The sequence below is a fragment of the Salmo salar genome, chromosome 07 (genome assembly GCF_965601325.2).
Source record: "Salmo salar chromosome 07, fSalSal1, whole genome shotgun sequence".
Classification (NCBI taxonomy): domain Eukaryota; kingdom Metazoa; phylum Chordata; class Actinopteri; order Salmoniformes; family Salmonidae; genus Salmo; species Salmo salar.
This window is the reverse complement of record NC_138297.1, coordinates 42,020,979-42,093,067: the sequence shown is the minus strand read 5'-3', so window position 1 is coordinate 42,093,067 and position 72,089 is coordinate 42,020,979. Positions and strand designations below refer to the sequence as shown.

The following is a 72,089-nucleotide window of genomic DNA, read 5'->3' as shown; positions in this document are numbered from 1 at the left end:
CGGACAGTGTGGTTAGATTCATGAGAGTCTTGTCTTTAAAATGGTGTAAAATAGTCATATGTTTGAGAAATTGAAGTAATAGCATTTCTAAGGTATTTGAATAACACGCCACGGGATTCAACTGGCTGTTGAGTAGGTGGGACGATTTCGTCCCGCCGACCCTAGAGAGGATAATCGACATCCACATCTTCGGCACTCAGGGAACAGTGGGTTAACTGCCTTGCTCAGGGGCAGAACGACAGATTTGTACCTTGTCAGTTATGGGATTTGATCCAGCAACCTTCCGGATACCGGCCCAACGCTCTAACCACTAGGATACCTACCGGGGTCTCTACTCTAAAACACTTCTTACTTCTGGAACACATAAACACAGCAGAAAAAGAAACTGCCCTTTTTCAGGACCCTGTCTTCAAAGATAATTCGTAAATATCCAAATAACTAAACAGATCTTCATTGTAAAGGGTTTAAACACTGTTTCCCATGCTTGTTCAGTGAACCATAAACAATTAATGAACATGCACCTGTGGAACGGTCGTTAAGACACTAACAGCTTACAGGCAATTAAGGTCACAGTTATGAAAATTTAGGACACTAAAGAGGCCTTTCTACTGACTCTGAAAAACACCAAAGGAAAGATGCCCAGGGTCCCTGCTCATATGCGTGAACGTGCCTTAGGCATGCTGCAAGGAAGCATGAGGACTGCAGATGTGGACAGGGCAATAAATTGCAATGTCTGTACTGTGAGACGCCAAAGACAGCGCTACAGGGAGACAGGATGGACAACTGATCGTCCTCGCAGTGGCAGACCACGTGTAACAACACCTGCACAGGATCGGTACATCTGAACATCACACCTGCGGGACAGGTACAGGATGGCAACAACAACTGCCCGAGTTACACCAGGAACGCACAATCCCTCCATCAGTGCTCAGACTGTCCGCAATAGGCTGAGAGAGGCTGGACTGAGGGCTTGTAGGCCTGTTGTAAGGCAGGTCCTCACCAGACATCACCGGCAACAACGTCGCCTATGGGCACAAACCTACCGTCGCTGGACCAGACAGGACTGGCAAAAAAGTGCTCTTCACTGATGAGTCGTGGTTTTGTCTCACCAGGGGTGATGGTCGGATTTGCGTTTATCGTCAAAGGAATGAGCGTTACACCGAGACCTGTACTCTGGAGTGGGATCGATTTGGAGGAGGGTCCGTCATGGTCTGGGGCGGTGTGTCACAGCATCATCGGACTGAGCTTGTTGTCATTGCAGGCAATCTCAACGCTGTGGGTTACAGGGAAGACATCCTCCTCCCTCATGTGGTACCCTTCCTGCAGGCTCATCCTGACATGACCCTCCAGCATGACAATGCCACCAGCCATACGGCTCGTTCTGTGCGTGATGTCCTGCAAGACAGGAATGTCAGTGTTCTGCCATGGCCAGAGAAGAGCCCGGATCTCAATCCCATTGAGCATGTCTGGACCTGTTGGATCAGAGGGTGAGGGCTAGGGCCATTCCCCCCCAGAAATGTCCAGGAACTTGCAGGTGCCTTGGTGGAAGAGTGGGGTAACATCTCACAGCAAGAACGGGCAAATCTGCTGCAGTCCATGAGGAGGAGATGCACTGCAGTACTTAATGCAGCTGGTGGCCACACTGACTGTTGCCTTTGATTTTGACCCCCCCTTTGCTCAGGGACACATTATTCCATTTCTGTTAGTCACATGTCTTTGGAACTTGTTCAGTTTATGTCTCAGTTGTTGAATCGTATGTTCATACAAATATTTACACGTTAAGTTTGCTGAAAATAAATGCAGTTGACAGTGAGAGGATGTTTCTTTTTTTACTGAGTTTACATCTACAGTGTATTGGCAAAACCCCCCAAACCATTCCTCTGCCTCTCTCCATCACTTTGTGCCGTCTATTGTGGTCTCTTGTCTGCCTTCTTCAGTTGTGGTCTTTGTTTACCCTCCTCTCTTGTCCTGTCATTGTTGTGCAGTGTAAAAGTAAACAATTGTTTTAATAGCTATTTCACCTCACCTGCAAATTCTATGATTCATTTCATTTCGTTCTACCAGCTAATGTGAGACTTTTAGATTACATTTGAATGGCCTATGTATTTTCAATGTATTGCTCACCTACAATCTAACCACAAAGCCGGCCACTCTCTTTCTGGCTATAGAATGGAAAACAGCATGACTTATCAAGTACTTCCTTAGCTTGCCCTTTCACGAAATATACTGTTAATTACCTCTGACTGGCCCAATAGCTTATGGATGCTGATCGTTAATGCTAGCTTATAAGCATTAGCCAACCCTTATGCTGAGGGAGACTAGCTAGCTAGTAAGCTACCACCAACCCTGCACAAACATGTGGTTAAGTCTGCTGCTGTTCTGCCCTCTCCACCTCATTCCATGCTGCCTGCTCAACCTGCTCACTTTTTTCAGAATATCCATATTTGCTCTGTGCTACCAATATGGAAAAGTAATATATGGCCATATACGGCCTTACATATCAAAAAATGTGACATACAGTACAAGTCAAAAGTTTGGACACACCTACTCATTCAAGGGTTTTTCTTTATTTTTACTATTTTATACATTGTACAATAATAGTGAAGACATCAAAACTATGAAATAAAACATATGGAATCATGTAGTAACCAATTTTAAAAAAAATTAATAAAAAAATATTTTAGATTTTAGATTCTTCAAAGTAACCCCCCTTCACCTTGATGACAGCTTTCTCCACACTCTTGGTATTCTCTCAACCAGCATCACCTGGAATGCTTTTCCAACAGTCTTGAAGGAGTTCCCACATATGCTGAGCACTTGTTGGCTGCTTTTCCTTCACTCTGCAGTCCAACTCATTCCAAACCATCTCAACTGGGTTGAGGTCGGGTGATTGTGGAGGTCAGGTGATTGTGGAGGCCAGGTCATCTGATGCAGCGCTCTACTTTTTGGTCAAATAGCCCTTATGCAGCCTGGAGGTGAGTTGGGTCATTGTCTTGTTGAAAAACAAATGACAGTACCACTAAGTGCAAACCCGATGGGATGGCGTATAGCTGCAGAATGCTCTGGTAGCCATGCTGGTTAAGTATGCCTTGAATTCTAAACAAATCACAGACAGTGTCACCAGCAAAGCACCCCCACACCATCACACCACCTCCATGCTTCACGGTGGGAACCACACATGCGGAGATCATCCGCTCACCTACTCTGTGTTTCACAAAGACACGGCGGTTGGAACCAAAACAAATCTCAAATTTGGAAAATCAGACCAAAAGGACAGATTTCCACTGGTCTAATGTCCATTGCTCGTGTTTCTTGGCCAAAGCAAGTCTCTTCTTATTATCGGTGTCCTTTAGTAGTGGTTTCTTTGCAGCAATTCGACCATGAGGGCCTGATTCACGCAGTCTACTCTGAACAGTTGATGTTGAGATGTGTCTGTTACTTGAACTCTGTGAAGCATTTATTTGGCCTGCAATTTCTGAGGCTGGTAACTCTAATGAACTAAGTAACTCTGGGTCTTCCTTTCCCGTGGCGGTCCTCATGAGATCCAGTTTAATCATAGCGCTTGATGGTTTTTGCAACTGCACTTGAAGAAATTTTCCGTAATGACGGACTGTCGTTTCTCTTTGCTTATTTGAGCTGTTCTTGCCATAATATGTACTTGGTCTATTACCAAATAGGGATATCTTCTGTATACCTTCCCTACCTTGTCACAACACAACTGATTGGCTCAAATGCATTAAGAAGGAAAGAATTTTCACAAATTAACTTTTAACAAAGCACACCTGTTAATTCAAATGCATTCCAGGTGACTACCTTGTGAAGCTGGTTGAGAGAATTCCAAGAGTGTGCAAAGCTGTCATCAAGGCAAAGAGTGGCTACTTGAAGAATCACAAATATAAAAGAAATTCTGATTTGTTTAACACTTTTTTTGGTTACTACATGATTCCATATGTGTTTTTTAATAGTTTTGATGTCTTCACTATTATTCTACAATGTAGAAAATAAGTATTATACATGCACTACATGACCAAAAGTATGTGGAAACCTGCTCGGCAAACATCTCATTTCAAAATTATGGGCATTAATAAGGAGTTGGTCCCCCTTTGTTGCTATGACAGCCTCCACTCTTCTGGGAAGGCTTTCCACTAGATGTTGGAATATTGCTGCGGGGACTTGCTTCCATTCAGCCACAAGAGCATTAGTGAGGTCGGGCACTGATGTTGGACGATCAGGCCTGGCTCGCAGTTGATGTTCCAATTCATCCCAAAGGTGTTCGGTGGGGTTGAGTTCAGGGCTCTGCTCAGGCTGGTCAAGTTCTTCCACATCGATCTCGACAAACCATTTCTGTACGGATCTCGCTTTGTATACTTTTCAAATGCACTGTATATACTTATATGTACTTGCACTTAAGAAAAATATAAAACGCAAGATGTAAAGTGTTGGTCCCATGAAGTGAAGTGAAATAAAATATCCCAGAATTGTTCCATATGCACAAAAAGGTTGGTTGCGAGGCTGGTTGGATGTACTGACAAATTCCTTAAAACAACGTTGGAGGCGGCTTATGGTAGACAAATGACCATAAAATTCTCTGGCAACAGCTCTGGGGAACATTCCTGCAGTCAGCATGCCAATTCCCTGCTCCCTCAAAACTTGAGACATCTGCGGCATTATGTTGTGATAAATTGCACATTTTAGAGTGGCCTTTTATTGCCCCCAGCACGAGGTGCAACTGTGTAATGATCATGCTGTTTAATCAGCTTCTTGATATGCCACACCTGTCAGGTGGACATATTATCCTGGCAAAGGAGAAATGCTCACTAACAGGGATGTAATTACATTTGTGACATTTTTTGTTGTTGTTGAAATTAGCATTTTGTGCATATGGAACATTTCTGGGATCTTTTACTTCCGCTCATGAAACCAACCCTTTACATGTTGCGTTTATATTTTCATCCAGTGTAAATACTGCATTGCACAAGTGATGTGAAGGTATGGAAGCTTGCATCAGACATACAGCTTGAAATAAAAAAATATGACTATAATAATTATTGGACCATCAAAACATTCAGGGCTGGACCAAAAACATCCGGGGATTCAGCCCCGAAAGCCCAGGCCTAACGACGCCACTGTCAGTGTATGAAAGTGTGTTAATGTGAATGTGTGTGTATGTGCGTCTGTGTATGTGTGTGAAAGAGACAGCTCAATCCCCTGGGTGACGGAGCCTTGTAAACAGAGTCCTGATTGTCTTTGTGTGGCCTGGCTTTGCTCTCCTGTACTCTGTGAGGACTGGAGGCTGCAGCAGCTCAGACAGGAGATCTGCCTTCCTTCCCCAGCTAGCAGCAGCAGGATGAGTCATTGTTTACAGGCCTTTCCATTCTGCTATCCTATCAAACAACGGTGATGCAACTTTTCCACTGAATCACAACCTTTGCATGTCGCAACATGACACTAAGCCGAACCTACATTTCCTCTATAAAAGGAGACTGTCTCGCTCTCTCACGGGCCTCTCGACAATCCTGCTGTCCGCAGGAATCTGTCATTGGTATTTTTACCAGCTGCTGTATAATACAGTAGAAATATGCCAATAAAAGGGGAACATGTCAAGCACTTTAGAAGGTGAAGAAGAATATCAACAAAGTGTAAACAGAATTTTTTATTTTACCTTTATTTAACTAGGCAAGTCAGTTAAGAACAATTCTATTTTCAATGATGGCCTAGGAACAGTGGGTTAACTGCCTTGTTCAGGAGCAGAACAACAGATTTTTACCTTGTCAGCTCGGGGATTTGATCTTGCAACCTTTCGGTTACTAGTCCAACGCTCTAACCACTAGGCTACCTGCCGCCCCATAATATTTCAAACCGACAAAAAAACATTCAGAAATCAAAACATATTAGGGCAAAATGTTACAGGTCTTTCAGGACAAAACATTTTTACCACTTCAGAATGCATCAAGTATATAAAAACATACACCTCACTGGAACGTTAAATGGAATCGCAGGTTGCCGGGTAATGTTCTCAGAGAATGTTGGCAACACCCCTGGAAAAAGTTACTATTGAATTAGCCTTTTGTTTCACTGTCAGCCACAGAGAATACACTTCTACCTCAGAAAAATGCAATCTATGGCCTGATAGACTACAGACATACATAGATAACTGGTAGGGGTAGGGATTTTTTTATTGAAAAAAAAAACATTTTTCCTTTTGTTGTAATAGTTGTTATGGGGGAGGGGGGATTGTGGGTGAAAAATTTAAAAGTTTCCTTTTCTATCTTTGTGTGTGTGGTGCGTTTGGGAGGTGTTCACGCCCCCTGACTTTTTCCGCATTTTGTTGCGTTGCAGCCTTGTTCTTGAATGGATTAGGTTGTTTTTTTATTTGGTCCGTCTTGGAGTGGGGCTGTGGCGTGGCGTGGCGGGGTGCGGGCGGGCGGGCGGGCGAGAGTCTGGGTGCTCTGTATATTTATGTCAGTCAAGTTATTGTTTAATGCCAAATGTAATTCAATTGCATTGTTGTTATATCGTAAAAGGAAACAACAAAAACTATAATAAAAACATTTAAATGCAATCCAACAAGGAACTGTATGGCTTACTACTGTCTATCAGATTTTGACAAAACCACTACAACAGTGCAATATCAAGAATCTCAAGCACTGCATAGCACATGAAGCTTTTGTTTTTAAAAAACGGCACAGGCATTTAAGAAAAGATGCCCAAGAAGCACACCTAGGCCTTGTTAGCGGTCTGTGTCAGAACCAAGAGAGTTTGATAAGGAATTAACTGTACTTTGTTTTCCCCCTGCAACAGCAGGCCTTCCCCTTCGGAGAGGCACCGGTAAGTATCCGTCCCCGTCAAGCAGATATTAAAAAGCTTAACCAGAGATAGTTTTCAAGTAAATTAGAGAAAACAAAATCTCCTGATTAGTCAATTAAGTGGCACATTAGCCAGAGAGTTAATTAAAAGATAGGGCCATAGTCTTTAAGGATACGTCGCTAAGGCAAGAGGAGTGTTTAAACAGGAGATTGAACAAATGCTGCTTATTAAAAACTTACAGTGAATCACTTGACATCTAACACATCTTGCACCTAGAGCTACACAAACAGATTGTCACACGGTGCCAGTCCCTGGATTCCACTATGTAAATCTTTGGGATGGGAGAAAGCGAGGAGATGTAGAAGAGAAGTGCCATGCGTCACACCATGCTGGCACGTCAAGATGTTAAAGCTTCCTACAATCAGGGGCTTAGTGTGGCTGCCACAGCAACCGATGAGGAAAAACACCCAGCTCTTACTGTTCACTATGCGTTGACTCTTCTAATTGGTGAAATTAACGCTTGTAACGTTAAGGAACACACAAACATATCTCTGGACTGGCGACAAATCTCAGCTGCAGATGCTTATCCACAAAAGTATTTTGCTTTGCATAAAGGCATAGCTTGTGCATGAACAAGGCTGTAGGATGCTATGTTTGAAACCAGACACAAGCCTTCATAAGGACATTCAGAGAAAAAGGAATATTACACCATCATACCTTCTTAAGCAATTCTTAATGCAAAAAGCCAGGAGATGAGGCAGAGAGTTAACAGTAAGGTACACTAAAACATCACAGTTCAGTGGGTGTGTGTGTGTCTGTCAGAAAGACTGAGCCCTGAGAGTTAAGAGTTAGGTACACTAAAACATCACAGTTCACTGCACTGTGTTGCCGCCTCAGCATCACGTTCAATCCGGAACAATGCGACAGCTGACAGCTTGCGCCGAGGAGCATCACGCTAAAACGGAATTATTTCTGCCACGTGTTAATTTATTAACAACCACACATGCTCTAATGTAGGTACATTTGCATATACATTTTTAACCTGGAAGTCGAATCATGAATATTCTTGCCAGGCAGACATGAGGAATATTTCTCTTTGTTATGTGCGTTTGAATTTCGAAGGATGGGGTGAGGGAAAAAAGGGGAGAAAGACACATTTGTGTGAATGTCCGCAGGGCACATCTTCTTTAAGGGCAGATATCAACACTTCATCACCTGGAACATATCTGAAACCTTCTCCGCCCCACAATACGGTCTCCGCAGCTGCAGCTTTTTGTCTAAAAGAAGCATGAACCAGGTTTTAAACTAACTGGTTTGTTTTGAAGGGTCAAGGACTTTACAGCAAACATATAGAATACTTTAAGATGAGGTACTGATTAACAGATGATTAAATACATCATTGAAAAAGAGATGACGGCATGAAAGACCAATAATTGAAGTATCTTAACGTAGAAACTAGTTTTAACGCTTGCAGAGCACTGACAAACAATCAAGCAAGAGGCTGGGTAGCAGAGTTCACATTAACATAATTATAACACAGTACTACTAATGGGGCCATAGAACACTGTATATATTCATCAAGTATGTTGTGACAAAAAGGTCTGTCCCAAGTGTGAAGGCAGCAGGTGTTTCTATACACATACACCTGCAAAGTTTCTCACATATTATTATTCCCCTAGGTTACACATGCATGAAACCTGCAGATTCCTTCTTCAGGTTATGGGGCTGACTTCACCATCACAAACAAAGCCATTGTGTGTAACAGTGACAGGTTGTTACTGAATGGTTAGTAAACAAGGATGTAAACAGAGATGTACTTGTTGACTTCGGATGAGACAATTAAGAGGTTGACAAGGAAACAAACACATCAAGGCGATGCATCTGTGAGTTGAGAAAGAGTCTCAGGTGTAAAATGCTACCTGTGTGCCTACAGTAGGTGGTATCTCTGTTACAGCGAGACTGAAAGACTAGAAATGCATTGTTAAAAGTGCTATCTGAAACGACTCAATAGGTATACGCCGACTGATCAATTATCACAATGAATCTCAACTAAAACCATAATAGGCATTTATTCATCTCTGTACTTCCTTTCTGAATGTGCAGCCACATTGCTGTGTGTGTGCTTTCCTCTGTGTATATGAGACTTCACTTGTCAGTCATGTTAACTCAATGTGAAGAGGGCTGCTCCAAGCGGAAATTTGAGTCCTATAGCAGCACAGGGCTGGAAGTATTAAGACCTTCTATCCATCCGGCCATGTTTTTTTTCTGCATGGAAGGAGGTAAACTACGCTCTCTTAACTACCAGCCTGTGTATAGTCGCTCCGCTGGGCTTATTCGGGGGGGGGTTAACGCCAGCCTGGTGTGTATCTATGTACGCACACACAAAAGTTTTTGTTATTACACACCATTAGATATGATGTTCCACCTCCTGTCAGGATTCTAAAAGCCTGATAGCATTGTTGCATAGTGATCGTTTTATATGGGAGAAGACATAATTAACATTCATGTTACTATGTAGATTCTTCGTAGGTCGAAGAATCTACATAGCAACATGAATGTTAATTATTCTACATTCTGCCTGTTTACTATTGAATAAAAAAACGGGAGGAAAGTAATGCGTGATCTGAATAGGCTACGTAATAAAGTGAAGACTGTATTTTTAAGAACAATCTTAAAAAGAAGCCATTGTCTGTGTTTAGTTTAGTTTATTAGGCTCCCCATTGGCTACTGCACATGGAGCAGCTACTTTTCCTCAGATCCACATAAAACATACAAATACATGACAAAGTACAGAACAGTTATAGACAAGAACATCGTGAGATATTAAATTCAAAATAAAAAAACGAATTCTATATTGGAAGGACACCAAGATAAACAATTTTTATTTTTTTATTTTACACAATATGCATACACTACATGCCCAAAGGTATGTGGACATCTCATTCCAAAATCATGGGCATTAATATGGAGTTTGTCCCTCCTTTGCTGCTATAACATTCCTCCACTCTTCTGGGAAGGCTTTCCACTAGATGTTGGAACATTGCTGCCGGGACTTGCTTCCATTCAGCTACAACAGCATTAGTGAGGTCGGGCACTGATGTTGGGCGATTAGGCCTTGCTCGCCGTCGGCGTTCCAATTCGATGGGGTTGAAGTCAGGGCTTTGTGCAGGCCAGTCAACTTCTTCCACACCTCTCTCGACAAACCATTTTTGTATGGACCTCGCTTTGTACACGAGGGCATTGCCTGTTGCCACAAAGTTGGAAGCACAGAATTGTCTAGAATGTCATTGTATGCTGTAGCGTTAAAATTTCCCTTCACTGGAACTAAGGGGCCTAGTCCGAACCATGAAAAACAGCCCCAGACCATTATTCCTCCTCCACCAAACTTTACAGTTGGCACTATGCATTGGGGCAGGTAGCATTCTCCTGGAATCCGCTGGATAAAATTTTTACAAATCTTCAGTAATCTACACACAATACCGCATAATGACAAAGAAAAAACAGAAATACCTTAGTCATAAGTATTCAGACCCTTTGCTATGAGACTCGAAATTGAACTCAAGTGCATCCTGTTTCCATTGATCATCCATGAGATATTTCTACAACTTGGAGTCCACCTGCTGTAAATTCAATTGATTGGACATGATTTGGAAAGGCATACACCTGTCTATATAAAGGGCCCTCAGTTGACAGTGCATGTCATAACAAAAAACCAAGCCATGAGGTCGAAGGAATTGTCCATAGATCTCAGAGACAGGATTGTTTCGAGGCACAGATCTGTGGAAGGTACCAAAAAATGTCTGCTGCATTGAAGGTCCCCAAGAACACAGTGGCCTCCATCATTCTTAAATGGAAGAAGTTTGGAACCACCAAGACTCTTCCTAGAGCCAAACTGAGCAATCGGGGGAGAAGGGACTTGGTCAGGGAGGTGACCAAGAACCCAATGGCTCTGACAGAGCTCTAGAGGTCCTCTGTGGAGATGGGAGAACCTTCCAGAAGGACAACCATCTCTGTTGCACTCTACCAATCAGGCCTTTATGGTTGAGTGGCCAGATGGAAGCCACTCCTCAGTAAAAGGCACATGACAGCCCGCTTGGAGTTTGCCAAAGTTTATATTTATTTACACATTTGCAAAAAAAGTTCAGCTTCTTCAACTTGTTCAATGGTCACACCCTTTACTCACAACTCCAGGTGAGGTTTAGGTCTAAGAGAATGCTTTTGGTTTTAGATGTATTTTAGACCAGTTTATTGTTAATTACCCATTCGGACACTGACCGTAACTCCTTGCTAAGAGTCTCAATGAATTCACTGGCTGTAGGTGCTGATGTGTAGAGTGTGCAATCAGCAGCATACATACTGTAAAACTTCCATTAATAGCCAAGACATTTATTTGCTTAAATCACTGAACACAACAGGCGCTTAGAGACAGACTTCTATTTAAGCCAGGTGTCTATTTTCTTAATGCACAAAGCTTTGCTTATTTGCATAGTTCATTGTTGAATTCCAGCATTTTTATTTTACCAGGTAAATTGACTGAGAACACATTCATTTACAGCAAAACTATACCTGGGGCATAGTTACAGCAGGGGGGAGGGGGGGGGGGGGGATTAATGAGCCTATTGGAAGGCCATTATGGTATGTGGTGGGAATTTAGCCAGGACACCGGGGTTAACATCCCTACTCTTATGTTAAGTGCCATGGGATCGTCAGTGACCACAGAGTGTCAGGACACCCGTTTAACGTCCCATCCGAAAGATAGCACCTTACAAAGGACAATGTCCCTAATCACACTGCCCTGGGGTATTGGGATATTATTTTTGACCAGAGGAAAGAGTGCCTCCTACTGGCACCCCCAATAGCACTTCCTGGTCTCCCATCCAGGTACCGACCAGGACCTACCCTGCTTACCTTCAGAGGAAAGCCAGCAGTGGGATGCAGGGTGGTATGCTGCTGACCTGACATCTTTGACTGTGCATTTAAATTATTACTTTCGCCGCTAGAGGGCGACTGTTTTTGTGCTTGCCAGTTAGCTAGCAGTTCTCAGCTGTTAGCAGCCAATGGCTAGCGGTTTCTCACTGGTGAGAAAAACTGATTATTGCTGTCATTACTGAATTATTTAATGTAACAAATCAAACAAACTTTGTAACCATTTCAAACCCAGCATTTATTTAAAACAGTCATTTATTAGCTCAAACGTGGGCCAATACCGGGCTATTAGAAAGGGACTGGCAGCTATTTGAGACTGTGTTTAATTTACGTTTTACAGGTGTCCTTTGTAAAAATAGAGAACAGTAACGGCCCAAGGCAACTGTCCTGAGGGATACTGCACTGTACATATCTGATATTAGTGTCTGCATTAGTTAGTTACGTACCTTTGACAAGCATGGCAGCATTACCTGGTTGTAAATAACCTGAGTATAATGGTGCAAGCACTCAGCGTTCCAAACAAACTGTCAATCCCAACGAAATGACTGGAGGCCAGTTGGAGCCGTTCATTTAAGTCATGTTAAGAGCAAAAAAATCTAACCAGCGACCCGGGGAGAAAATACAACACATCCACATCAGTAAATGACAGGTAACAATGGTGACATCTAATTTATAGTTCAAGCACCGTGTACAAGCAAACAAACAGGCAGTTCTGTTCCACACGTCCTTCTCAATTTGCCTCTCCCACGGTCCATTACATTTGGAAGGGAAAAAAAGTTGAAAGTGTACAACTTTAGTATGTCGTCTCACTTGCAGTGCAGAGGCCTGAGCCCGCAGCACACCAGTCTTAAACACCCCCCAAACAAAGGAAACAAGCTGACAGGTCTTGACACAAATGGTCCATTTACATGCATGCTTACTTACAGATACAACCCACAGAGGGTGGGGTGGGGGGCACTTTGAGCAGAAATTATTTGAAAACATCTCAATGTGTCTACCCTATTTCCTTCCATCCATCCCTCCTTGCTTTCTTTCCTTTATTTCTTCCTTTCAATCTCTCAGGCAGGTGTTGTCAGTCCCTACTTCACAGAGTCAAGTGGCAGAAACTTTGAACCTCTGCTCCCCATTCATCTGGCAGGTTTTGGGCTCAGCTCGTGATCTTTGTAAGCGCATGGCGCTTGCTGTCTTTACATGTTGTCTTCAGCGCCTCCAGGTAACAGAAAGATTAAGCACAGTGAGATGCCCTCGTACAGCAGCAAAGCTTTAGTGAAGGGGGTCTTCAAATATTTAGGGTATGAGTAGAATGACACGTTGCTGCACAAAAGAAAAAAAAAGAGAATACAAATCTAACCATTTACATTTAATTCCTGGGTGTCTGTTTTGTAGTTAACTGTGGTTTCGAAAAATTGCAAAAATGTAATTTTTGTAAAAGATAATACATTTTTTTGTAAAGTACGACAGTGATATCCTGTGTGAGGTGATGGTGGAATATTTCATGTTAAATATAAAAGTGTACATATGTCATTAAATGCACATACATGAAATCGCTACTATGTTAAAAATACATCTATAAAAGGTTCAAATATCTAGCCATTTCTATAAATAATCATCCATCAAAATGATAAAAAAACAGGCAAACTTTCTAATCTCAAACATCCCTTTAACGCGACTTCTCCACAATATTTTCATCAATATAATTTTCATGTGTGCAGACTCAAGCCCCATTCTCAAGCATTTTCATAACAAGCAAATAAACATCACGTGATTTCACCGTTCTGGCCCTGTGTCAGAGTCAATTAACTTCTCCAGGTAATGACCCCATTTGCATAGTAAACCGGGCCCGTGTGTGAACCCTAATGGGGCCACTACCTGAGGAGATTAATTTAGAGTGACATGACTTGAACTCCATTCTTTTTTCCCCTCCATCTTGCTTACCCCCTCCGAAAGATCTGCCTCATATTATTTTTATACCGCGCTACAAGCCTAAATAGCGGGAGTCCTTCAAACTTTGACACAGGCTCTGAGAAGAAAGGACGTTGCTTGCATTATGCATCATCACATGTGATGTTCGGAGCAGGTGCATCACTGGGCTGCATGGTGTTCCTAGCCATGGCAGAGAATAAAATAATACCCAAGCTTCATAAGTGAAATGGAACATGAGATGTATCTTTTTACCAAACATGCTGCGTCTCTGTTCTAATTACCAGGTAAAGAGGTTTAATTTGCACGGGCTGAAAGGACAGCAGTACAAAAGCACAAACACACTAACGCTAAACATAATGAAGAGGACCATTTGGAAGACACGGTCCTATGCGGCAAATTGCCATGTAATGCAACCACCCTCTTGTTCCTATCAAATTACTTGTATTAGTTATAATTATCAGTATGGTTAATCTTATCAATATGTTACTGAAGCCTACCTCTAATGTGAAAATGAGGCAACTAAACACCATTAAAAGCCCCATCCCTTTATGCAATAAAAAGTGACAGTATAAATTTGTTCTCATGGCTAAAGGCAGCAGACATTTATTTTCTGAGTGACAATTCCATCCCACCCAGAAAGAAGAGAGAAAGGAGACAGCGCAAGAGAGAGAGGAAGAGAAAGGAGGGGTGGTAAGGCACTTTAACTTATTTAATATTGAGAGATGACCCCAGGTCCAAGAAGCACCAAATTTCAAGACCGAAAACAGAAACAATGGATGTGTCTTAATTGTGACATTACAGGCACTCGCACAGCCAGGAACAGAGGGGGACTGATTAAAAGGACGGGAAAGGTGGGTGACTTTGTGAAAAGGTCATCGCACACTTACACACCTGGGGTTTTCACATATTTTCCTCTCAAAAAAGAGAAAGAGGAAAAAAAGAGTGAAAGAAAGAACTCCTGTGTGATTATAGAGAAAGGAAAGGCGTTTCGGGGGCCGGGGACAATATTTTACAATGCATTAGTGAAATAAGATGGTAATTTCCTGGGCAGTGTGTATCCAGGCAGAAAATGACAAAAGGGAAGGATCCTCCCTATCTCTGTTAGCTTGCAGCGGGTTTGCCTGCCATCATCACCCAATCGTCAGGTGGGCTAGGCGCGGGGGTTAATTGAGAGGTTAACAGGAGGTTATGTCAGTCAAAGGTCAGAGCATTGCTCTCCATGGTCCCTGCTGACCTCGCCGAGTGTTTGTGGCCGTGTTTCCGTGTTCCTCCACTGCGTCTACGTGAGAGGCTCTCTAATAGAGAGTAGAGTAGAGGGGAGCCACACTGAGCCGTACTACATAGACGACCTATTGTCTGAGTGATGAATTGTGGTGAAGATAAAAAAGGACGGTAGCGTATCATAGGTTCTCTGGTCAGTGCTGTAGTCATACTACTGACCCCCCACATTACACACCGGTGGCATTTGTTACACTATACATTGATAAAAAAATATTATAATATGCAATTTGAGGGATTATAGTAACTGCCAATTCATAAGTATTTTGGAAAGCAGACAGTACAATTACAGTACACCAGCTAATAGTTGGTCAAAGAGAGCACAAGACCTGACTTGGAGACCACCACACTGACTGCTGCCCACCAAATAAGGATGTACATATGCCATACAGTGCATTCGGAAAGTATTCAGACCCCTTGACTTTTACCACATTTTGTTACAGCCTTATTCTAAAATTGATTAAATTGTATTTTTCCTCAATCTACACACAATACCACAAAATGACAAGTTTTTTTTTAATGCAAATGTATTTTAAAAATATTTTAAAAATGAAACACCACATTTACATAAGTATTCAGACCCTTTACTCAGTTCTTTCTTAAAGCACCTTTGGCAGCGATTACATCCTCGAGTCTTCTTGGGTATGATGCTACAAGTTTGGTACACCTGTATTTGGGGATTTTCCCATTCTTCTCTGCAGATCCTCTCAAGCTCTGTCAGGTTGGATGGGGAGCGTCGCTGCACAGCTATTATCAGGTCTCTCCAGAGATGTTCGATCGGGTTCAAGTCTGGGCTTTGGCTCGGCCACTCAAGGACATTCAGAGACTTTTCCCGAAGTCACTCCTGCGTTGTCTTGGTTGTGTGCTTAGAATCGTTGTCCTGTTGGAAGGTGAACCTTCGCCCCAGTCTGAGGTCCTGAGCGCTCTGAAGCAGGTTTTCATCAAGGATCTCTGTACTTTGCTCTGTTCATCTTTGCCTCCATCCTCACTAGTCTCCCAGTCCCTGCTGCTGAAAAACATCCCCACAGCATAATGCTGCCACCACCATGCTTCACCTTAGGGATGGTGCCAGGTTTCCTCCAGATGTGACACTTGGCATTCAGGCCAAAGAGTTCAATCTTGGTTTCATCAGACCAGATAATCTTGTTTCTCATGGTCCATAAGTCCTTTAGGTGCCTTTTGGAAACTCCAAGCAGGCTGTCATGTGCCTTTTAGTGAGGCTTCCTTCTGGCCACTCTACCATAAAGGCCTGCTTGGTGGAATGCTGCAGTTAGGGTTGTCCTTCTGGAAGGTTCACCCACTGACAGGAACTCTGGAGCTGTCAGTGACCATCGGGTTCTTGGTCACCTCCCTGACCAAGGGCCTTCTCCCCCAATTGCTCAGTTTGGCCGGGCGGTCAGCTCTAGGAGTCGTCTTGGTGGTTCCAAAGTCCTTTCATTTAATAATGGAGGCCAATGTTGTCTTGGGGACCTTCAATTCTGCATACATTTCTGAGACACAACACAATCCTGTCTCGGAGCTCTACAGACAATGCCTTCGACCTCATGGCTTGGTTTTTGCTCTGACATGCACTGTAAACTGTGGGACCTTATATAGACTGGTGTGTGCCCTTCCAAATCATGTCCAATCAATTGAATTGACCATAGGTGAACTCTAATCAAGTTGTAGAAACATCAAGGATGATCATGGAAACAGGATGCACCTGAGCTCAATTGAGAGTCTCATAGCAAAGGGTCTGAATACTTACGTAAATAAGGTATATATTTTATTTTGAATACATTTGCAAAAAATTCAAAAAACCTGTTTTCGCTTTGTCATTATGGGGTATTGTGTGTAGATTCATGAGGAAAAACATTTAATCCATTTTAGAATAAGGCTGTAAAGTAACAAAATGTTAAAAAGTGAAGGTGTCTGAATAATTTCTAAATGCACTGTATGTATAACATACTGGTAGCTTACGAGCAGATCGGTTTGTGCTTTAGCCATGTGTTCATCCTGTTAATCTCATGCCAATGCTATGTATGGCATGACAAGGAGTGACAAAACAGTTGGCTAAAGCGCCAACAGATCTGCTTCCATGCCAGGAATTGTTACAAAATGACTCATAGCAAATCTGAAGACAAGCGATAAAAAGTACATTTACAATGTTCATACTTATTTTTATATTTTTTATTATTTCAGACATGATTCTGAATTAATGTACAACAACGTACAAACTGTGTTGTATGCTAAATGCAGTGAAAAGAGGTATTCTAGAAGATGGAAAAGGTGAAGACGGTACAGTATATCATATACACAACTAGTGGACAGAATATAAAAATACTACAGTTAGAGAAAAAAAGATAAATACATGTAAATACTATGTCTTCACATTATCTATAGTGTTGTTCCTGTTCATAGGCCTGTATATCCAGAAGAAAATATCCAGAGAAAGACCGTGTTAGTTAATCATACGAATGTTAAGAGGTCTGCGGCTTAGTTTCATACAGAGTGCGACGGAACACTATCTGCTGCGGAGGTGTCCTTCCAACTCCTTTAAACATAATGACAATCCACCATTAGAGAAGCAGGCCTAAGATTTGACAGCCCATTATCTTTGATGGTGTGAAGTGAAGGAACATTACCATTTAGAAAAGCAACACACTAATGAGTCCCTGTGTTAAGTATCACTAAAACAACATCAAAGCAAATCTTTGAGACTGAGAAAGTGATTCACCAAACTCAACTTGATACACAGAATTAAGATGAGAAAAAAATCTGCTGAAAAAAAATGTTGTGCATTAGTTTAGGATTCTCTTCTCCTCTGAATCTGACAGTCCAGATATTTCCTTATTGTGTTGCGAGTCATTCACTTGTAATCCAAAAGCCGCTTATGGCAAACAGGGTCAGCCATGTTTTAATTCCTTATCACTTTCGGTTTCTAAAGAGTGCATTTTAACAAGCAATACTGAGGCAGTATCCCAAATACATGCTAAATAACATCACAGAACTAACAGTCGTACCGTACAGTATGTAATCAAAGTGGAGTGTAAGACTGAGCAAATAATTGATTGACAACAATATAAAACAATGATTGTATGGAACAAAATGCTATGACGATGATAAAATGTTGTGCAATTCACCAGTCGGAAAAATGTCTTATCCCTTGTATATTCCAGAAAGCCAGTATTTCCAATGTATATCCAGTAAATTCACGGCTTGAAAGACTGACAGGTGAAAACCACGGTGAGAGTCTTCAGGATCGACTAAAACCATTATTTCCAACAATATGGCTTTAACATTGCGTGAGGGCACACGCTACAGTATAACTCAAATGTGCATTAATCATTAGTTATATCAGGCCAACAATCAGACAAGAATAATACTACTCATATCTGGAGTGCCTGTAACCCTGCCTGCCATCCATCAATCCTTCTCAAAGAGATTTGTTGATACAGGTAGATATTTTGGTGTTAGCAGAAGTCTCTCGTGGACAGACTACGTAACAGAAATGGTTTCGTAACGTCTGCCAAAAGACTCTGGGATGCGACAACAAGCAACAGAGATTTTAGTTGTGGGTGTCCGAGATTAGCATTGGTTATACATAATGGAGCTCCATTTGTGCAGTTTTGTAAGTAACTCAAGCACACTTGAATCCAAAAGACAACTAAAATGTGCCCTACAAAGCACATACATTATTTACATCATTTAAATGTTACAGAACAAAAACTGATATCTGGATTAAATACATTGTTAACAGAAAAGGTATACACTAATCTACCCGATTTAGTGCTGATCTTCAAACTTTCTTTACACAAAGCTTTTCAATACGTATCGTTTTGCAAACTACAGTAGATATGGAATATAACTACGGCTGTTCTGTTGTTACACATTGTTCATGAATGTGTGTCTCGTAGTTCTTATACCTCTAATTGAAGGTGTATTAATATGAGTAGGAAAAACACATCCCAAAAACATCAAAGTTATTACAGTGATACAGTATTAACTAAACACACTAAAAGGCTGCTAAATATCAAGGTAAAACATATATTCCTTTGGTTTTAGTGTCAGGAATTGACATTTTGGTAGTGAAAAAGAAGAAAACTTTCAAGGCAAAGATGTCAGTCGGACAGTATTCCTGAAATGATATAGAGATGATCTTCCTATCCAATAAGGCATCTAAGGTAATACTTTTTAAAGAGCTGATTAACATATGTCAACATTAAACATACTTTGGTAAGTTACATTTTTTTTCATATAGCATGTTTATACTTGTGGTACGTAACAAAAGCATTTATAAAACTATTTTTGGCCCCTGCTTGGCCATGTTGGCAGAGGCCCAGTGTAGATTAATAGATCTCTCTGTGTGGGCTTATATCGAAGGCACGCACTTGTACACATGCACATATGCTAACACACACACCCAATTAGCCCACACACACTTTTCCTCTCTCCCTCCCTCTCTGCTGGAGCGTAAATTACAGGTAGCGGTAGCACTACGGCCAACATTCCCAATCCCATCCCGGTCCTTCCTATGTGGGGAAGCAGATGCCGCAGCACTCCATGCAGATCTCCAGGCAGTCGGAGGACTCGCAGCAGGCGTCCATGATGCCACAGTCCATGTCGTCGCAGGGGCAGTTGCAGTCGTCTCCCATGTCCTCAGCGCAGCAGCAGCAGCAGCAGGCCTCCGAGGTGCAGGTGCCACAGCTAGCCTGGGCCACCACCATGTTGCACAGGGTCAGGAACTCACAGAACAGACAGGCCAGGATGCAGTGGACACAGCAGTCTGGGTCCAACACACACCATGTCCATAGAGACGGGTGGAGGATGAAGGATGAAGGATGGATGAAAAACACAGAAAACCACACAAAACATGATTAAATACAAAGAAAACAAACAGAAAACAAGAACAAAAGTCTTAAAAGCCAGTGGGGGGGAAAAAAATCGGATTAAAACCCCTACCTGGAACAGAGCGAGTTAATCCCTGGTCTTTTGTAATCAGAAGCCTTGAGCAGGGCTCAGGCAGTTATACAGTCACAAATCAGACTGGCCAATTACTTTGACACATACAGTACGATAACGTCCTTACAGTAAATAGGTCAAGATAAGACTATCACTATTGACTGACAAAACAGATGAAACCACAGAATGAACTGGAACAACAGTAGTATATTCAATAGTAGAATATTGTATCTCTATGGATAAAACTGTGTGTGTGTGTGTGTGTGTGTGTGGGGGGCGCGTGTGTGTGTGCATTCAGGTGCATAAGAAAGTGTAAGCTGAGTAGAAGTTGCAGACTAAGCAGGGAGGAGGAAGGAGAGCCAAATGGAATCAGGGAAAATTCCAAAGGGACTGAATTCCACTTTTGGGTTTTGATTAGCAGCTTTCTAAATAATTGGGGCATTATCATGCAAATGCACAGACTTGATTACGTAAAGCTGATTAGCAAAGTCCGAATTCTTCTCCCTGGCAAATTGTTGTGCTAATGCTGCCGTTTCTCTCATCACTGATTAACATTTAACCTTTTACGTGTCTGGGGAGCATGACTCCAAATCACTGTTGTTTTCCAATGAACGGATGGAGAATAAGACAGCTGTTTTATTTTATGGAATTTATTATTCCGTTTTTTTGTTCAGTGGTGTTAAAACATTTTACAGAATGTAAGTGATGTCATGCACTAACATCCGTTACATGAAAGTCAGGTGGTACACAGTAAAAAAAAAATATATATATATTAAAAGACAGATGGACAGATTTAGGCAAAACAATAAGTAAATAACAGGTAGAATTAAAATAATCAAAGCACACGCAAGCATTTTAAACAATGTTAGTTGAAATGAATAGATAGACAACTTTGTAATAAGTCATGGGTACTAAATCACAGATCTCCTCTGCCATGCTGTTTTCTGTACCATGCAAGGAGCCGTGAAGGTTCTCCCCATCACACTATAGGTCAACCGATTATGACCTTTCAGCGCAGATTATTGGAGGACCAAAAAAAGACGATACCGATTAATCGGCCGATTTCTACATATATATTTGTAATATCATCAACCATGTGTAGTTAACTAGTGATTATGTTAAGATTGATTGTTTTTTTTTTATAAGATAAGTTTAACCCTAGCTAGCAACTTACCATGGCTCCTTGCTGCCTGCACTTGCGTAACAGGTGGTCAGCCTACCACGCAATCTCCTCGTGGATTGCAATATAATCAGCCATACTCGGCGTCCAAAAATGACGATTACCGATTGTTATGAAGAAGAAAAAAAAATCTTCAAATCGGCCCTAATTAATCGGCCATTCCGATTAATCGGTCGACCTCTACACCACACCCTCCGGCCAGAGCATGGACCTCTACCCACACTGTAGTCAAGGCCCAGCAGAGCTTTGGAGATGCAAGACATGGATAGAAAAATGCCAGTACAAACAGTGTCTTTGCATAACTTTCATCAGACGTTCTCAGCCTGTCAGAAAGACAGGGCTCCTTTTTGACTGGGTTTGAGGAAGCGAGCGAAGGAGAAGGAAAAGAGGAAAGGGCTGAGGAACGCTGAATGCTCATTTGATTAATCAAAGTCGGTTTTCTCCCTGTTCCCTCACACAGGCAGGCTGCAAAGCTTGACCAGTAGCGCTGTACCGGACACAAATCAGAGAATGCCAACATGAAACGATACAAATGGGTTCCCAAGAGGTTTGAACGCTGATTATCATAGGCAACTACAACAGAGACACTTTAGAACAAATGTATCATATTTCAGCATTTGAAACGATGATTGTTATTGAAAAAAACATTCCTATAATTATTGTGCACCGTATTCTAGAACTTAAAACTCTGTACTACTAGAGAAGGCGAAGAGCAGAACTTTGCCAATGTCAAATGATGAAACCTCAAAGCATCTAAAACCTTGAAAGACGCTTTACGATAATTAAGCTAGTAGCAGCACAGTACACTATGTTCTGATACAAAATGATCTAAATAATGTCCATAGCATCAAGCAGTTGGGGCATCTTAGTTAGCGATTCACTTGGATGTATAATTCAACAGCAGCGATTAGTGAAAACCTTACAGAAGGGGGCGAGGGGGGCTGGGTCATGTACACAAGAACGCCAGACATCTCTCCTACCACAAAGAAAAATACGGCACAAATTGACACCGCCTCAGTGAGAGAGCGTTCATGTTTAATGTCAGGCCGCGGCGAAGATGCCCAGATTCCGGAGGGCCAAAAACAGCGGCGAGCGCCTCAGAGGAAATAGTTTGAGACATCTGGAAAAAACTCCAAAGGGAGCAGCATGACATAAAACAAGCTGGAATGGGTGCGCACACCATCGAGCCAAGCGAAAACATTCAAATAAAGAGAGACTGTTGGGTAGAGGGCCAGTATACTGCCAGGCACAGGGAGGGAGAGAGGGAGGGTGAGAGATAGCGATTGAGAGGAGAGGCCCACCACATGCAGTAGTCTTTAGAGTGCAAGTCCATAATGCATGAATGAGGGTCAAACTTGTGGCTACGGGGAATATACAGACAAACCAAGATGTGAATTTGGCACCAAGAAAGCATTCCAAATTAGTCACCACAAAGGCATTAAAAAGTATTGAATGTGACTTAAAAAGGAGCTCAAATCATAATTGATTATACAACAAATAAAAACCACAAAAGGCCCCAACCGACTCCCAGCCTGACTAAAAGACGAGTGGTAAACGACTCTTCAGTCAGTAGCGTATACAGAACTGTTATCACAGCTTCATTTCAGTGCCAGAGAACATGTGCCAAGAATGCTCTGCTCTAGAATCCCCTGAGCTAGGTTCTCTTCCAGTGGAGCTTTATTCTTCTAGTGTTCATAGGGGCTGTTTAGTAGCTAATTTCACAGGCAAACAGATTATGGTAATCCATGTAAACATTAAAACACAACAGCTTGCTGTTTTCCGCCGGGAAATAAATACTTGAGTGTGAACATATTGATTTAGAAAACACAAGTCGAAAAATAACCAACACAAAAGCTGTAATGAGACAGACTTATTGAACTGTTGCTGCTATTTCTCTTTGCCAATTAAGACGTGGAAGAAAAACATGACGCCTGTGGAATACATCATTGGTGAATATTTAACTTGTATCATACCTTTTATTTATAGGGAACTCTATAACTTGTTCGCCTTAGCCCTACCATCAATCTGCTGCATATTTCAAATAGCTTAACCTTGGTGAAGACAAACAATCTCAAATTCCCCAATTCATATAAAAACACTTTACAGTGAGCTCCAAAAGTATTTTGTTGTTTTGGCTCTGTACTCCAGTACTTAGGATTTGAAATTATATAATGACTATGAGGTTAAAGTGCAGACTGTCAGTTTCATTTGAGGGTATCATTCTGGACTATCCATAATTATGGTAGCCTCCACACTAATGAAGACGTGTATAGAAACATCATATTCTTATTTACAATAAAAGTGATTCCAAAATGACAAAATACATTATTTACCATTCATTTCTATTGGGCACAAAACAATCTGAAACACAACCAAAACAAACAGCAAAGGCATCCAGAAAGTCTGTAGGAGTCACAAGCTTGATGTAATCATTGCATGCTATGAATATGGGACCAAATACTAAACTTTTGACTACTTTAATACACATAGGTGAATGTTGTCCCAATACTTTGGTCCCTTGTACAAAAAGTGCTGTAATTTCTAAACGGTTCACCCAATATGGATGAAAATACCCTCAAATTAAAGCTGGCAGTCTGCACTTTAACCCCAGTCATTATATCATTTCAAATCCAAAGTGCTGGAGTACAGAGCCAACATAATAAAAATGTGTCACTGTCCCAATACTTTTAGAGATCACTGTATCACATATTTCACACTTACCATCTCTTATTTTTTTTCTCCCTCTATAAGACAAAGTAAAAGACAAAGCGAGCAGTCACAGACGAGGCGATGATAAGCAGGGAGCAGCAGGCAGGTTAGATAATGGATAGCAGATAACAGAGGTAAAAAAAAAGGTAAAAAGAGGATGCGTGTGTGACTCCCAGACAGACAGAGCCAATGTTAATGAGGAGCCACAGTAAGGCTGGAGACTGGAGGACAGACATGGGCCCATGCAGAGGGAGAGGGAGGGAGGTATGGAAGGAGGGATGACACTTAGCAGGCACCCTGGGCGGCTCAGCCTCATTAGAAGGTCACACCTTACTGACCATTAGTCATTCAGAACACCAATCACCTTCATTACTGCACTCACCTCCGCACAACACCTGAGAAAATGATGGCTCCCCCTGAATTCTAAAATACATCCTTTCAGTTGTTGTTGAGGAAAATAAAGCCATAGGAAGCAGGTCTTGACCAAATGAAAGTACACTTTCATCATTAAAATAAGAGAACCGAGAGAATCTGTCCATTTTTGACTGTCTATTCTGTCCTCTCGACAAATGGAATGTTAGTGGTGGAAGACCTGCACCAAAAGGTGTTGATGAAGTGCTAGGGGAAAGTCAAGCCAAGCAGATGAGGGATGTGTGTTCATTGTGTGATTATTAGTCTGTGAGTGACTCTAATGACCTTAAGTTGGAGCACAGTACTTACCTCCTAGTGAGAGAGTGTGTTCTATATAAGACAGAGTATGTGTGTGTACTGTCGGCGCCCAGTACTTATAACTCACCCTCTGGTAACGTCCCAGGCTTGTGAGATCCGGTGGAGCTTCCCTTACTCCGTCTGCTGCTGTCGCTGTTGACCGACAGGCTGGAACGAAGCTGGCTCTGCATCTTCTGGGAGACGCCGGGCGATGGGTGCTGCTTCCTGTGCGGCTCCGCCCCACAGGAACATTGCCGACGGATTCCATTGCCGTTATTTAGGCCGGTGGAGGATTGGTGGCCATTTTGACTCTTGTCAGAAGCAGCATCTTCTCCCTCGTTGGGCTCTCCCTGCGCAGAGGTGGTTGGCTGGGGCAGCGGCTGAGGTTGAGCTGGGTGGGAAAAGTTATTTTTAAAATGTCACACTCCTCTCTTTTCAGTTAGAGAGCACTTATTGTGCTTTCAGCATGTTTGACTGAGAACATGCCATTTATTCTCTACTAAGGTTTTACAGCTAGATTCTGGGTAGGAGAAGGATGTTTAGAACGTTCAAGGTACTGACTGCCTTTGTTATGTTGGGTGCTCATGACAAGTATCAAATAAGTCACTTAAGATCACTTTTTTTGTAACCCTCAAGATTTCTTGTTTCGATACCATCAGAACAGATACGGGAATCCCGAGGCTAAACCTTCAATAACTGTCCTTTTTTTGTACTGCCATCATGGAACCTTAACAAATAAAGGAGCACAGAAGAAGAGGATTACAACCCTCACACAGCCAAATGATCACACAGTACAGTATCCCTGTAGGTGAACAGTGAGTGAACAAGCATTTTCTTGGAGAAGCACCCAGGTGAGTTAAGAGAAAGACTGATCCTGCATTCCTGCCTGCTACAGTAGAGTAGTGATTTCCCTTCCCCATTCTCAAAGCTCTGGCTCTTTACACTCGCTCCACGTGTGACAGGCAGCAGCCAGCCATGAAGAGTCAACCGCCGAACGAATGAATGTCGGGCCATCTGATAAAATAAAGGGAGCGGTGACATTTCCAGGGGAAGAAGGGGAAGAGACTCCTGCACATCCAGCTCTACAGGGAGATAACTCCTGCATTACCTTCCATCTGCATCAGAAAGGAGAGAGAAATAGCAGCACGGTGACTTATTGATCTCTGTTGAATTATTCATCTCTTTTTTTACCAACTCTGCATTTTAGGGTGCGAGTGCTGTACAAGCGGCGGCCCGTACGGCAATACAACACTCACAGGGGAACTTTGTTGGTGACAGCCACACGATGTAGTGTTGATTTGTAGAGTGCTACTACTGTACCTGAACTTCTCCAAGTCAAAGTGGATGCGCCAAACAGCGATCTGCATACGCCTGTTCTTTCTTTCCTGTCTGCTCACCAACTAGTGCAATTATTGTTAACAAGAGAAAGGAAAATCGAGTTCTAGCCCACCTCTTTTTTACAACACACTCTCAGCACCCAGGGAGACCTCTCTGACGAGAATGTAGATGTAAAACAATGCAATTAAAAACAGACACTGCTTTGTCTCCTCGTACAGTGGTCCGCACGCAGCCTCTATAAACAAATATAGACTTTTGGGATCAGATTTCTATGCAATTTGAATTAGACAACTGGTTGGCACAAAGGAGAATTCATTATGCTCCGATTTAAACCCAGGTTGATGGATTTGACAGCTTTTTACGTGACATTGTTAGTAAACTACGAATGGCTAACAAGGAGATTCAACAATTGCTTGTTTTCTTTTGCAAATATCCACATGTAACTTGTGAGATATCAACTTTGTTCTTATATAGTGAACATCAACAATCTATTCTGTAATAAGGCACATTTTAACCGTGGAATTCAGAATTAGCAACGACCAAACCATACTATAACTAGTACAAAAGTTACCTTAAGCTGGCCTCCCGAGTGGCGCAGCGGTCTAAGGCACTGCATCACGTCACGACAGCCTCGGATTCGATCCCAGGCTGTGTCACAGCCAGCCGTGACCGGGAGACCCATGAGGCAGCGCACAATTGTCCCAGCTTCGTCTGGTTTAGGGGAGGGTTTGGCCGGCTGGGATATCTTTGTCTCATCATGCTCTAGGAACTTCTTGTGGCGGGCCGGGCGCCTGCAAGCGGACCTCGGTCATTAGTTGAACGGTGTTTCCTCCGACACATTGGTGGGGCTGGCTTCCGGGTTAAGCGAGCAGTGTGTCAAGAAGCAGTGCAGCTTGGCAGGGTCGTGTTTCGGAGGACTCATGGCTCTCGACCTTCGCCTCTCCCAACTCCGTAGGGGAGTTGCAGCAATGAGACAAGACTAACTACCAATTGGATACCACAAAATTGGAGGGTAAAAGTTCGTTTTTTTAATCATTAAAAAATATATAATAAGTTATCTTAAGCTCAATACCCTTTACTGACATAGCCTACTGGGAAGGTACAAACACAGTATGTGGGCAGGACTATGTGACGCCACACTCTGGCCTAAAAGACGACACTTGCCTATGAAATAAATTACCCATAGCAGCTTGTGTAATAAAGCAGTCTCTTTACTCATACAGAGGTCATGGAGGCATCCACAAACGACCAACCCACAGTCTGTCTATTCTCTGCCTCAGCCAGCATAATTACCTTTCCCTTTGAAGAAAGTCAAGCTTTCAATTTACAAAGTATAAATAGTTATTAGGAAACCACCGTATAAAAAAAGCCGCGGTTCGGGTTTCCGACACACTAGAAAGCCTAGAAAGTGGTTCAAGTGCGAGCCTACGAAGACACATTTCCAGGGACAGGTTCCCAGTCTCTCGTGCAGACCGAGTTTTATTTTTATCCAGAGAAAGCAATGGGAGACGAAGATGAATGGACAGGAACAGGGTAATATTCATAATCATTGATCACGGTAATGATGATCCTGCCAAAGATGATGGCATGATGAACCATGTAACCACACTGAACCAAGCCAGCTAGTAGAATGTAGAATATACTGTATAACTCCTTCTGGTAATAATAGAGAAATAGAACTAGTAGCAATAGACAATAACAGTTAAACATCAACTTGGATAACAACTGTATACTCTATAGATTGGGTATACAATATAAATGCCTATGTAATATAAATGCACTGCAAAGTCAGTGTTCCTATCCGGACAAGGAAACATATCCCCCATAAAAAAGAAATGAACAACTCCTGCTAGTTGAAATAATCATAAGCGATTAAAATTGAACAGTTGTGTGGTTTACCACAAAAACTTGTTCGGAGCTGGTGGACGTACACAACCTGACAGATCGCATTAAAACACCATGTTTAGGAGAGGAGGAGAAGAAAAAAAACACTTCCAATTGGACTTCTAACCACCCTATTTCTAACACATCAACAACTGTTGAGAGTGTACATCTGTAGTTGAATAATACATGGAGTATTCCTCTACACAGGCTGTCAAACATATCAGATGGAACTGGGGGGTGAGTGGTTCTTGACTGTCTAAGCAGCATCCCAATTTGGTCCCTTGTATCTGACAGGCTCAAATATCTCGGGAGCATTTTTAAAAAGGCCAGTGTTTGATGGATTCATGAAGAACACACAAATATAATTGCCATTTGTCACCAAGTCTTCAGTGAGTAGTACGCGACGCCATGGGGACCGCAGCGCCATTGCGCCTAGAGAGCGCTACGGTCTGTGTGCGGGATCACTCTGTATGTAAAACTGTGTATAAACACCTACGTTTTTTTTTTTTTAATGTGGCAGAAAATATGTCCTATAGGAAGAATTCAAAATTGCACCCAAAAGACACAAGGAGTATATCACACGGACCCCACCAGGAAGAGAGAGGAATATGTATGAACATCAACTCAAATGTGCTGCATAAAAAAAGAATTCTAAAATAGTTCAGGTACCGGAAATATAACTAAGAGGTCAAAACAGGGCAGCTTGGAAATTCTAATTTGCACATTACTACACTATAAGTCATAGGTAAGGCAGGAGCTGGATAGGAGTGCAAAAACTAGAGCGGCGTTTCAATGGCTCAATCCTTTTTAATATTAATGGGGGGAGAGAGAGCAAGTTCTGTTTGCAGAGACCTATTAGGATGCCTATCATAAGTAACACAGTTAGTTATTCAAATGTCACATGTCAGCAGGCTAAACAGATCCATCCAGCCCCATCTAATAGCTAGCTAGATACGCCATGCTAGTGGTTTGTGAGTCAAAATGCACTGTGGAAAGCGGAATACTCGCAGGAAAGAAATAATACAAATATGATAAACAAGATGTAAACTTATCCAACAGGAGCATCTTTCAAAAACACTGAAAGACACTTAAAATGGTAATTCTTCCAGTAACTTGTTTGTTTATCTTTGTACTCGTTACATATGTGCATATTATAAACATGTCTCCTGTACATGTTCTGGCCTTATACCTGGTTGATCGAAATGCTAATTTGTGAACGTGCCAATGACCTAGCAGCGGTCTCATCATCCCCTAAACAGCCTGGGGTGGCGTTTCCCCTCCTAACAAACACCCCTGTAATGTCTGGCTAGCTGGGCTGCTCAATCCAAAGGGATATATTTTCTCATTAGAAATTATACATCTCCCATTCCCATATTTATAGACGCAAAACCTGGGGAATTATATGTGGAGAAGGGGGGAAAAAAATAGCACCATGAACGTTATTACAAAGGCTCCGATTTAAATTTTCCTTCGGCATATCAAAGCTCATTTACAGTTTGACTTTCCAACTCTGTGACAAGGACTTCCTTTATTGTGTCGAAGGACAGGTTGCTGCAAGCAATGGCAGAATCATCATGAATTGTCCTTTCGACTATCCCAACTCAACACAACCCAAGCTGTAATCATTGTACATGCGAGTATCTGGAGTAAAAATAGCATTTTAATTGCATTCAAATTGATTAAATAAAAAAAATCTAGCGTGAAAATGTTGGAGTGTTAGGGTGCTGTAGCTTAGAATAGCCTGGATCAGCTAGTCCAACTAGCCTAGTCGAACTGTAATTAATGGAGACAGACTAGCATTCACCAAAAGAAATGTAGTATAGCAGGAAGACATTCAACACATGTAGCGTAACAGGAAAATGTATCTTGCTTCAACAGAATAAAACACGTGACAATCTCAGGATGACTCTATGGTGGTTGTCGTGGTAATGTCAGATCACTCCTATACTAAAAAAAAAGTAACCTTCCAACTGATCACAGCGCTATTCATCTTAGCCCAGTGGCGACGGGCCATCTGTGCCTGTTGAGGGAACTAAATTACCTTCTCTGATAGGATACTCTATCAACAGGATGTGACATGTGATGTGACAATAGTGTTAACTCTATTAGCCCCCCTATCCTCTATTCTGATGGTATTGTATAATATAGAATCTAATTCCTGGAGAAACACCCATATCTACACTCATGTCTTATTTTCCTGCCGTTATGAATGAGGAATAAGTCACTATTACTCAGCTGGTTTTCACCGTGACACTTAATTCTCTGTGACAAATGATCATTCAAATGTAGGTCTTCAAATGTAACCTGCTGTAGTGATCTGACACTTGAGTGTTTTAATATTCTGAGCCATCCTCTCTTTCCCTTGTTTCCAGTCTCTCTCCTTCCTTCTTTTAGACTGCCTCTCTCTCTCCCTCTTGATAACAATGACAAGGAAAGCAGGGCGTCTGGGATTTACTCATTTCAAATTTGGTCATTTCGCCGCTGATTGAGGGGAAAAAAATAACCCCTTCGGACCTTGTTCTGCTTAATTACATTTTACAGTGGAGAAGGAAACTTGAAAGACAAGAGCTTGATTCGACGACCTGAACCTTTCAGGCGCTCTTGGGGGAGGTGGAGCCTATCATCAATTATCCTTCGATTTCAAAACGGAACATTTGGTGAGATGAATGTCGGACTGCTATCTAAATCATTAAAAAACACCCAATGAGATGCCATTTTCTCTTAAATTAATCACATTCAGAGGAAAATCATTCACATTGTGCAAATGCCAAAAGCGTAAAGGCATTGAAGTTCTTCTCTTTCACGTGTTGTGTAGAATTTGGTGTGCTGCTAATTTGAGTGGTGCTAATGTAGCATAACAGAACAGATCAAGGGCATCCACCACAGCCTTAAAACCTGAGCGCAGCAGAATGACACTTTTCTCCCTCCTTTTCATCTAAGATAGAAAAAAAAAGACCTGTGCTGTGATTCTGTCTTAAGCTTTATCAAATCCCCATTTCCCCCCCAATCTGTTTCCATCTGAGAGCAAAAGAGGAATGTAGTAAAATCAAATGTAAAAATGTCTTCACAAGTTTGAGAAAGTGCACATCTTGCACAGATTTAGGCTTTACACAGGCAGCTACCACATTTTCTAGAAAGAACAATGATGACGTGACTCAGAGAAGGCCTAGGGGAGCTGCCAGACGCCATACTCACAGAGTGCTCCACCCTCTCTCTGACGACTCAAAACCAAAACTAAGCAACAGAAGTGGAGTGAAGAGAGGGTAGGGGTGAGGAGAAGGGGGAGTATTTTCAATTTCAGTTACATTGATGACTCACAGATTCCACCAATTTCAAAATCTCTTTGCTGAAGTTAGCTACAAGTTCCACAGGAAACTGACTTGTTTGAAATTCAAAACGGGGCACAATGCATCTGGAGGGAGGGCATTACTGTACTAACAGCACCTGAGAGGAGGACAGATCCTTTTCAAATTAACACACAGCAACAACAAAAAACGACAAAAGAAACTAGGCAAAACTGAGCAGTCCAAAACAGCCAGCCAGTATAAGGTCTGTATGGGGCAGTCAGTCTATAAAAAATATCTATAGACATGGTTCCTTTATTTGCTCAGTATCAATCTGAGCATTAACCAGAGCTAATGGGACAGCTGTGGGTCAATGGTCTTTGTCTTCATAGGTGCCAATCAGGGCCTTAAGCTGTGTGATCAGACTAGGGGACAGAGGTGCTAGTCTGCCTCTGAGTGGGTTTTTAACGGAGACGGCCGTATTGATTTCAGCTCTAGCCGGGGAGCGCCGTCTGCACTGTGTCTGAATGGAGCCAGCCCAGCCAGGTCCCCAGTCACAGTCCAGTGATCAGAGCCCTGACAGAATGACCTACCAGAGAGGTGGTGAACCTGCAAACACCGTGGGGGCAACATCACTCGAGATCTCTGTAATAGAAAAGGGTTTTAACCTTAATGTCGGAGCCAAAACCCTGTTAGAGGCCAAGTAATCCCCCCTGCACCGCTCTCATTTGAAGTGGGCCCCTGTGTGTGAGAGTGTGTGAGAGAGAGAGAGAGAGAGAGAGAGCTTACCCTCTCTCTGCTCCAAGGCACTACCCCCTGTGCTGTGTTGTGGGGTTGGTTTGGGAGCCAGCAGAGTGGAGCTGCACTAGGGCATTAATGTTCAGGGAATGCAGCAGAGCCTTTGTTGTAGAGTTGATATAGTGGAACTCTGTGCACACCTGCTCTGACTGCTCCAAGAAGACAGGTAAACTAGGGAATGCGATCTAGGCCTGTGTGTTTTACTAATATTAGAAAACGGACAATAATTTGAATTTGTTTGAGTACTCAAATCCTCCAACAGTGCAAAACAATCAATCTTTCGTTCTCCATAGCCAATAACCTTGTGTGTATGAATAATGATGGTGATATCTGATATCCACACATTAGAAATACTTGTGTATGAGATTTCAGTACATAAATGGAGGTGTGCATACAGTGCCTTCGGAAAGTATTCAGGCCCCTTGACTTTTTCCACTGTTACATTACAGCCTTAATCTAAAATGGATTAAATAAATAAAAATCCTCAGCAATCTACACACAATACCCCATGATGACAACGCGAAAAGAGGTTGGTAGAATGTTTTGCAAATTTATTACAAATAAAACAGAAATAGCTTATTTACATAAGTATTCAGACCCTTTGCTATGAGACTCGAAATTGAGCTCAGGTGAATCCTGTTTACATTGATCATCCTTGAGATGTGTCTACAACTTGGAGTCCACCTGTTGTAAATTCAATTGATTGGACATGATTTGGAAAGGCACACACACCTGTCGATATAAAAGGTCCCAAGTTGACAGTGCATGTCACGGAGCAAAGTACAGAGAGATCCTTGATGAAAACCTGCTCCAGAGTGCTCAGGACATCAAGACTGGGACAAATGTTCACCTTCCAACAGGAAAACGACCATAAGCACACAGCCAAGACAACGCAGGAGTGGCTTCGGGACAAGTCTCTGAATGTCCTTGAGTGGCCCAGCCAGAGCCCGGACTTGAAACTGATCTAACATCTCTGGAGAGACCAGAAAATAGCTGTTCAGCAACGCTCCCCATCTAACCTGATAGCTTGAGAGGATCTGCAGAGAAGAACGGGAGAAACTCCCCAAATACAGGTGTGCCAAGCTTGTAGCGTCATACCCAAAAAGACTAGAGGTTATAATCGCTGCCAAAGGTGCTTCAACAAAGTACTGAGTAAAGGGTCTGAATACTTATGTAAATGTGATATCTTTTTTTTACATTTTATTATTAGCAAACATTTCTACAAACCTGTTTTTGCTTTGTCATTATGGGGTATTGTGTGTAGATTGATGGGGGGGACAATGTATGCATTTTAGAATAAAATGTGGAAAAAGTCAAGGGGTCTGAATACTTTCCACAGGCACTGTATCTAATCATTTCACTTAAGTATTTTCAATCTCTTTTTAAGTTTAAAACATCCACAATGGGGGAATCACATGACCCTTGAACGAGATGGCCGCATGAACTAAGAGCTCCGCACAAGTAGTTAACAATTCCTAATCTTACCTCCACTTCAAGTTTAAACTCCTTTAGCTTTAGTCAAAAAGTCATGGCAGCTACAAAAGGCAACATTACAGGTGACATTTTTACCCGGACTCGAGCATTAGCGACGGGAAAATCCTCCAAGAAGCAGCTAGCTTCAGCGCCATTAGCCAGGAGCAAGAGGTGTATTTCTCATCTTTCAAATCAAACAGTAGAGGTACAGCCATACTTATCCATAAGAATCTTCCATTCATAATTGACAAAAACAAATCTGATCCGGAGGGGAGATTTATTTTGATAACTGGGTCACTGTATGGACAACCAATTACTATCTTAAACATATACGCCCCTAACAAAGTTACTCCTGCTTTCATGTCAAAAATGATAACCCTGTTCAATGAGCATTGTGTTTCCTTTGGCGTGGTGGCCGGAGATTTTAATTATACCCTTAACCCAACCCTAGACAAATCATCTCAAGTCCCCACCACAAATCCTAGACCTGCAAAGATGTTGAACTCTCTTACTAAAGAGATGGGACTGATAGATATCTGGAGAGAGACTAATAGCTCATCTATGGACTATACATACTACTCTAATGTCCATAACACCTACTCCCGTATAGATTACATTTGTATCCCAAAGAGTTTCATAAATTCAGCCACGTGTACAATCGGACCCATAGCACTTTCAGATCTCTGCAAAAACATCCTGAGGTCAAAGAGCTGGAAATTCAACACCTCAATGTTATCAAACGAAGCGTTCCATACATTGGTAACTATATGGATAGACAACTACACACAAGACAACAAAAATTATCCTGTTTCTCCGGCCACAATATGGGATGCTGCTAAAGCCACACTAAGAGGTCATCTAATTGCATATGCTTCCTTTAAGAAAAAAGCAATGGAAGCACACAGGCTAGATCTTGAGAGGGAGCTGGAACGCTGTGAAAAAGTACATAAACAATCCCCAGACAGCACCTCCTGGAGTCAACGTAAAGGGAGATACGTTTTCTTTACTTTAAACAGAAATACCATGAGTATAGCAATAGGCCGAGTAGGTTGCTTGCTTACCAATTAAAAAAAGAGCAGTCAGAGCGTACAATCAAGGCTATCCGAACAGCAGAGGACGAGGTCACATATGACCCAAAAAAGATACATTTAACTTTTCATGATTTTTACTGCAAACTATATACCTCTGAGAGAAAACACACGGAGGCAGAACTCCACTCCTTCCTAGAGGGAATCTCGCTACCTAAACTATCAGAGACCGACCAAGAAGATCTCATCTCCCCCTTCACTCCTGAGGAGGTCCTGGAGGCAATTACCTCCATGCCACCTAATAAGTCCCCAGGCCCAGATGGATTCCCCAGAGAGTTCTATAAAGCTTTTTGGCCCCAGCTTAGCCCTATTTTCATGCCAATGCTGGAGGATTCAAAACAATGACTCAATGCACACAGCTCGCATTACAGTGCTGCTCAAAAAAGACAAGGACTCTCTATCCTGCTCGTCCTTCCGGCCCATAAGCTTGTCGGATTTCGACTACAAAATAATTACCAAATTGCTCGCCAAAAGACTTAACCTGTTGGGGGTAGGGGGCAGTATTTACACGGCCGGATAAAAAACGTACCCGATTTAATCTGGTTATTACTACTGCCCAGAAACTAGAATATGCATATAATTATTGGCTTTGGATAGAAAACACCCTAAAGTTTCTAAAACTGTTTGAATGGTGTCTGTGAGTATAACATAACTCATATGGCAGGGAAAAACCTGAGAAGATTCCTTACAGGAAGTGCCCTCTCTGACCATTCCTTGAGCTTCTTGTCTCTGTTTATTGAAGACTGAGGATCTTTGCTGTAACGTGACACTTCCTACGGCTCCCATAGGCTCTCAGAGCCCGGGAAAAAGCTGAATGATATCGAGGCAGCCCCAGGCTGAAACACATTTGCGCTTTTGGCAAGTGGCCGATCAGAGGACAATGGGCTTAGGCGCATGCACGAGTCGACCCCATGCTTTATTTTCTTTCGTCTTTTTACCTAAACGCAGATTCCCGGTCGGAATATTATCGCTTTTTTACGAGAAAAATGGCATAAAAATTGATTTTAACCTGTTAGGGCTAGGGGGCAGTATTTGCACGGCTGGATAAAAAAAATGTACCCGATTTAATCTGGTTACTAATCCTACCCAGTAACTAGAATATGCATATACTTATTATATATGGATAGAAAACACTCTAAAGTTTCTAAAACTGTTTGAATGGTGTCTGTGAGTATAACAGAACTCATTTGGCAGGCAAAACCCTGAGACATTTTCTGACAGGAAGTGGATACCTGATGTGTTGTATTACCTTTAAACCTATGCCATTGAAAAACACAGGGGCTGAGGAATATTTTGGCACTTCCTATTGCTTCCACTAGATGTCACCAGCCTTTACAAAGTGTTTTGAGTCTTCTGGAGGGAGATCTGACCGAACAAGAGCCATGGAACGATGATGGCCCATTAGACACCTGGCGCGCGAGTTCATGTTGGGTACCCTCGTTCCAATACGTTATAAAAGAGTATGCATTCGTCCACCTTGAATATTATTCATGTTCTGGTTAAAAAAGGCCCTAATGATTTATGCTATACAACGTTTGACATGTTTGAACGAACGTAAATATATTTTTTCCCCTCGTTCATGAAGTGAAGTCCGGCGGGCTTAGATCATGTGCTAACAAGACGGAGATTTTTGGACATAAATGATGAGCTTTTTTTAACAAAACTACATTCGTTATGGACCTGTGATACCTGGAAGTGACATCTGATGAAGAGAATCAAAGGTAATGGATTATTTACATAGTATTTTCGATTTTAGATCTCCCCAACATGACGACTAGTCTGTATCGCAACGCGTATTTTTCTGGGCGCAGTGCTCAGATTATTGCAAAGTGTGATTTCCCAGTAAGGTCATTTTTAAATCTGGCAAGTTGATTGCGTTCAAGAGATGTAAATCTATAATTCTTTAAATGACAATATAATATTTTACCAATGTTTTCTAATTTTAATTATTTAATTTGTGATGCTGACTTGACTGCCGGTTATTGGAGGGAAACGATTTCCTCAACATCAATGCCATAGTAAAACGCTGTTTTTGGATATAAATATGAACTTGATAGAACTAAAAATGCATGCATTGTCTAACATAATGTCCTAGGAGTGTCATCTGATGGAGATTGTAAAAGGTTAGTGCATCATTTTAGCTGGTTTTATGGTTTTGGTGACCCTATCTTTGAATTGACAAAACATTACACACAACTCTTGTAAATGTACTGTCCTAACATACTCTAAATTTATGCTTTCGCCGTAAAACCTTTTTGAAATCGTAAAACGTGGTTAGATTAAGGAGATGTTTATCTTTCAAAGGGTGTAAAATAGTTGTATGTTTGAAAAATTTGAATTTTGACATTTATTTGGATTCAAATTTGGCGCTCTTGAAATGCACCTGCTGTTGATGGAGTGCACCACGGGTGGGACGCTTGCGTCCCACCTAGCCCATAGAGGTTAAACAGCGGTTGACATGCTTCGAAGTACGGTAATGGAATATTTAGAATTTTTTTGTCACGAAATGCGTCGTGCTCGTCACCCTTCTTTACCATTCGGATAATGCCTTGAACGCACGAACAAAACGCCGGTATTTGGATATAACTATGGATTATTTTGAACCAAACCAACATTTGTTATTGAAGTAGAAGTCCTGGGAGTGCATTCTGACGAAGAACACCAAAGGTAATAACATTTTTCTTATAGTAAATCGGACTTTGGTGAGTGCTAAACTTGCTGGGTGTCTAAATAGCTAGCCCTGTGATGCCGGGCTATCTACTGAGAATATTGCAAAATGTGCTTTCACCGAAAAGCTATTTTAAAATCGGACATATCGAGTGCATAGAGGAGTTCTGTATCTATAACTCTTAAAATAATTGTTATGCTTTTTGTGAACGTTTATCGTGAGTAATTTAGTAAATTTTTTGTAAATTCACCGGAAGTTTGCGGGGGGTATGCTAGTTCTGAACGTCACATGCTGATGTAAAAAGCTGTTTTTTGATATAAATATGCACTTGATTGAACAAAACATGCATGTATTGTATAGCATAATGTCCTAGGGTTGTCATCTGATGAAGATTATCAAAGGTTAGTGCTGCATTTAGCTGTCTTCTGTGTTCTGGGTTTATGTGACATTATATGCTAGCTTGAAAAATGGGTGTCTGATTATTTCTGGCTGGGTACTCTGCTGACATAATCTAATGTTTTACTTTCGTTGTAAAGCCTTTTTGAAATCGGACAGTGTGGTTAGATTAACGAGAGTCTTGTCTTTAAAATGGTGTAAAATAGTCATATGTTTGAGAAATTGAAGTAATAGCATTTCTAAGGTATTTGAATAACGCGCCACAGGATTCCACTGGCTGTTACGTAGGTGGGACGATTTCGTCCCGCCGACCCTAGAGAGGTTAACACTCTTCTTCCCAAAATAATAAAAGCGGACCAAACTGGATTTATTACAGAGATAAGTCTTCTGATAACATTCGCCGTCTTTTTGATATTATTGATCATGTAAACAAACAGAAGACCCCTGTCCTGCTGGCTTCACTGGATGCTGAGAAGGCATTCGACAGGATGGAGTGGAGCTTTCTGTTCTCAGTCTTAGAAAAGTTCAATATGGGCCCAAACTTTATTAAATGGATCAAATCACTATACTCTCATCCAAATGCCATGGTGACTACTAACGGACTGAACTCTGACAGATTCCCTTTGGGATGGGGCACAAGACAAGGGTGCTCGCTGTCCCCCCTGCTCTACCTGTTGGGGGTGGAGCCTCTGGCAGAGTTGATAAGGAGCAATCCAAGTATTACGGGTGTTTCTGCAGGCGGCCTGCAGCACAAGATTCGCTCTACGCGGATGATGTCTTGCTCTACATATCCAACCCTGAGAAATCCCTCCCATTTTAGACACAATTGCTCAGTATGGCAAGTTTTCAGGTTATACGATCAATTTGAACAAATCCACTGTCTGCCCTCTCAATATTACACTCACCAGCTCTATGAAGACACTATGTCCATTCCAATGAAAGACACAGGGGTTTCAATACCTTGGGATCTTCATAACACCAGATCTGAATAGCCTTTAAGGAAAATTATCTTCCACTCCTGGATCGAATCAAGAACGATCTCCAAACCTGGATCTCCCTCCCAATTAGCTTAGTAGGAAGAATTAATGTCATCCGTATGAACATCCTCCCTAGACTGAACTATTTATTTCAGATGCTCCCATGCCATCTCCCAGTTTCCTTTTTCAAAACAACTAACCAAAGCATCACCAAATTTATGGGGCAATAAAAAAATCTAGGATCAAGTTCTCCACTCTATCGAAACCTGAGTTTAAGGGTGTTCTTGCCCTTCCCTCCTTTCAATTGTACTACTGGTCTGCCCAAATCCGCAACATGCTAACATGGATCACAAACAGACAAGAGTCAACGTGGATTCAGATAGAAGCCCAATCCTGTGGTTCATTGCCCCTAAGCTCAATTATATTCATTAATAACTTTAGTGAAGTGGCCAACATAGCCAAAACCTTTTTGATTTACAGCACCCTACTAGCGTGGAGGGACTGTAAGAAATACCTGGGCATTTCCTCCCAAATATGTTCTCACTCACCTATAGTAGGCAACCCAGACTTGCCAAAAGCCCTGAGGGATGGCATACTCTAGGAATCAGGACCTTTTCAGACCTATTTCATCAGAAAACCACTACACTGAAATCCTTTCAAGAGATCTGCAGTGAATTCAATGTGCCAAGATCCCCTTTTTTTTTAATCTTCAAATTAGACATGTCATTTCCTCATTTACTTCCAAGGGGAGGTTTAGAACTCAGTTGAATGAAGTTGAAACCCTTCTTGTCACAGCACAATCCATTAAAGGTAAATTATCTTATATCTGTAGACTCCTTTCTGAGAAAGGAGGCTCCTCCTTTACCCCTTTGAAAATAATCTGGGAAAAAGACCTTGGTCAGTGATGGGCGGAGGTTTGCGACAGGGTATACTGCTCCTCTACTAATGTTAAAATGAAAGAATCTAATTACAAATGTTTGTACAAATTTTATTACACTCCTTTGAGACTCCCTAGAATGAAAACAGACATTTCTCCTAACTGTAAAAGATGTACCTCTGAAAGTGGAACCTATATGCATGTATTTTGGAGCTGTAGAGAGATTGCCAAAATCTGGCAATCTATACATACTGCTGCACAGAAAATACTAGATGTACAGTTTGATATGACCCCGTGTATCTATCTTCTTAATGCCCAGCAGGACTTTGTTCTTGATCCTGACAGAGAAAATTTGCTTATGACTATTACATACTTTGCTAAGAAATGTATTCTTCTATTGTGGGCCTCTAATACCTCTCCTACATTTAAAATGTGGATTGACCAGATTGTTGACTTTCTCCCTCTTGAAAAGCTCACTTATGACCTCCGCAAGAGACAGCCCAAGTTTGATAGACTCTGGTCTCCACTACTCAACTATATTTCAAATTGGACAGAGTGAATGGGGTGATTAGGGAAATGAGCAGATACATGTTGTGTAAGGTGCTGTAAAATCTAAAAACGAATTATTTGCTCGTCGTCTCAGCTAAGGCTGGAAATAGCTAATAAGAACCTTGATAGTGCTGCTGCAAGTTATATATATATATTTATTTTTTATTTTTAAAATAATTATTCTTTGTGTGTATATATATTTTTATTTTATCTGTCACATCTGTGAATGTGGAATGTGTTTTGTTGGTTGATTGAAAAGCAAGAAAACTTAATAAAAAAACAAACAAACATCCACAATGAATAGGCTTCAACACTTCTGGAAACGCTAATTGGAATGCTTGAAATTTCCCAGATGAAATCCATCTACAGCAAGACAATGAGGAAATAATTACCACAGAGGTAGAATTACAATGGCCATTTTAAATCAACCCCTGTGCTACCATTTCACCCTATTTATACTGTTTTTGATTCCATGACCCACTGGTAAGTAATCACTTGAAAATTACACCTCTGTTTTTAAATGGGCTCTTGCTTTAGACACATTTTTTTCAGTATAGACGGGGGTCTACTGGATTACAATAAAGATTTAGCTCTTGGATAACAACAACAACCATGCTGTTCTTTTGGCAGAAATACTAGCACAAAAAAAACTGATAATGAGAAATGTTTATATATATATATATATATATATATATATATATATATATATATATATATATATATATATATATATATATATATATATATATATATATATATATATAAAAACATTTCTCATTATCAGTATATATATATATATACACACATACACACACACACAAGTTTCTGAAGTTCATCATCTTTACACAACACTGTTCAAAACAATGACAATTCCTGTATGTCCCACTATTCTGCATTCATTTCATAGATGCTATATTGAGGCATCAATAAGCAAGAAAGCTCTTCTGCGACATCCACCAGCGGAGCAATAATTCATCGACATACATCTACCATTGGAAGTGTCAAATATTAAACTTCCTAAAGGTCATTTCTGCACCCGGGTAATAACCTTGAAGCTTCCAGAGTAAAAGCACAATCAGGGATTCACACAAAGGCCACACTAATGTCTTTCTTTTCATGGCGACAGCCATGTCATTTGACCTCACGTCTCTTTATCCACGGCGAGAGCACTTCAACTATTTGACAATCACAGTGAATAATGTGGCGATTAAACACCTAAAACTGGCGTTAGATCATGGCAATTTATTTAAGGCCTGCAGAGCCAAAGCCCAGTCTGGAGGAGATATCAGCTGAGTGTATTCCCCTAGGGGCCGAGCCACATAAGACCCTGCTAGCTGCCACATACTGGGGCCTTATAGTTGAAGGGCTCTAACAAGAAACAGTGACCTGAAGATACATGCCCTTTACACTTTGGATATTAAAAAAAGGTCAGAAATAACTTGAGCTAAATAAACACAAGTTTAACTGTTAGAGTAACTTTAATGTAAAAACAATTTTTTCATCGAAAACCAGATGTTTTCGGCTACATTGTCGTGAAACACGTCAATTCCGGTCTTCATTTTAACAGTTTATTGCAAAAATGATATTTTGGTCTTTTAGTAGAAAATCTAGCTCTTTTTGCCCTTAGCGGATCAACTCTACCTTGAGAAGGTTCCTCCATGTCATCTCAATGGACGGGTTCAGTATGAAACACACTCCCTTCTAGATGTGCTGAGTGGTACCACCTCAAGGCTTACTGTAAAAGCAGATGAGAGCGCGCCTTATTTGGCAATGGTCTCGGTAAGTGGAGTGTGCCAATATATTTTGCATGATGCTTCCTTGACTACTGACGTTACAAAATCCATAAAGGCACGTTTCCACATGACCAAATTCAACATTTCTGCTTACCGTGTCATGAGAGTTGAGAATTATGAGAATTATTATAGGTTTATATTTGTAGCTACATCCATCGTCAAAAGACAGGTGACAATGGTGGTCATGCCAACTATTTTTCCCAATCTCTATAACTGGCACAGTCTGCTTAAACAGCTCATAGGCCACTGGTTGTGAGTTCTAATCCCACAATGGGCAGATATTTTTCCTGTGCCCATACACTTTTAATTCTGAAATTGAAACCATACCTGTGAGAGGGGTCGCCCTGGTAGTAGCTGTAGATTTTTATACAGTACCCAAGACCAATCTGAGAGTTAATTTGACCATTGGAAAAAGAGCTACATCAATACTGCAAATTGAATTGAGACCCTAATTTTCAGTTTGAAGGTGAGGATTGCACTGTTCTTCCCAAAGCAAGAACGCAATAAATGTGATTCCACATTTCATAATATTTTTTGTGCCCCATGGGGGATTTGAACTTACACCGCAGGTGGCAATAGATAAAGAACTCAGTGCCTTACCACTGTGAGCCAACTGTCCAGAGCCTAATATACTCGCAATGCACAGAATTGTATTATCCATGTTTGCCAGTTGACTTCTGGTAAGTATGTTTTGGTGAGAAAGTGTTGGGATCAGGTACAACTAAGTTTACCCACCGACAAAATTATTATTTAGGAGCATCCCCCCACCCACAACTTCACCTGAATGCATTCTTTTTGGGGGGAAGGGGTTGGGCAAAGGTTGAAATTGGGGTTGAAGTTACCCTTTAAGACAAACACAAAACGTTCAAATAACAAGCGCCAGATTTTCTGTTTTGATTCAGGCTAATACAAAACAACAGACCAAGACAAATCACATGCAGCCTAGGGCACCCAACAAGTTGGAAATCGGACAGAGGGATGAAAGAAAAAAGGAATAATTTGGCACTCTGTGGTCAGTCAGATGATTTCCTGCTTCAGTAAGTGAGGGCTTCATTAGAAAAAAAACAGACCAGTTCAGTGTTCATCAGCTCCTTGCCCTGGATATCCAACATTGCATTCTGTAAGCTAACTGTATATTCAAAAGATTTCCATTCAATTTGCTAAACAGAACCTCTATACACAGATTAGGTTTTTATCATTATTTGAAGTGACTAAGACATGTTCCTGTACCTTTCCCTCAAAAAGAGATTTTTCGTCTCCCTCACTTTCATATTCCCCAAACACCCAGTCTGTGGGGGGTGACTACAACTACTACATTAAAACTGTTGTCACAGACTTCTTTATTTTTTTGTAGATGAAAGTGATGCATTTTACTTGCCAGTAGTGCAGCACACCATACATTACACTACATTTTATTTCCCCTTTATTTAACCAGGTAGGCCAGTTGAGAACAAGTTCTCATTTACAACTGCGACCTGGCCAAGATAAGCAAAGCAGTGTGACAAAAAACAACAGAGTTGCACATAGGATAAACAAAAGTAGTCAATAACACAATAGAAAAATCTATATAGTGTGTGCAAATGGACTAAGGAGGTAAGGCAATAAATAGGCCATAATAGCAAAGTAACTACAATTCAGCAAATTAACACTGGAGTGATAGATGTGCAGATGATGATGTGCAAGTAGAAATACTGGTGTGCAAAAGAGCAAAAAAAGTCAATAAAAACAACATGGGGATGAGGTAGGTAGTTGGGTGGGCTATTTACAGATGGTCTATGTACAGCTGCAGCGATCGGTGAGCTGCTCAGATAGATGATGCTTAAAGTTAGTGAGGGAGATATAAGTCTCCAACTGAAGCGATTTTTGCAATTCGTTCCAATCATTGGCAGCAGAGAACTGGAAGGAAAGGCAGCCAAAGGAGGTGTTGGCTTTGGGGATGACCAGTGAGATATATCTGCTGGAGCACGTGCAACGGGTGGGTGTTATGGTGACCAGTGAGCTGAGATAAGGCAGAGCTTTACCTAGCAAAGACTTATAGATGACCTGGAGCCAGTGGGTCTGACGACGAATATGTAGAGAGGGCCAGCCGACGAGAGCATACATGTCGCAGTGGTGGGTGACATATGGGGCTTTGGTGACAAAACGGATGGCACTGTGATAGACTACATCCAGTTTTCTGAGTAGAGTGTTGGAGGCTATTTTGTAAATGACATCGCCGAAGTCGAGGATCGGTAAGATAGTCAGTTTTACGAGGGTATGTTTGACAGCGTGAGCGAAGGAGGCTTTGTTGTGAAATAGGAAGCCGATTCTAGATTTAATTTTGGATTGGAGATGCTTAATATGAGTCTGGAAGGAGAGTTTACAGTCTAGCCAGACACCTAGGTATTTGTAGTTGTCTACATATTCTAAGTCAGAACCGTCCAGAGTAGTGACGCTAGTCGGGCGGGCGGGTGCGGGCAGCGATCGGTTGAAGAGCATGCATTTAGTTTCACTAGCGTTTAAGAGCAGTTGGAGGCCACGGAAGGAGTGTTGTATGGCATTGAAGCTCGTTTGGAGGTTTGTTAACACAGTGTACAAAGAAGGGCCAGATGTATACAGAATGGTGTCGTCTGCGTAGAGGTGGATCAAGGAATCACCCGCAGCAAGAGCGACATCATTGATATATACAGAGAAAAGAGTCGGCCCGAGAATTGAACCCTGTGGTACACCCATAGAGACTGCAAGAGGTCCGGACAACAGGCCCTCCGATTTGACACACTGAACTCCGAGTAGTTGGTGAATCAGGCGAGGCAGTCATTTGAGAAACCAAGGCTGTTGAGTCTGCCAATAAGAATACGGTGGTTGACAGAGTAGAAAGCCTTGGCCAGGTCGATGAAGATGGCTGCACAGTACTGTCTTTTATCGATGGCGGTTATGATATCGTTTAGTACCTTGAGCGTGGCTGAGGTGCACCCGTGACCAGCTTGGAAACCGGATTGCACAGCGGAGAAGGTACGGTGGGATTCTAAATGGTCAGTGATCTGTTTGTTAACGTGGTTTTCGAAGACTTTAGAAAGGCAGGGCAGGATTTTTACCTTTATTTAACTAGGCAAGTCAGTTAAGAACAAATTCTTATTTGGATGGATATAGGTCTGTAACAGTTTAGATCTAGAGTGTCTCCCCCTTTGAAGAGGGGGATGACCGCGGCCACTTTCCAATCTTAAGAAATCTCAGACGATACGAAAGAGGTTGAACAGACTAGTAATATGGGTTGCGGTCAATGATGGCGGATAATTTTAGGAAGAGAGGGCCCAGATTGTCTAGCCCAGCTGATTTGTAGGGATCCAGATTCTGCAGCTCTTTCAGGACGTCAGCTGTCTGGATTTGGGTGAAGGAGAAGCAGGGGGGGCTTGGGCCAGTTGCTGCAGGGGGTGCAGAGCTATTGGCCAGGGTTGGGGTAGCCTGGTGGAAAGTGTGGCCAACCATCATCCAAAATTCCACGACCATCACAACCCTACCTACACCTGCTAGCTACAGTAGCTACCTTGGTTTGACAAGTTCTCGCTTCAAAATCCTTTTTCAAAGCTGCTCCGGTAAACAAACCAATGGCAAGTCATTAGCGTAAGACCGAAAAGGCGCCCTGGTACAGTTGAACATCCTAGAAACAAAGAGCTACTGTGTCAGAATGTAAACAATCCTCTAACCACAACTACATGGATGGAAGCAATCAGGTTGTTGTTGTTATTAGCGTTGCCGGACACCACACTCTCCTTATGAAGTGGCAAACACAAGAGGGTTTTAGAGGAGTTAGAGTTGCTGCTTTTTCTGATTCTACTGTTGTACTATTCGGTACCTGTAATGTGGATAATCAAGTCTGTTTCAAAACGATAAATCTTGAGGTAATGAGATTTTCTTTTGCCAAGAGGCTAAAGCAGTGTGATTTAAGTGTACAATATTGCTTTCTGGATAGAACAGAACAGGTTGTTTCTATTATCACAGTTCCAACTCAGTGGGACTCAGAGTTGTAAATAGGGTGTGACATGTACTTTCCATTCCAAAAAAAAATGGAATTTATTTTAGTTTCCCCTATTCTTTCTGCTGAACAAAAGGGCACAATGATGCATGAGGAAGCGTTTACATTGCTTAACCCTTTACACTTGTGGGAATTGAAATGTTTTATAGAAGAAATATGAAATGCATAACCATTGTAGCAGTTGAAAGGGAAGAGTTTGGCGACAATTATTCAACTAAAGGTGAGGATACAACAAGTTCACCAGACAAGACTGAATCCAACCATTACACTTGATTTTCTATACATTTTGCCGCATTTGTTGATAATGAAATCTGAAAATACACTGGAGACATTCAGTAACATGATAAGACTATTCCTGGAAAATGTGGGGTCAGTGCATCATAAGACAAACAAATGACAGGGGTTTGGTTGAGTACTAACTGGTGAACTCAAGTGGCCACACACACCTCTCAAAGTGTGCACAATTTCTAAGCAATTTCAATGCACTTTTATGATTCAAAGAACAGCTTTCAACTCTTCTTGTCGAGTGCGGTGCTCAAGTTTAGAACGCCTGTCTGTCGAAATCCATACAGCGCTGTGAAGCACATAGCCAGAGCGCTGACGTCATGTATAGCATATTACTGTACAGACACTATGTTCCAATTTAGACGCTTGTTAGTGACATTTTCAACCCATATACTGGAATGAGTTTAAGAAACAAACAAGTGTGTATCACCTTAACTGCAAAATAACCACAGATTGCTTTGCTGTTGCTATGGCCCCTTCTCTCCTTTCATTAGTAACTGAATCTTTCAGCCGGGTAGCATATTTACATTTTAGTCACTTAGTACAGGGTTTCCCAAACTCGGTCCTGGGGGCCATCCCTGGGTGCACATTTTGGTTTTCCCCTAGCACTACACAGTTCATTCAAATAACCAACTCATCATCAAGCTTGGATTATATGAATCAGGGCCCCCACCAGAGAGTTTGGGACACACTGATTTAGCAGACGCTCTAATCCAGAGCGATTTACAGTTAGTGCACTCATCTTAAGATAGCTAGGTGGGACAACCACATATCAGTCAATAGTACATTTTTCCTCAAAGTAGCTATCAGCAAAGTCAGTGCTAGTAAGGGAGATTTCTTTTCACAAATAAGGAGAACTAAGCATGTTATCTGCTTCACTCTAAATATGGCTACAGTGCAAACACACTAAAACACTATACGTGCCTTCTAAAATGATTTAAGTGCACTGAAAGCTGAAACAAGTGGGCCTAGACAGTCAAAGCCAAACCACAACAGGATTTCCTCACTCACACTACAGAAAGCTGAAGGGTTGGAAGAGCAACCAGGAGGAAACATGCCAACTATTCGTCATTACAGCAGAATGAGAGAACGTGCATGTTACTTCATCCCATCTTGCCATTACTCTCAAACTGGGAGGGTGACTTTTCAGAGGGACCATCTGTCAATGGGCATACGTCACTCTGCCACAGGGCCTAGCAGTGACAAGTGTTGATTGATGATGCCAGCTTATGATAAGTCCGAAGGTCCTGACAGAACATGGTCATGACAAAAACATTACTCAGGTAAGATAGCTGGGCTTGGCTACTGCACAAGGCTATACATGTTTAGAGTATTTCTGTCGCTATGTCATTGTTTCTATCAATGTGTACAGTACAATTGTTAGGCATAGTGTTTTGTGTGGATCCCATTAAAGTAACAGATGAGGATCTGGGCAAACACGTAATACCAGGATTTCCTGAGGAGCCCCTCATTGTAACACTTACTTCGAACAGGGTCACAATAGGTAGGGTTTTCCCCCGTCACGTGACTTTGTACTTCAGTGGACGTGCCTCTGGGACACGATGTTCTGGATGGGTTTGTAGTTTCAGATGATTCGTTACTGCCACAAGCATCTAGGATCAAAGTACACAACATAAGAAATTGAACACCTGTTTAGCCTAAAAAGAAGGGGGGAGGGAGAGCGCGACAAACAGATTGTTTGCATGCCCTCCCATTGAACAACTCAACTGGTCAAAATAAAGTTGCATTATGTACTTCTACTCAGAAACAGATGTAAATGGTGAGGAGAAGGTCAACTTCGGTGGACGTAATACTAATATCAGGGACAGAAGGACAAGCCAAGCCAGGGCTGCCTTATTTTTGCCAGAGAAAACATTGTCCCTTTCCTTTCCTTTGTCGAAAGGTTTCACAACAGAGTCGGGAGCAAGGCGGTTCAGGTAAAAGCCAATGCCAGATTTCTGGATCTAATTTTCTCTACTCCTGGGTGTACACTACCTGCCAAGGTTTATACAACCATAAAAACAGCATTCATCTACACTGAAAAACGTATGTAGGTAAAAACCTGCTCCAATAACTATGCAAAAGGTCAGCCCATCTCTCTGAGTGACGTTATTAGTACTACGTGATCCCTCATCAAATACTGTACATTAAATGATCATTGCAAGAGTGCCGTCTCCATTCCTGCTATGTTTAGCCAATAGGCTACAACAACAACAAAAAACATCTACAATGCCTTTATGACATACAAAAAGAAAGGAGGACCAAGGCACTCTTCATACAATTAATTAAAATGCCTTTATTTGTATGGCATGCCCAATGGAAACAAAGTCTTACATTTCTCATGCGTTTAGGCTGCGTGGCTTTCGTCAGGGAATCTTTATGACATAGTTGAAAAAACAAATTCCTGTTTGCTTCAGACGGATCCTGTTTTTTTTTTTTCTTCTTCGTTTTATGTTTTGGTTGTAATCATAGCCCTTTTCATGTTGTTTTGTTCTGGAAAAGAAGGTGACGAATGGCTCAGCACAACATGGCAAATGTTATTTTCCTTAGCCGGATGATGTATTTGTTGCAGGCCTGTAATGCTGTCGCTCTGTTTAGTAAGCAATGGCAGATAGATAAATGAGCCACAGTGGCTCTAGAGATATGGCCCAATCTTAGCCAGAGGCAGGGGCTGATAGATGGCAAGTCTTTAGTCTTGGTGTGACTCCCTCCCTCTCAGATCGATGCACACTTACAGTAGCAGTGTGTGATGCATCGCTGTATTTAGTGATTACAGTTAGAAATAAATTAGCCTATTCTCAGAACATCTACAGCCTCCTGAGAGAGGGGAAATCCAGTCTTAACTGAGAAAGGCTTTGAAGGTCCAGCGGAAATCCATTTGCCACCCGTCCCTGTGATTGCTTACTCTGTCCTACTTTGCTATTTTTGACAGTGCTGTAATGATGCTTGGTATAAATAGGATGGGTAACGGTTCAGTGGCTGTTTGAAAGAAGAAGGGGGGAAAAAAACGGGGCCAAGCTTATTTTACATGTTATAATCTAACGGGCAACTAGAAAGTTAATTAAAAACTATAATTGGCTGTGGTTCCTGCTAATAGTCACCAAGGCGTTCCTTCAATCTTTATTGTGAAATAATGAAAACATTATCATGCCTAATGCTGGTGTATAGCTACTGATGTCTGGCAAAACGACAGGAATATAATTTAGAGGGAATGGGTTCATGTTGGTTGTTATTATTGTTCTGAGTGAACTGATGGATTCTGACATGCAAGGAAAACAAGATCATGATTTCAATGATGACTAATTTTCCATCTTGACCAAGTTATTATTGATGGAATATTCCATCAATGGTAAATTTCCAACAGTGTTAATTGAAAGTGGAAGAGATGTAGAGCATAAGTACAACACCTTCACCAAATAAATAAACAACATTTGCATAACAGTCATGTTGTCAGCCCTTATATGCAGTATAATGTCATACCGTGAGAGTTTGGGAGAAGAGGACTTGTCTCCTGTTGAAGGTTCTTCCCTGGCCCAGCAGGCCCTTCCAGAGGTAAGACGGTCTCAGTGGACATGAGACAGTCCTCTTGGAGTGATACACGACAGATAAAGATGAGCCTCCTTTTCCTCCTTAGTCCTCAATCCTGGGAATGTGAATGTGGACTTGAGTAACAAACTACCACTCAAGTTAACGACAATGAGCAAGTTACTGGTTCTCTCTCATAGAGATGTGGTTTGAGTGACGTCAAACCACAATATGTCGTTAAAAGTAAGTGGAATTTTCCCACTTTACTGCCTTACAGAAACTATAGAAACGGAAAGGAAATCTGCAACTAAGTCGTTTAAATGTATAAATATGGTTATTTATTATCGAATAAATCATAAGCAAAACTATGTAAACATGCATAATAACTTTGTTGATAAGTACCTTACAAACATGACAACTCCCTGTCTCAAGTTTGACTTATTCCCATCCCTCCTCCATAGTGAAACGCCTTCTCGTTGGAAAATTCCGCACGAGTTGTAAATTCAAATATCTCCAAAGTTATCAATACGTTTCCAATGATTCCGTTTATCGCGCTATTCGCGCGGGAAAAGTTGAAATATTACTCCTAATGTCATCGACATTCTGCTGGTAAGCTTGAAAAAAGTTTGGACTAAAACATTTTCATCATATCCGGATTCCGAAAGCTACTCGCGCATGCTCGGCCAGCTGCAGAAATTAGAGAGCTCGTGTGCAGTGTGTCTAAGGACCATGGGAAAATGTTGGAGAAGTAAACTTTGACGTGTAAACTATTGCCACTTGACTGTATCCTAAACAAAGTGTCCTCAAAGTATAGCTGCTGCTTATTTGCTCTGAATATTATTACCTATCATTATCTTGATGTCCATCGATGCACCTTGTCCAATAATGTGGCAGAGCCACAGTGGCCACTTGCATCCTCCAAGTCATCACACAACTCAAATCGTTTTTATTTAACTATTAGGCTGATCACTACTGACGTTATAAATTTATTGAAGAGTACTTAAAAAAAATTACTTGCATGGACTATGTGTGCTGTAATAGTGTTTAAGATTATTTTTGACTTACTACCTCATCTCTGTAACTCACACATACAAGTAAGGTCCCTCAGTCAAGCAGTGCATTTCCAATACAGATTCAACCAGAAAGACCTGGGAGATTTTCCAATGCCTCACAAAGAAGGGCACCTATTGGTAGATAAATATACAGTACCAGTCAAAAGTTTGGACACACCTACTTATTCCAGGGTTTTTCTTTATTTTGGCTATTTTCTACATTGCAGAATAACAGTGAAGACATCAAAACTATGAAATAACACATATGGAATAATGTAGTAAACAATTTTTTTTTAAACAAATCTAAATATTATATATTTAAGATTCTTCAAAGTAGGCCTCCGTTGCCTTGAGGACAGCTTTGCACACTCTTGGCATTCTCTCAACCAGCTTCATGAGGTAGTCACCAGAAATGCATTTCAATTAACAGTTGCGCCTTGTTAAAAGTTAAATAGTGGAATTTCTTTCCTTCTTAATGCATTTAAGCCAATCAGTTGTGTTGTGACTAGGTAGGGGTGGTATACAGACGATAGCCCTATTTGGTAAAATACCAAGTCCATATTATGTCAAGAACAGCTCAAATAAGCAAAGAGAAACAACAGTCCATCATTACTTTAAGACATGAAGGTCAGTCAATGCGGAACATTTCAAGAAAGTTTCAAGTGCAGTCGCAAAAACGGTCAAGGGCTATAATGAAACTGGCTCTCAAGAGGACCGCCACAGGAAAGGAAGACCCAGAGTTACCTCTGCTGCAGAGGATAAGTTCATTAGAGTTACCAGCCTCAGAAATTGCTGCCCAAGTAAATGCTTCAGAGTTCAAGTAACACACACATCTCAAGATCAACTGTTCAGAAAAGACTGCATGAATCAGGCCTTCATTGTCAAATTGCTGCAAAGAAACCACTACTAAAGGACACCAATAATAAAAAAGAGACTTGCTTGGGCCAAGAAACACGAGCAATGGACATTAGACCAGTGGAAATCTGATGAGTCCAAATTTGAGATTTTTGGTTCCAACCGCCATGTCTTTGTGAGACGCGGAGTGGGTGAATGGATGATCCCCGCATGTGTGGTTCCCACCGTGAAGCATGGAGGAGGTGGTGTGATGGTGTGGGGGTGCTTTGCTGGTGACACTGTTGTGATTTATTTAGAATTCAAGGCACATTTAACCAGCATGGCTACCACAGCATTCTGCAGCGATACGCCATCCCATTTTGTGCTTAGTGGTACTATCATTTGTATTTCATCAGAACAATGACCCAACACACCTCCAGGCTTTGTAAGGGATATTTGACCATGAAGGAGAGTAGTGGAGTGCTGCATCAGATGACCTGGCCTCCACAATCACCCGACCTCAACCCAATTGAGATGGTTTGGGATGAGTTGGAGCGCAGAGTGAAGGAAACGTGCTCAGCATATGTGGGAACTCATAAGCGTCATAAGCGCCATTGTAGGTAGTGGACCAAAACGCAGCGGGTATATGGTGTAAGGTGCTCAGACTATACACGGAAACAACCACCTTATAAACACAAGAGAAAATTAACCCACTTAAATATGGCCTCCAATTAGAGGCAATGACAACCAGCTGCCTCTAATTGGAGGTCGTTCCAAAACCCCAACATAGAAGTACAAAACCTAGATAAACACATAGAAATAGAAAATATAGAACATAAACCAAAAACCCAGAAACACACAAAACAAACACCCTCTGCCATGCCCTGACCACACTAAAATAACAAACAACCCCTTTTACTGGTCAGGACGTGACAGTACCCCCCCCCCCCCCCCCAAAGGTGCAGACCCCGGATGCACCGAAACACAAAACCCCTCAAAAAATAACCCCAAACTAAAGGGAGGGAAGGGAGGGTGGCTACCGTCACCGACGGCTCCCGTGCTACACCCCCCCTCCCAAATCCTCCAACTACGGAGGTGGCTCAGGCTCCGGCTTTAGTCCCCATCCTATCCTGCCCACCCCCCTTGAAGGCTCATGGCTTTAGACCACTGCTAAAGGCTCTGGGCTAAGGTGCGTCGCTGAAGACCTCGGGCTGAGGCGCGTCGCAGGAGACCTCGGTCTGAGGCACGTCGCTGGAGACCTCGGTCTGAGGCGCGTCGCTGGAGACCTCGGGATGAGGCGCGTCGCTGGAGACCTCGGGCTGAGGCGCGTCGCTGGAGACCTCGGGCTGAGGCGCGTCGCTGGAGACCTCGGGCTGAGGCGCGTCACTGGAGACTCAGGGCTGAGGCGCGTCTCTGGAGACTCAGGGCTGAGGCGCGTCTCTGGAGACTCAGGGCTGAGGCGCGTCTCTGGAGACTCAGGGCTGAGGCGCGTCTCTGCAGGCTCCGGACTGTGGGCCGTCTCTGCAGGCTCCGGACTGTGGGCCGTCTCTGCAGGCTCCGGACTGTGGGCCGTCTCTGCAGGCTCCGGACTGTGGGCCGTCTCTGCAGGCTCCGGACTGTGGGCCGTCTCTGCAGGCTCCGGACTGCGGGCCGTCTCTGCCGGCTCCGGAATGTGGGTCGTCTCTGCCGGCTCCGGACTGTGGGCCGTCTCTGCCGGCTCCGGACTGTAGGACGTCGCCGGAAGCTCTGGACGGGGAACTGTCGCCGGAAGCTCTGGACGGGGAACTGTCGCCGGAAGCACTGGACGGGGACTGCGCACTGAAGGCCTGATGCGTGGGGCTGGCTTTGGAGGCGCCAGACTAGTGACACGCACCACAGGGCTAGTGCGAGGAGCAGGAACAGGACGTACTGGACTGGGCAGTCGCACGAAATAGAAAATATAAAACGTACACCAAAAACCCCGAAACACACAAAACAAACACCCTCTGCCACGCCCTGACCACACTAAAATAACAAACAACCCCTTTTACTGGTCAGGACGTGACATCAAGACTGTTGGAAAAGCATCCCAGATGAAGCTGGTTGAGAGAATGCCAAGAGTGTGCAAAGTTGTCATCAAGGCGAAGGGTGGCTACTTTGAAGAATCTCAAATATAACAAATATTTTGATTTGATGAACACTTTTTGAGTCACTACATGATTCCATATGTGTTATTTCATAGTTTTAATGTCTTCGCTATTATTCTACAATGTAGAAAATAGTACAAAATTAAGAAAAACCATGGAAAAAGTAGGTGTGTCCAAACTTTTGACTTTTACTGTATATATATTTTTAATACAGATATTGAATATCCCTTTGAGCATGGTGAAGTTATTAATTGATGAACTTTGGAGGGTGCATCAATACACACAGTCACTACTAAGATAAAGGCATCCTTCCTAACTCAGTTGCTGGAGAGGAAGGAAACCGTCTTTTGGATGGGACGTTAAACGAGTGTCCTGACTCTCTGAGGTCACTAAAGATCCCATGGTACTTGTTGTAAGAGTAGGGCATAGGAGGCTGCTGAGGAGAGAACGGCTCATAATAATGGCCGGAACGGACCAAATTACTTTTTATTATGTACTTGATACCATTCCACCGATTCCGCTTCAGTCATTACCACGAGCCCTTTCAACCCAATTATGGTGCCACCAACCTTCCCAATCTGGCCCTCATACCATCATGGCCACCTAAGCATCCCCAGATTCCAATTTGCTCATTCATCCGCCTACTCTTCCCTGTAACTATTCCTCATGCCATTCCTGTAAATGAGAATGTGTTCTCAGTCAACTTACCTGGTAAAATATGGATAAAAAATAAAAAAACGCTCAGGGATTTCACCATGAGGCCAATGGTGACGTTAAAACAGTTACTGAGTTTAATGGCTGTGATAGGAGAAAATTGAGGGTGGATCAACAGCATTGAACTTACTCCACAATACTAACCTAAATGACTGAGTGAAAAGTAGGAAGCTTGTACCGAATAAAATATTACAAAACATGTATCCTGTTTGCAACTAGGCACTATAGTAATACTGCAAAAAATTTGGCAAATAAATGTACTTTTTTTTACATTTTAGCAGACGCTCTTATCCAGAGCGACATACATTTCTTTTTTTTTTTTTTTTTTCTCTGTACTGATCCCCTGTGGGAATCGAACCCACAACCCTGGCGTTGCAAACACCATGCTCTACCAACTGAGCCACACGGGACTACTTTTTATGCTGAATACAAAGCGTTATGTTTAGGACAAATCCAACACAACGCATCACTGAGTAAAACTGTTGATATTTTCAAGCATGATGGTGGCTGCATCATGTTATGGGTATGCTTGTCATCGGCAAGGACTAGGGAGTTTTTTAAGATAAAAAGAAACGGAATAGATCTAAGCACAGGCAAAATCATAGAGGAAAGCCTGGTTCAGTCTGCTTTCCAACAGACACTGGGAGACAAATTCACCTTTTAGCAGGACAATAAACTAAAATACAAGGCCAAATATACACTTGAGTTTCTTACCAAGACGACATTGAATGTCCCTGAGTGGCCTAGTTACAGTTTTGACTTAAATTGATTTGAACTGGATGTCTATCAATGATCAACAACCAACTTGAAAGAGCTTGAAGAATTAAAAAAATTATTATGTGCAAATATTGTACAATCCAGGTGTGCAAAGCTCTTAGAGACGTACCCAGAAAGACTCACAGCTGTAATCGCTGCCAAAGGTGATTCTAACATGTATCGAATACGTATCTAATCAAGATATATTAGTTACATTAAAAAATTAAAAATGTTTTTACAAATGTTATAATTTATCTTCCACTTTGACAGAGTATTTTGTGTAGATCGTTGACAAAAAAAGTCTATAAAAAAATATTTTAATCCCACCTGGTAACACAACAAAATGTGGAAAAAGTCAAGGGGTGTGAATACTTTCTGAAGGTGCTGTATTCTCCTACTTTGAAGGGGTAAGAGGGGCAGGCTCTAGTTGAGATGATCCTATCTGCCAATCAGAGCTGTGTATGTAAATATATGTTAAAGGTAGTCCTAAAGAATAAGCCAACAGACCACTTCAACTACAATAACATTCTCAGTAACGGTTACAGAAAAAAAATGAATCTTGCTATGACTTTGATATCTTGTTGTTTATCTACCTTGAACGCACTGTGCGTCGCTCTGGATAAGATTTACTGTTGAACGACCAAATGTAAATGTAAAAACAACACTTGCAAAGCATGTTTGGTATTATTCTAATAAGCCCCTCCCCCAAACAAGTCCACATTTTGTTGTTTCTGACCAGACTAAATCCGAACGAATCATTGACGTCTAGGCTATGGTTCACAAGTTTGAACAGTAGAGTACAGTACTGTACGGTATGGTACGGTACAGTAGAGTGTTATCACTGGGGCCAATATCCCTGCCATCCAGGACCACCATGCCAGGCAGAGTCAGAGAAAGGCCTAAAAAATTGTCAAAGACTCCAGCCACCCAAGCCATAGACTGTTCTCTCTGCTACCACATGGCAAGCTGTACCAGTGCACATAGTCTGAACCCAACAGGAACCTGAACAGTTTCTACAGTCAAGCCATAAGACTGCTAAACAAGACTTCTAAATAGCTAATCAAATGGATATGCTGACTACCTGCACAAACTCTCTTGCACTGACTCTATGCACACACTGGACTCTACCCACACACTCAAACATACTTATACTGACACCCCAACACATACATACACACACTACAAACGGCCACACACACACACACATAACGTGCACACACACATACTTACAAACACACACACACACGCTGCTGCTACTGTCTATTATCTATCCTGTTGCTTAGTCACTTTACCCCTACCCACAGTGCATATTCAGACCCTTTACTCAGTACTTTGTTTAAGCATCTTTGGCAGTGATTACAGCCTTGAGTCTGCTTGAGTATGACGCTACAATCTTGGCACACCTGTTTTTGGGGAGTTTTTCCCATTCTTCTCTGCAGATCCTCTCAAGCTCTGTCAGGTTGGATGGGGAGTGTCACTTCACAGCTATTTTCAGGTCTCGCCAGTGATGTTCGATCGGGTTCAAGTCCGTGCTCTGGCTGGGCCACTCAAGGACATTCAAAGACTTGTCCCAAAGCCACTCCTGCGTTGTCTTGGCTGTGTGCTAAGGGTCGTTGTCCTGTTGGAAGGTGAACCTTCGCGCCAGTCTGATGTCCTGAACGCTCTGGAGCAGATTTTCATCAAGGATCTCTCTGTATTTTTCTCCATTCATCTTTCCCTCAATCCTGACTAGTCTCCCAGTCTTCTTTTATGGGCTCTGAACCAATTGTGCTATTGTGTGTGTTTTCTCGCATTATTTGTAACTTATTTTGTACATAATGTTTCTGCCACCATCTCTTTTGATGAAAATAGCTTCTGGATATCAGGACAGCGATTACTCACCTTGTACTGGACAAAGATTTTTTATTTAACGAGTTGGACGCGAAGGATTTACTTCAGACACCCGACAAGGCCCACATCCCGTCATTCGCAGGAGAAAATGACGGAGATATTAGGAACGTAGGTCGGGGTGCCATGTAAGGATTCGACGGTGAGTGGGTAATCTGCCTCTACCATCAGCCCTATTAGCCAAAGTTCAATTATTAGATAACAAAATAGACAAGTTACGATCACGAATATCCTACCAACTGGACATTAAAAACTGTAATATCTTATATTTCACCGTGTAGTGGCTGAAAGACGACATGGATAAAATATAGCTCATGGGGTTTACTCTGGATCGGCAAGATAGAACAGCTTCCTCCGGTAAGACAAGATGTGTCGGTCTGTGTATATTTGTAAACAGCAGCTGGTGCACAAAATCGAATATTAAGGAAGTCTCGAGGTTTTGCTCGCCTGAGGTACAGTATCTCATGATAAGCTGTAGACCACACTATTTACCAAGAGAGTTTTCATCTATATTCTTCGGAGCTGTCTATTTACCAACACAAACCGATGCTGGCACTAAGTCCATACTCAGTGAGCTGTATAAGGCCATAAGCAAACAGTTAAACCCTCATCCAAAGGTGGCATGCCTATTGGCCGGGGACTTTAATGAAGGGAAACTTAAATTCGTATTCTCATTTTTTGTTTTACTTAATCCCTATGCAGCAAATCTGACCATAATTCCATCCTCCTGATTCCTGTTTACAAGCAAAAACTAAAGCAGGAAGCACCAGTGACTCGGTCAATAAAGAAGTGGTCAGATGACCTAGATGCTAAGCTACAGGACTGTTTTGCTAGCAAAGACTGGAATAGGTTCCGGGATTCTTCCGATAGGATTGAGGAGTACACCACATCAGTCACTGGTTTCATCAACAAGTGCATCGATAACGTCGTCCCCACAATGACCAAAAGTACATACCCCAACCAGAAGCCATGGATTACAACCGCACTGAGCTAAAGGGTAGAGCTGCCACTTTCAAGGAGCGGGACTCTAACCCGGACCCTTACAAGAAATCCCGCTATGCCATAAGACAAACAAACAGTCAAAGCGTCAATACAGGACTAAGATTGAATCATACTACACCGGCTCCAACGCTCATCGGATGTGGCAGGGTTTGCAAACTATTACAGACTACAAAGTGAAGCACAGCCGCGAGCTGCCTAGTGACACGAGCCTACCAGACGAGCTAGATTACTTCTACACTCACTTCAAGGCAAGCAACAATGAAGCATGCATCAGCTGTTCCGGATGACTGTGTGATCACACTCACCGTAGCCGATGTGAGTAAGACCTTTAAACAGGTCAACATTCACAAGGACGCGGGGCCAGACGGATTACCAGGACGTGTACTCCGAGCATGCGCTGACCAACTAGCAAGTGTCTTCACTGAGATTTTCAAACTACGAAACATTTTCAACCACCATGTTTCAAGCAGACCACCATAGTCCCTGTGCCCAAGAACACTAAGGTAACCTGCCTAAATGACTACCGACTTGTAGCACTCACGTCTGTAGACATGAATTCTTAGAAAGGCTGGTCATGGCTCACATCAACACCATTATCCCAGAAACCCACTCCAATTTGTATACCGCCCCAACAGATCCACAGATGATGCAATCTCTATTGCACTCCACACTGCCCTTTCCCACCTGGACAAAAGGAACACCTATGTGAGAATGCTATTCATTGACTGCAGCTCAGCGTTCTACACCATACTGCCCTCAAAGCTCATCAATAAGCTAAGGACCCTGGGACTAAACACCTCCATCTGCAACTGGATCCTGGACTTCCTGACGGAACGCCCCCAGGTGGTAAGGGTAGGTGACAACACAGCTGCCACACTGATCCTCAACAGTGGGACCCCTCAGGGGGGCGTGCTCAGCCCCCTCCTGTACTCCCTGTTCACCCATGACTGCGTGGCCAGTCACGCCTCCAACACCATCATTAAGTTTGCCAACAACACAACAGTGGTAGGCCTGATCACCGACAACGATAGACAACCTATAGGGAGGAGGTCAGAGACTTGACAGTGTGGTGCCAGGACAACAACCTCTCCCTCAACGTGATCAAGACAATGGAGATGATTGTGTACTACAGGAAAAGGAGGACTGAGCATGCCCCCATTCTCATCGACAGGGCTGTAGTGGAGCAGGTTGAGAGCTTCATCTTCGTTGGTGTCCACATCACCAACAAACTATCGTGGTCCAAACACACCAAGACAGTCGTGAAGAGTGCACGACAAAGCCGATTCCCCAGGAGACTGAAAATATTTGTCATGGGTCCTCAGAAAAAAAGTTATACAGCTACACCATCGAGAGCATTCTGACTGGTTGCATCACTGCCTGGTATGGCAACTGCTCTGCCTCCGACCGCAAGGCACTACAGAGGGTAGTGCGTACGGCCCAGTACATAACTGGGGCCAAGCTTCCTGCCATCGAGGAACCTCTATACCAGGCGGTGTCACCCTAGTCATAGACTGCTATCTCTGCTACCGCATGGCAAGCGAAGTCTAGGTCCAAGAGGCTTCTAAATAGCTTCTGTCCCCAAGCCATAAGACTCCTGAACAGCTAATCAAATGGCTACCCAGACTATTTGCATTGCCCCCCCCCCCCCCCCCATGCTGCTGCTACTCTCTTATTATCTATGCATAGCCACTTTAATAACTCTACCTACATGTACATAATTACCTCATTTACCTCGACACCGTGCCCCACACAGACACATTGACTCTGTACCAGTACCCCCGCTATTGTTATTTACTGCTGCTCTTTAATTATTTTTTATTTTTATTTCTTTCTTTTTTGGGGGAATTTTCTTAAAACTGCAGTGTTGGATAAGGGCTTGTAAGTAAGCATTTCACTCTAAGGTCTACACCTGTTGTATTTGGCGCATGTGACAAATAAAATTATATTTGTTTTCTGCCGCTGAAAAACATTCCCACTGCGGGATGCTGCCACCACCATGCTTCACTGTAGGGATGGTGCCAGGTTTTTTTTCCAGACGTGACGCTTGGCATTCAGGCCAAAGTGTTCCATCTTGGTTTAATCAGACCAGAGAATCTTGTCTCTCATGGTCGGAGTCCTTTAGCTGCCTTTTGGCAAACTCCAAGTGGGCTGTTATGTGCATTTTACTGAGGAGTGGCTTCCGCCTGGCCACGCTACCATAAAGGCCATCTGCAGAGATGGTCGTACTTCTGGAAGGTTCTCCCATCTCCACAGAGGAACTCCTAAGCTCTTTCAGAGTGACCATTGGGTTCTTGGTCACATCCCTGACCAAGGCCCTTCTCCCCCGTTGCTCAGTTTGGCCAGGTAGCCAGTTCTAGGAAGAGTCTTGGTGGTCCCAAACTTCTTTCATTTAAGAATGATTGAGGCCCCTGTGTTCTTGGGGACCTTCAATGCTGCAGACATTGTTTTTGTACCCTTTTTGGTGCCTCGACACAATCCTGTCTTGGAGCTCTAAGGACAATTCCTTCGACCTCATGGCTTGGTTTTTGCTCTGACATGCACTGTCAACTGTGGAACCTTTTATAGACAGGTGTGTGCCTTTCCAAATCATGTCCAATCAATTGAATTTACCACAGGTGGACTCCAATCAAGTTGTAGAAACGTCTCAAGGACGATCAATGGAAACAGGATGCACCTGAGCTCAATTCCCGAGTCTCATAGCAAAGGGTAGTTATTCAATTAAGGTTTTATATTTTTACTAAATTTGCAAACATTTCAAAAAAACTGTTTTCGCTTTGTCATTATGAGGTATTGTGTGTAGTTTGATGAGGATTCTTTTTTTTAAATCAATTTTAGAATAAGGCTGTAATGTAACAAAATATGGAAAATGTCAAGGGGTTTGAATACTTTCCGAATGCACTGTATATGTCGATACAGTATCTTCCTCAATTATCTCGTACCCCTGCACATCATCTCGGTACTGGTACTCCCTGTATATAGCCATGTTATTTTTACTCTTGATTGTTATTCATTATTCACTGTATATTTATTCCTTGTGTCACTATTTCTATTATTATATATTTTTAAATCTTTATCTTTAATTATGCGCTGTTGGAAAAGGACCTGTAAACATTTCACTGTTAGTCTACACCTGTTGTTTACAAAGCATGTGACAAATAACATTTGATTTGATATTGATTTGATTTTTATTTGTATTCATTAGAGTAGAGTACAGTAGAGTACAGTACAATACGTTACAGTACAGTAGATTTTAATTCAGTAGAGTAGAGTACAGTATGGTACAGTAGTACAGACTAGTTTAATTCAGTAGAGTAGAGTACAGTACAGTTTAATTCAGTAGAGTACATTATAGTAATATACTGTACTTTATTCTACTGTACTGTACTCTAATGTACTGTACTGTGCTATACTCTACTTTTCGTAACTGTACTGTGCTATAGTGTACTGTAATGAACTGTACTCTGCTGTGCTCTACTGTACTGTACTGTGATGTCCAAACTTGTGAAGCATAGATGTCTATGATTGGTTCAGATTTGGTCTGGACCAAATCTGAATCAATTATAGACGTCTATGTTTGGGCCAAATATAGGCTAGTCCGGACCAGACCAGACGTCTATAGATGTTGAAATCAAGGCCAGTCCAGACCAAATCTGAACCACACATAAACATCTAAGATTGGTTCGGATATGGTCCGGACCGGACCAGAAAGCAACATCCGTGGACATTGAAATCAAGGCCTGTCCGGACCACACCAAAAAAAGACCCCCCAAAAAAGATGGCAAGTCCGGACAGGACCATAAAAAGTCGTCCAAAAGTCGTTCCATGCTTAGTGGGAACTGTCCTCACAGCTCTGTGCCAAATGTCCTAAAAAGACAACACGCTGTTTTCGAAACTTTTACATTGGACATGCATTTATTTAGTTCAACATTAATTTTGAACTTTGTCTTCGTTTTAAAGAAAGATAGCACCCCATGCCGTGGCCCCTGTGCAGGATCCGTATAGGGCCTTTTGTTAGCGCAGTATCTTGCTGATTGCTATTATGTACCATGAACCCTTTTGGTAACGGAAGTGAAATGTAACATGAGAATGGGGTGACTGATGTGAAATATGCCCTCCTCATTGACTGGGTGAACTCCATTTTCTGCTCCTAATGCAGAAATCACTCCGGGTCTCTGGCATAATGATTTACGATGAATCTGTGTCAATGTTGAACTCACAAACCCCACATAATCCATCTTGCAGATATCTACCCACCTTGCAGTCGGACTGGTGGAATGCAGCATTCCCTGTTTCTAAGTGTTGAATCTATTACTGGGCTCATCTGTAATCACAGTGGGCCTCTGTGCCCCACAGATGGTAATTACCTGGATACAGATACTCTGGTAAAAACTCGGCAAACCACGGTTGCTGTGCTTCCAAGCTATTGCCCCTGTCTGTTTGGGGTGTTTCAATGGATGGTAACTGGGAACGGAAATGGCTAAAATTGCATTAAAGTAATAGGCCACTGATCTTGGTGGAATGGATATTGTACAAGTCAAAGATTGAATGCTGTGCACTGCAAATAACTCAAATACTGTATCTCAGATGTATATCTTCTTGCGCAAGTTAAGCTTCTTCTTTGAGACAGTGATTTGTCACGCATTCAGACTACATTGCAAAATCTATTTTCCCATGCCTTTTTTAGAGAGTGACACACACTGACAAACACTATCTTGTGTGTGATCATGTGCGGTATCAGCGCCTAAATAAGTCGAGGTGGAATCCTCTGTGTACACACTACATCACAGCAGGTTGTCACATTGTGTCAGTGTCGTGTCAGCGCCGTGTCAGCATTGTGCATCTGCTGCAGTCACATCTCAGAAGACACGGGAAATGTCTCTATTGACTTCATCTGTTTGTTTGGCAGCCTGCCTGATTGCTGGAGTAGAAAGGATCCAGACAAAGCCAGTCAGTAATCCCTATTCACTGAGTCCACTGTCCAAAACACATTACTTTACAGTGCAAAAAATGAAGCAAAACTATCTGTCACCACCGCCGCTACTTTAGTGATAAAAGGCCATCCGGTGTTATAATGTTGTAAACATTGCAACATACATACTGTGCAGCCCAGGCACACTGTTTAGAGAAAGTTATAGAGTCCTGATATAGAAATGCAGTACCAGTCAAAAGTTTGGACACACCTACTCATTCCAGTTTTTTTTATTTGTACTATTTTCTATATTGTAGTGTAAGACATCAAAACTATGAAATCACACACATGGAATCATGTAGTAACCAAAAAAGTGTTAAACAAATCAAAATAGAATTTTATATTTGAGATTCTTCAAAGTAGCCACTTTGCCTTGATGACAGCTTTGCAGACTCTTGGCATTCTCTCAACCAGTTTCATGAGGTAGTCACCTGGAATCCATTTCAATTAACAGGTGTGCCTTGTTAAAAGTTAATTTATGAAATCTCTTTCCTTCTTAATGCGTTTGAGCCAATCAGTTGTGTTGTGACAAGGTAGGGGTGGTACAGAAGATATCCCTATTTGGTTAAAAAACAAAGTCCATATTATGGCAAGAACAGCTCAAATAAGCAAAGAGAAATGACAGTCCATCATTACTGTAAGACATGAAGGTCAGTCAATACGGAAAATGTGAAGAACTTTGAAAGTTTCTTCAAGTGCAGTCGCAAAAACCATCAAGCGCTGTGTTGAAACTGGCTCTCATGAAGACCGCCATAGGAAAGAAGATCCAGAGTTACTGTACCTCTGCTGCAGAGGATAAGTTCATTAAAGTTAACTGCACCTCAGAGTGCTGCCCAAATATTCCCCCACTCTATTCCCACTCTTCCCCCCTGGCGCTCGAGGGCGATAGGCTGCCCTGCATTATGTACTCCTGCCACCATCATTACGCACACCTGCCTTACCTGTTTATTACCTCCCCTATATTTGTCAGTTTCCCAGCTCAGTTCCCAGCTGCTGCATTGATTGTCGTCTGTCTTTGTGTTTCCCAGTTCTGACGCTGTTCCTGTCCTGTTGCATTCCGTTCCAAATTAAATGTCAACTCCCCGTACCTGCTTCTCTTCTGCAGCGTCGTTCCTTACAGAATGCAGCAGCCATCAAATGAAGCATCGGAGAGTGCTGGTGGTTCGGTTGGTGGTGACGTCGGGTCCGGGGGTTGCCGCCGATGGAACCGGGGGTACCTTAGCTGAATCGTCCGGCTTCCATGTCCCAGCCAGCTCGAGAGGTTTCCTTGCCCCGGTTGGCTCGGAAGGCGCCCATCCCACTTCAGGCCTCAGCCGGATCATCAGGTTTTTATGCCCGCCAGCTTGTCAGGCTGCTACACTTCAACTGGATCCTTGGGCTACCACTCCTCAGCGGGATCGACAGGCTTTCACGCCTCAGTCAGATTGTCAGGCTCCTATGCCTCAGCCGGTTCACTGGGATTTTACGCCCAGCCGGCTTGTCCAGAGCCTGTGACTTGGCAGACCCCTCAGGCTTGCCCAGGTGGGATGGTGGGTGGCGCCCCTGGGGGGGGGTACTGTCACGCCTGCTCCCGCTCTTCCCCCCTGGCGCTCGAGGGTGCCAGGCTGCCCTGCATTATGCACTCCTGCCACCATCATTACGCACAGCTGCCTTCCTTTGTCACGTACATCAGCGATATTGAACTCACCTGGACTCAATCACCCATTCATTACCTCCCCTATGTTTGTTTCCCAGCTCTGTTCCCCGCTGCTGTATTGATTTGTCTATGGGTTTCCCAGTTCTGACGCTGTTCCTGTCCTGTTGCATGTCCGTTCCAAATTAAATGTACCTGCTTCTCTTCTGCAGCGTCGTTCCTTACAAAATAAATGCTTCACAGAGTTTAAGTAACACACGCATCTCAAGATCAACTGTTCAGAGGAGACTGCATGAATCAGGCATTCATGGTCGAATTGCTGCAAAGAAACCACTACTAAAGGACACCAATAATAAGAAGAGACTTGCTTGGGCCAAGAAACACGAGCAACGGACATTAGACCGGTGGAAATCTGTCCTTTGGTCTGATGAGTCCAAATTTGAGATTCTTGGTTCCAACCACTGTGTCTTTGTGGGATGCAGAGTAGGTGAACGGATGATCTCCGCATGTGTGGTTCCCACCGTGAAGCATGGAGGAGGAGGTGTGATGGTGTGGGTGCTTTGCTGGTTACACTGTCAGTGATTTATTTCAAATTCAAGGCACATTTAACCAGCATTTTGCAGCGATACACCATCCCATCTGGTTTGCACTTAGTGGGACTATCATTTGTTTTTCAAGATTGTGCAAAGCTGTCACCAAGGCAATGGGTGGCGACTTTGAAGAATCTAAAATCTAAAATATATTGTGATTTGTTTAACACTTTTTTGGTTACTACATGATTCCATATGTGTTATTTCATAGTTGTGATGTCTTCACTATTATTCAACAATGCAGGAAATAGTACAAATTAAGAAAAAGTCTTGAATGATAAGGTGTGGCCAAACTTTTGACTGGTACTATATGTATACATTGTATTTGCCACAGAGGCCCACTCTCTCTGAGAGTCAAGGCACGTGCTTTGCAACGTGTTCCTAACTGATAATCAATGACTATACAAGCCAAATGAGAAAAGTGTCACTTAATTACAGTAGGCTATGTGGGTGCCCCCAGGTAAGAACAAACTGTTCAAAGCTAGGGGATGGAAATATGTCAGTGGTATTCAGATCTGGGCCTCATGCTGTTTTATTCTCTTCCTGGAAGTTCATGATTGGTTGATTAATGGATTAATGTCATTGATTGCCCAGAAAGTCCACTCATTCTCAGCTCTGAATCAGTCCCTGATTAGAGGGAAAGAAAGGAGACCCTGCAGTGCTGAGGAGAACTTCAAGGCCCAGAGTTGAATAGCCCTAAACTAGGACCTGCTGATGTACTTATAGTTAACTAAGAGGTACACCATGGTCCTTATGCATCGCTCTCACCAGCGGCCTGTGGTGGAAGCATTTGGTTTTTGTTATGGAATTAAAGTTTCACACCAAACGGCGTAAAAGAAAAGCAGTAGAACTGGAAACCTGTAATTATGCCTAATGAGCTTATTCTTCGGCGCTGTGATTGGAATAGAAATGTGAAACTTACCGACGGACCCGGGTCCTCGTCTTGACTTTAATGGCCAAGCGAAATGAGAAGGTGACACTTTGAACCACAACACCACGGCACAGCCACAATACACACCCGTAACTGATCAAACCTTCAAAGAAACTCACAAGGAAGTCAATGGCTAGAATGAGAGGAACTTAATACGTCGAGCTTTGATGCTAACAGAGGAAAAAATGCCAGCCATCCACAGACCAAGCTGACCGTGATATTGGGTGACCCTTGACACCCTGCATGATTAACAGCATTATGGTCATTTCTGACGGCTTTTGAAATACTCTCTGATCAACACTCTGCAACCTTTTATTGGTCTCGCTGTCAGACACTGAGACAGACTTTGTTTTCACAGAGCAAGCCTAGTCTGGAGCTGTCTGCTTGAAACAAATATGACATGAATAGACATGAGACTCATAAAAAAAAAAAAAAGGTTTCCTGGTGATCAGCACTGTTGGGTCATTTCTGTAATTGATTGGTGATTCAAATGCAAACAAACACCAGCTGCCTCAAGCCGAAGGAAGAGAAGAAGAAGAAGAAGTGAGTAGCTGAGTAATATTGCTCCTCCGCTTGCCTTGTACACATCTGGACTCAAACTTTGGAATGAGTGAAGAATGCACGTAATCAGTAGCAAATGTTCACACCGGGTCAGACTAGCCATGAGTTCATGAATATGTATCCCTCGCTCCAATAAAAAAACTAAAGAATGGCCCTTGGTCTGAGCAAAAGAGAAGTTGATGGAAAACCAATGTTTAAAAAACAAAAGACAGCTCGGCAGGTTTTCATGATGATAACTAAGGCCAGACAACTCAGAGTCCACATGTACAGCAGCAGGACAACGTGACAGTTAGGCTGTAACAATATGGCTGACAGCTCCTGATGATGGGATCCAAAGATCAAAGTTGAGGCCCATCTGCTGCTAATTTAACCTTGTTGACATTCTACCCCAAGCCACAGATACATGTGTCATATAATCCAATCCATCGCAGTCCTGCACTAATTTTCTGCTGTTGATACAGATGAGCAGAGAGTAAGAGTGAATAAGGAGTTAATCTGAGTCAGAATTAGTTAGTTTTAAATGTGGAACTGGACCCCCTGGCCCTGGGGATCATTGCAACACTCATCAGCACCCCCAAACCCACGTACACACACACACAAGCACACGCACGCATGCACATGTACACTCACACACACAAACGCGCACACGCACACACACACACTCAACCAACCCCCCCTAACCCGTACCACCAGCAGCCTGTAGCTCTCATGCCAGTTTCTCCACTTTCACAGCTGCAGCAGAGTTATAGTACGTGAGACCAACAACATGTCAAATGACACCACAGTAAGAGAGGAATGTGTGACTACATGCTAAATACATGTCATTCTAGGTTACGGAAAGTTTGACACGTGAGGGGTTGTGTTGCTAATTCCCTTCGTGTTAACATTCTTTGATAAGCTACAGACTGCATGTTGATGTGGACAGTGAGTCACAGCTGATGCGGTACGTGATGAAGGTACAGTACATGTAGTCTATGTTCGGTATGAGTGTTACGATGCAAACTAAAGATATGTAAAAACTCTTCTCTGCTTTGTTAATATAAAATATAGGATTTGTTAACTTAAAGGGGCAATCTGCAATTCAAACAATAACAAAGCTACCTCTCCACCACTGTTTTGGTAAAGGGATGAGTGTCACGTCCTGACCATAGAAAGCTTTTATTTTTCTATGGTAGAGTAGGTCAGGGCGTGACAGGGGGTTTTGTCTAGTTTATTTATTTCTATGTTGGGTTCTAGTTTTTGTATTTCTATGTTGTTGTTTTTTGGGATAATCTCCAATTATAGGCAGCTGGTCATCGTTGTCTCTAATTGGGGATCATATTTAAGTTGTTGTTTTTCCCACTAGGTTTTGTGGGAGATTATTTTGAGTAAGTGTATGTTGCACCTCTTCGTCACGGTTTGTTGTTTTGTTTATTTGTATGTCTTGCATAGTTTCACAGTTATAATAAAATGTGGAACGATATACACGCTGCGCCTTGGTCCACTTCATACGACAATGAGGGATGGGGCTAAGGAGATGTAAACACTTTCAAATTAATTGATAGAGCTACGGATGCAAGGATTGACCATCCATGATATCAAACTTATAGTTTGAACTATGTTTTGAGGCTATACGTTTACAATTACTGTATATTATTTACAAACAATGGAGTAAAACAAGCTTATATTTTGGGTTCTGATGGGGTATAACAGTTGAACTAAGCTCATTAGGCATTCATAAGTTATATTTTTCAAGAATCAGTGGGTTTATATTAAAAAAAAGTCAAAAAATCATGTAGCAATCACAGATTGTCCCTTTAAAGTTTTGAGCAGTTTTTTTTGCATTTCTTGTCCTTGGCTGGATCTGAATTACTTTGTTTTGAAAGCTGAACACCATCACAATATTTGGATCTTTCTGATTCATCAGAGCTGTATCATTAGCATAAACCTAAGCCAAAGATATACAGTGGAGACACTGGCTAAAAAATCACAGTAGGTTACTTATTTGGGAAGGCGTGACGCCACACAGCCTGTGTGTCCAGCTTTGAGCCGTCTCACACAGTGCCAAACACATACCCCAGAGTCCTGTTAGTGTACCCCCCTGAGTGCAGCAGGGCAAGACTAGAGGCATATCACACACACACACGCATTCGTGCACACACACATACACAACGCTGTGAAGCCGCCATAATATTCCACAAAACTACAATTTTGCCTATTTTTGATTAATTGAATGGCCCTGCATAAGCCTCAGATTAGACTTTGACATATATTATAATTAAATAAGGCAAATCTGGAAGTGAAGGAATATCACATTTTTAATAAATGTGGGTTTTAATTTACCTCATGTGGAGGACTGTGGTCACCTGCAAAGAAGCCAATCCACAGTGTCTAGGTTTGGCTGGCTGTGCAGATATAAAATAAACCCAATGCAATTTGTATGGAACAGCAGTCAAATATTTATCCAGTTGATGAGGTCTGGCTCTGTGTGCGGCTCTGACAATAATTAAAGACAAACCAAGCTAAAGGCGAGACACAATGACATCAATGTTGAAATGGTGTAACATCCAGATGGCTTGGTACGAATAGCTGGCACAATAGTGGACAGTGTAACAGTATTAGGGGGATTTTAATTAGCTATCTCCTGTTTAGACTGTGAGATGTGTTCTGACGAGACAATTTAAGTGCCCGGATGGCTGTTTACCTTGATTGTAGAATCAGGTCAAGCACTTTGTTTAGACTAGAATCCTAAAATCCCAAATAAACATTGAAGCACCTAGGTTCATCCAAATTCCCCAACCATGTCTTTCCTTCTCAACTCATTATCGGCCATTACTATGCACGCCAGTCAAATAGACCTTGCCCTAGCTTGTCATTGAAAAATATCAACTGACTTTGATGTACAGTGCTGTATGTTATTGACAAACAGGTAGAATGGGTATTGTTAGTATAGTAAGGGGTGGCCTGTTGAGAAGGCATTGGTCTCACTGACATGGGATCACAGTCCGAGGTATGTGTCCGATGAGCACCACTCAGCACCCTCTGGGAAGAATAAGAGGAGCGCACCTAAAAATCAATAAAGTACTGGAGCTCTATGTGCTCTCCTTCATCGAGTAGAAATGTATGTGTATGTTTGTGTGTGTGTTCTCTCTCTGTGGATCATAGAGGACCCTGCTCCCAACATAGACTGACAACTCAGTTAAAGGGGAAATCTTTATACCATTCAAAGCCGTCAGGCCCAGTGTTGTGATTATATGTGTATTTGTGAGTATGTATTTTTTATGTGTGCTTGCGTGCGCTTGAGTGTGTGCCTGTGCCACCTCACGTAAAATACAAGCCTGAGTTGGCCTGTATCCATTCAGAATGGGATGATGCTATTTTTTTATTTTCATACAGTCAAACATGCCTTTTCAAATGTCAAATCTAAGCCAAGGACTCACAGAATTAATGTGAAGGTTGTGAGATGTGGAAGGAAAAAAAGGCAGGACGGGAGAAAGAGGGGATTTCACAAATCTCAGATCAAAGATGTCTAATTATGTAAATCAAGAATTCTCCAAATGTCAGCATTACTAAAGAGGATTAGGATTTGAGAAGGTAAACGATAAATCACCAATCAGCTTGCCAAATCAATACAATAAATATGATATTAACCATAATTAAAAAATATACTTTGAGGTTTAATCATACATACGTATTGAGCGCGAACTGAAAAATGTATTAATATTAAGGGAACAACTCAATAAAGTAAATATGATCCTCGGCTGATTCAGCAAAAATATGTTTTTTGCTAATTACAGTACCTTTGCTCACGTGTTCCTAGAAATGGAAGGACGTTAAACAGAACAGAACTGAAAAACAATCTGGACAAATCTTATCAGAAGGTAGAGGAGGCTCTTTGGAAAACATCCTCAATGACCACAATGCTGCAGCCATTCACACAGCTCAGGGAGCAGAGTCTGTTCCAGGTTGTGTCTGAAATGGAATCCTACTCCCTATATCAGGGATGGGCAACTCCAGTCCTCGGGGGCCTGATTGGTGTCACACCTCTCCCCGTCCCTAGCAAACACAGCTCATTAAACTAATTGCATTCTAAACGGAATATCACGATTAGTTGATTATTGGTGTCAGGTGTGGTAACTGGGGCTGGGCCAAAAGTGTGACACAAATTAGGCCCCCCGAATACTGGAGTTTCCCATCAATGCCCTTTTTAGTGCACTACTTTTCAAAAGTTCCAGCTCTGTTTCTGTTTGGCATTTATCGCCTGCCAGTGTCATGGCGACAGAGGAATGTAGATGTTGCTATCCTGTGCTCCAGTAAAATAATCTGGTTCCAGATCTGTTTGTGCTGTTTTGTCAACTCTTATGGTCAGACAGCACAAACAGATCTGGGACCAGGCTGGGGAGCCAACATGGTGACCTGTTCTCACCTTGTCACGTACTGTAGCTACTGTACTGTACACTAACACTACAACAGCTCAGTCTCACCAAGAGGACATTCATCACGGGCAGCACTCTAAGACGACACTGTGTCCCACAAACTAATACCTATTCAACGTTTACAGTTTTAAACCCCTTTGATATTTTGATGTTTGACTTTGGAGCCAATAGCTTTTTTTTTTTAAATGATTATCATAATAACCCCCTATGAAATTTGGATTTGAGAGCCTTGCATTTTAAAACGAACAACAACAACCTTAATTCACCAGGCGATGAATGCAGCATTACCTGTCTGAGACCCCCTGTGGTTTCCAGTTAAATGAAGATTAGATCCGATTAATTATATCTCCCTATGTGGCTAACCTGGGAGGGTTTGCTTCAGCATCCTGATGAGTCTGTGTGTGTGTGCGCGTGTGTTATGTGTGTTATGACGCTGTTTCATATTAGAGGAGATAAGACAACCCATCGATAAGAGACTTAATTACAGTCAATATAAAACACATTTAACTCACAAATTACAATTCAATATGTTCTTACTATAGCTTTGCATTAGAAATGGTTGTTTTGCTATTTGCTTTGGTGAAGCTCCTTTGTGATTCCTTACTGCCCATTGCATCAAGTGTTCGTGGCGTTATTGGATAGGCCAGTCACCTAGTCATCTTCTGTCTGCTGTCTACGGTGTCACTCACAACCCCATTGAACACACTGGGATGAACTTGAGACAGAACAAAACATTAAGTATTACACTCCATTTGCATATCATTAGGAAGATGGGAGGCCACCACCCCTATGGGTTACTCCCTTGTAAAAATATTTAAATATATAAATATCATGAATATATTAATTGATCTTGCCCTCATATCATCTCTAAAAGCAAGCAGGCCTCTCGTCTATAGTGCAAGGCCGCCTTGTTTCTCTGGGGAGAGGACTCGCATGACACATAGAGACAGAAACACACAAATAACACACAGACACAGAAACAAACAGACGCAGGCATGAACAGATGCAGACGCGCACACGCACGCGCACAGTTCTGTGTCTATCTGACTTTTCATTTTTCACAGTTCAACGAAAAGAGCAATTACATCAGCGTCTGCAGGCCTGAAGATGTGAGCGTCGCTGTGGGCCAACACCTGGCCGCGTTTAGTGGTGCAGGAGCCGCGCTGCAGCCAGATGTGAGCTGCGGGTCTGGGGCACACG

General features: G+C 42.2%; 1 protein-coding gene across 1 annotated transcript; it reads right to left on the bottom strand.

The window, feature by feature from the left end:
* Positions 1–17,088: 17,088 nt before the first annotated feature.
* Positions 17,089–50,076, bottom strand: LOC106609243 (myoD family inhibitor domain-containing protein). Its single transcript, XM_014207805.3, has 5 exons — positions 49,822–50,076; positions 49,375–49,537; positions 47,379–47,507; positions 24,561–24,863; positions 17,089–19,699 (listed from the first exon to the last, which is right to left on the bottom strand). The coding sequence occupies exons 2-5, from the start codon at positions 49,466–49,468 to the stop codon at positions 19,446–19,448; spliced, it is 780 nt and encodes a 259-aa protein (XP_014063280.1). The 5' UTR covers positions 49,469–49,537; positions 49,822–50,076; the 3' UTR covers positions 17,089–19,445.
* Positions 50,077–72,089: the final 22,013 nt, after the last annotated feature.

Coding starts and splice junctions, on each gene's coding strand:
- LOC106609243 (XM_014207805.3), bottom strand. CDS start 49,468: ATGTCCACTGAGACCGTCTTACCTCTGGAAGGGCCTGCTGGGCCAGGG. Junction 47,508..49,374: donor TCTTCTCCCAAACTCTCACG/GTATGACATTAT, acceptor CTTTGATCCTAG/ATGCTTGTGGCAGTAACGAA. Junction 24,864..47,378: donor CTATTGTGACCCTGTTCGAA/GTAAGTGTTACA, acceptor TTTCCCACCCAG/CTCAACCTCAGCCGCTGCCC.